Source organism: Arachis hypogaea, chromosome 2, assembly GCF_003086295.3.
Source record: "Arachis hypogaea cultivar Tifrunner chromosome 2, arahy.Tifrunner.gnm2.J5K5, whole genome shotgun sequence".
NCBI classification, from domain to species: Eukaryota; Viridiplantae; Streptophyta; class Magnoliopsida; order Fabales; family Fabaceae; genus Arachis; species Arachis hypogaea.
The window spans coordinates 92,076,175-92,148,071 of NC_092037.1; the positions used below are offsets into that span (position 1 = coordinate 92,076,175).

At 32.5% G+C, this 71,897-nt stretch overlaps 7 protein-coding genes and 1 long non-coding RNA gene across 13 annotated transcripts; 2 read left to right on the plus strand and 6 right to left on the minus strand.

Moving 5' to 3' along the window:
* Window positions 1-4,411: 4,411 nt before the first annotated feature.
* LOC112751062 (protein DETOXIFICATION 44, chloroplastic) lies at window positions 4,412-9,597 on the plus strand. Of its 4 annotated transcripts, none has more exons than XM_025800059.3 (13): window positions 4,412-4,985; window positions 5,103-5,227; window positions 5,501-5,659; window positions 6,012-6,145; window positions 6,272-6,407; window positions 6,579-6,675; window positions 6,785-6,885; window positions 7,059-7,222; window positions 7,520-7,591; window positions 7,687-7,803; window positions 8,439-8,534; window positions 8,651-8,772; window positions 8,904-9,597. In XM_025800059.3, exons 1-13 carry the CDS (start codon window positions 4,648-4,650, stop codon window positions 8,962-8,964), a joined length of 1,722 nt encoding a protein of 573 aa, XP_025655844.1. In that variant the 5' UTR covers window positions 4,412-4,647; the 3' UTR covers window positions 8,965-9,597. The 4 variants fall into 4 exon arrangements, 3 of the variants coding, with proteins under 3 accessions (XP_025655844.1, XP_025655852.1, XP_072076452.1); XR_011874226.1 differs by having other exon boundaries at window positions 4,430-4,985; window positions 7,687-7,853; XM_072220351.1 differs by having other exon boundaries at window positions 4,434-4,951.
* A 319-nt stretch (window positions 9,598-9,916) lies between these two features.
* On the minus strand, window positions 9,917-12,303 carry LOC112751071 (uncharacterized). The gene is made up of 2 exons (XM_025800083.3): window positions 12,062-12,303; window positions 9,917-11,551 (listed from the first exon to the last, which is right to left on the minus strand). The coding sequence occupies exons 1-2, from the start codon at window positions 12,082-12,084 to the stop codon at window positions 10,099-10,101; spliced, it is 1,476 nt and encodes a 491-aa protein (XP_025655868.1). The 5' UTR covers window positions 12,085-12,303; the 3' UTR covers window positions 9,917-10,098.
* A 5,199-nt stretch (window positions 12,304-17,502) lies between these two features.
* Window positions 17,503-18,015, minus strand: LOC114924796 (uncharacterized). Its single transcript, XM_029290382.1, has one exon. It carries the CDS (start codon window positions 18,013-18,015, stop codon window positions 17,503-17,505), a length of 513 nt encoding a protein of 170 aa, XP_029146215.1.
* An 8,014-nt stretch (window positions 18,016-26,029) lies between these two features.
* Window positions 26,030-29,948, minus strand: LOC112751076 (uncharacterized). 2 transcript variants are annotated; one of them, XM_025800095.3, is made up of 3 exons: window positions 28,733-29,948; window positions 27,789-27,889; window positions 26,030-26,538 (listed from the first exon to the last, which is right to left on the minus strand). In XM_025800095.3, exons 1-2 carry the CDS (start codon window positions 29,705-29,707, stop codon window positions 27,836-27,838), a joined length of 1,029 nt encoding a protein of 342 aa, XP_025655880.1. In that variant the 5' UTR covers window positions 29,708-29,948; the 3' UTR covers window positions 26,030-26,538; window positions 27,789-27,835. The 2 variants fall into 2 exon arrangements, with proteins under 2 accessions (XP_025655880.1, XP_025655900.1); XM_025800115.3 differs by having other exon boundaries at window positions 26,030-26,589; window positions 28,733-29,925.
* A 7,595-nt stretch (window positions 29,949-37,543) lies between these two features.
* LOC112751088 (probably inactive leucine-rich repeat receptor-like protein kinase IMK2) lies at window positions 37,544-40,776 on the minus strand. Its single transcript, XM_025800126.3, has 2 exons — window positions 38,584-40,776; window positions 37,544-38,419 (listed from the first exon to the last, which is right to left on the minus strand). The coding sequence occupies exons 1-2, from the start codon at window positions 40,475-40,477 to the stop codon at window positions 37,809-37,811; spliced, it is 2,505 nt and encodes an 834-aa protein (XP_025655911.1). The 5' UTR covers window positions 40,478-40,776; the 3' UTR covers window positions 37,544-37,808.
* Window positions 40,777-46,412: 5,636 nt separating this feature from the next.
* LOC112751096 (PRA1 family protein B4) lies at window positions 46,413-47,937 on the minus strand. Its single transcript, XM_025800138.3, has one exon. The coding sequence runs from the start codon at window positions 47,487-47,489 to the stop codon at window positions 46,794-46,796; it is 696 nt and encodes a 231-aa protein (XP_025655923.1). The 5' UTR covers window positions 47,490-47,937; the 3' UTR covers window positions 46,413-46,793.
* A 6,038-nt stretch (window positions 47,938-53,975) lies between these two features.
* Window positions 53,976-56,106, minus strand: LOC112751104 (uncharacterized). Of its 2 annotated transcripts, XM_025800150.3 has the most exons (4): window positions 55,812-56,100; window positions 54,620-54,820; window positions 54,475-54,533; window positions 53,976-54,289 (listed from the first exon to the last, which is right to left on the minus strand). In XM_025800150.3, exons 1-3 carry the CDS (start codon window positions 55,920-55,922, stop codon window positions 54,480-54,482), a joined length of 366 nt encoding a protein of 121 aa, XP_025655935.1. In that variant the 5' UTR covers window positions 55,923-56,100; the 3' UTR covers window positions 53,976-54,289; window positions 54,475-54,479. The 2 variants fall into 2 exon arrangements, with proteins under 2 accessions (XP_025655935.1, XP_025655942.1); XM_025800157.3 differs by lacking the exon at window positions 54,475-54,533 and having other exon boundaries at window positions 55,812-56,106.
* A 6,011-nt stretch (window positions 56,107-62,117) lies between these two features.
* LOC140179983 (uncharacterized) lies at window positions 62,118-67,717 on the plus strand. Its single transcript, XR_011874227.1, has 3 exons — window positions 62,118-62,628; window positions 62,702-62,859; window positions 67,361-67,717. It is a non-coding gene; the product is annotated as an uncharacterized lncRNA (long non-coding RNA).
* Window positions 67,718-71,897: the final 4,180 nt, after the last annotated feature.

Genomic DNA, 71,897 nt, shown 5'->3' on the forward strand with positions numbered 1-71,897 from the left:
GACCTGACGGACTCGATCCACTTTGCCACCCGTAATATATATATATATACTAAGAAGATTATCACATATTTTACTATATAAAGGTAAAACCTTTTTTTTCTAAAAAATATAAATTAAATAAATACAAAAAATATAAAATTTTTTATTCATTAAGATTAATTATTATGTGAATTTTTTTATAATATTAAAATGATATTTTAAACTATAATATAAAAATATAAAATAATTAAAATTTATTTTATATAATTTGAGAAATAATTAGATTATTATATTTAAAATTTATTAACTAATTACTTTGTTAAATATATTATTATATCACATAATTTTTTATCAAAATATTTGTAAAAGTAAAATTTATTTAAAAAGTTATATATAATACATGAAAATACTAACTTTTTTATTTAGGTATGTATTTAAAATTATATTTTTTATCCTATTTTTCTAAAAAAAATTAAAAAAAAATTAAAAAATTAATATTTTCATGTATTATATATAATATTTTAAATAAATTATATTTTAAAAATATTTTTATAAAAAATTATATTATATAATAATATTTTTAATAAACATAGTTAGTTAATAAATTTTAAATATAGTAATCTAATTATTTGTCAAATAATATAAAATAAAATTTTAATTATTTTATATTTTTATGTTACTTATAGTTTAAAATATTATTTTAATATAAATTTTTAATATTATAAAAAAATTTTACATAATAATTAATTTAATAAATAAAAAATACTCATATATTTTATATTTAATTATTTAAGAATAAAAAATTGTGTTGCCATTTAAAGTATTGTGTATTAAAGTATTGCCATTTAAAATATACTAAGATATTCTATATTTATTAGAATCCATCCATGCTCTTCTTTTATATTAGTTTTTTATTTTTATATAATAAAATTTAATGGCCTATATAAATGTACTCATTCAATAAACAGACATACCCTTTTTGAGGGTATAGAAAAGGGAATAAAGGCGCAAACGATATGAGAAAAACAAAAGCTAGAACCCGGGAAGTGCGGCCTATTAGCTTCATCCCTTGAAAAGAGTTGCCCTTGAGAAAAAAAAAATTAAGTTGGGTTGATCTAATTGTTAGTTTATTAGTCTGTTTAAATAAGTGTTGGGGGTTCGAATTTCATCTTATACATCTCATTAGTCAGCAATAACAAACTCTTAAATAGAGTTCAATACCGCAATGAATTAGTCTGAAAATAAAAAAAAAATGTATTTTTATATTTCCTTTTACTTATTACATAATCTAACTATTTATCCTAGTAATGTATATATGCAAAGGTTACAAACTTACAATATAATCTCCTATCACTATAGTACATACATTTTAGTAGTTGATATAAGCTATAGTAAGATGTACGTTTATTTTGAGGTATTGAAGCAAAAATTAAGAGATTGAGATTCAGTATTATGTTTGTTAGTTTAGAGATTGATACTAAAATTTTTGTCTTTGTTTTCAAAGTTTCAGTATTTCATTATTTTTAAAAAGTAGAAACAGAGGACTAAAATTTTTAAAGATATAGACAGAAATTTTAATAATATTTTATATTTAAAATACGTTCATTTTAATTAATTAATTTCAATTTTATTCTTTATACAAATTAAATTAAAATTTCATTCTTATTTTAATTTTTGTCTCCTATTTTACATCAAACAAAATACTAAAATTTATTTCAATCTCTATTTCTTAATATTTATTTTTCAGTCTCAACTTTTCTATTTTTATCTCTCTACCAAACATTACCTAAAATCTTTAACTGTTACTAGTTCATGAATTTACCACTCTAAGGTGCTAATATAGTAAAATTGTGCTTTCGGTAACAATTTTCTATGCAGAAGTTAAGCAAAAAATTTGATGCCACAAGTATGTATGGAAGGACCCACCAATAGATATTTCTATTGAATGATGTTAGCCGCTTATGACTTGTCACGTATCCGTTAGTTTACAAAACATGGATGGACAATAATTCTTCTTTTTAATTTATTTGTTTCATATAAATGTCCCAAAATAGTGTCTGATACTTCTATTTTCAACAAAATTTTATTAGATTTTCCATCTTCTAGTTTTCGTATCTTGAGATAAATAAGTTTTATAAGTTGTTTTGATGCATTAATGACTAACAAAAAATATTCGATATGGCGCTATTAAGTGGTTAATGTATTCGTCAGGATGCCATTTATTTTTTATGTTATTCTTTTTCTTTCTCATATATTTTCTCTTTCTGCAAGAATATATGTGGATTTTTATCGGTCTTTAAACATGAAAAAAAAAGTATATATAAAATTATAAGGAATCGTAAAAAAAAAAACGAGAAATTTAGATCAGGTTAAGTGCATAAAAAATATAGATAGAGAAGTACTGACTCGAGAAAAAAATTAATGAAAGGTGGAAAAACTATTTCTACGAGTTATTTAATGAAAGACATAAAACTCTTCCAAACCTTAGTCGGTTATACACAAGGAAAAAAGATCAAAATTTTGATTACTATCGAAAGATTCAAGACTTTGAGGTAATAGAGGCTCTAAAACAGATGAAAAATGGCAGGACAACAGTACCTAATAATATCTCGATTGAGGTTTTGAAGGGCCTTGGAGGAAAAGGCATCAAGTGGTTAACCAAGCTTTTTAACGAGATTTTAAGGTCAAAGAAGATGCTTGATGAGTGAAAAAAGAGCATCTTGGTACCTATCTACAAGAATAAGGGGAATATACAAAGTTGCGAAAACTATAGAGGGATCAAGCTCATGACCCATACCATGAAGTTATGGAAAAGGGTGATAGAATAGAGGTTGAGAAAAGAAACACAAGTAACAGAAAACTAATTTGGATTTACGCCAGATAGATCCACCACCAAAGCGATATACCTGTTAAGAAGGATGATGGAGAGGTATCGTAGTAATAAAAGGGATCTACATATGATATTTATTGATTTGGAAAAAGCATACGATAGGGTGTCAAGGGAGGTCTTATGAAAGGTTTTAGAAAAGAGGAGAGTAAGGATCACATATATTCGTGCAATTAAAGACATGTATGATGGAGTCACAACTAGTGTGAAAACTTAAGGTAGTGTGACAGAGGAATTTCCTATTGGTATAGGATTACACCAGGGATCATCCTTAAATCCATACATTTTCACATTAGTCTTGGAAGTACTTACAGAGTACATCCAAAAGCCTGTGTCATGGTGCATGCGTATTATATCGTCTTTATAGGAGAGTCAAGGGAATACCTAAATAAGAAGTTGGACTTATGGAGAGAAGCTTTAGAAGTGTATGGTCTGCACATAAGCCGTAGTAAGACGGAATATATAGAATGTAAGTTCGGTTTGAGAAGGAAAAATCCTAATGTGGAGGTAATGAAGATTGGAGAAAACATCCTACGAAAAGTTAAAAGTTTTAAATATTTTGGGTGTATCATACAAGATAATGGAGAGATTGAACATGATGTAAATCATAGATTCAAGCAGGTTGGTCAAAATGGCGGAGTGCATCTGGTTTTATATGCGAAAAAAATGTGTCTCTAAAATTTAAAGGTAAATTTTATCGCACTGCTATAAGACTGGCTATACTTTATGGTACAGAGTGTTGGACGGCTAAAGGAGAACACGAACATAAGTTGAGTGTGGCAGAGATGAAGATGCTGAGATGGATGAGTGGTCATACGCGATTGGATAAAATAAGGAATGAAGATATAAGGGAGAGAGTTGGAGTAGTACCCATTGTGAAAAAGATGGTAGAATCGCGTCTCAGATGGTTTGGACATGTGAGAAGAAGACCGAGAGAACACCTAGTTAGGAAAGTGGATGAAATGGAAGATGGACAAGAGGTGAAAGGTAGAGGAAGACCTAAGAAGACCATCCATGAGGTGGTCAAACGAGACCTACATGTAAACGGTTGATACATGATACATAAAAGAGCTTAATGACGTCATTTAATTCATGTAACCGACTCTACCTAGTGAGACAAGACTTTGTTGTTATTGTATGTTTTCTCTCTCTCTTTCTTTTTTTAGTTTTGGTTGAGCTAAATTTTTAAATTTAAACTAGAGATTTAAACTAAACTTTTTGCAAATAACAAGTTTACCATATAAAATAATATAATCAATAAATAATATTTTTTTAATATTTTAACTCTAATTTAAAAAGTTAAACATTTAAAAAGTTAAACTATAATTATTTTAACCCTAATAAATTTGAATAATTTTATTATAAAAAGATAAGTTAAACATTTAAAAAGTTAAACTATAATTATTTTAACCCTAATAAATTTGAATAATTTTATTATAAAAGGATTTTTGGATAGAGAAAATGGAAAAAAATACAATCTATTTCAAAAAATAATAAAAATAAAATAACATATTTTTTAGATAAACATTTAACTATTTATAAGATACAAAAGAAAAATTAATTATTTATCAAAAAATCTTCATGTCTTCACCGTTTTTCTTCCTCGCTCTAACCATTAGCATAAAATTTTGTTAAGCATAAATGTGTGGGATAGAATTTAACAAAGGAAATCATAGTGTGTCCAAATTCCACATCAAGGTTAGATTTTGGTGTAGATTGATATGGTTTTGTTTTTGCGTCCAATAGAGTGAGTCTTTGATTTCTCATCCAGATGCTCAAAAATGGCGTCGTCTTCTTTTCATTGCATGCATATTCACCATCACTACCCTATGCATAATATTCTCCACCATCATCACAACCATTCATTGTTGTTCTTCAACTCTAAACCATCAAAGCTTCACAATCATCATTGCTTCCCAACTCCAAGAGTTGCTCCAAAATCATGTCTAAGTCACAAAAACAGTGACACCAAAACAGATTCCCTTGAAGAAACTGCCTCTAATAAGCAAGAACCATGTTCCTCCTCCTCCTCCTCCTCCACCACCACTACACCTTCTCATAATCCTTCATCTTCATCAGTTAAAGGTTCTTTCTTTGCTTCTTTCATTCATCAGTTCAGGTACTTTATTGGTTTCATGGATTTGGTGCTGGAAAATCAAATTCATCCTCTTGTTGTTTGTGTGTGTATATATATGTTGGTTTTGAAGTTTTATTTATTTGTTTGGTTCATGAACAGAAATGGGTGGCTTGTATTTGATGATATGGGAATGGAAATGTTGTCCATTGCAATACCTGCTGCCTTGGCTTTGGCAGCTGACCCTCTTGCCTCATTGGTTGATACAGCCTTTGTTGGCCATATAGGTAAGTTAAGGAAGTTCTTGTGGTAATGAATTTCATTTTTTATTGATGTCTTGCTTTCAAATTTTTAAGGGGAAATTAGAATTTTGGGTTTGATTCTAAGTTGCTAGCAATATATCATGTTCCTTCCGCAACCAGTTTAAACTTTTGGAAGAAGTGGTTTCTTGGTCATTTGATTATATCCTGGATTGGGAAGCTAGTAATTCTAGTTTTCTAGGGTTGAATTCTAGTTACCATCATAAGAGAGTTTTGCATAACTGAAATTTCACTATACAGGATCGGTCGAATTGGCTGCTGTTGGGGTTTCAGCTTCTGTGTTTAATCTAATTTCAGACTTGTTCAATGTTCCTTTGCTTAATATCACTACATCCTTTGTTGCTGAGGAGCAGGCACTGATTAGAAAGGAAGGTGACCACAATCAAAGTAACAATAATGGTAAGTTTCACATAGCTACCTCAAGAGTTAACTCCCAAAGTGGTCAACTAAAATAGTTCTTGAGATCTGGATTGCCCAATTCCGTCCCTGATATTGGCATAAGTGCACCACCTTAATACCTAATGGTTTGATAGTCACTTGATAGAAAAGGACTGAGGGACTAACATGGTGACTTTTGTCAATCTCATGGACAAGGATGTAATTGGTGCAATTGGAATCTCGGGGATTATTTTAGTGTGCGCAACCAATCTGAAAGACCACTTTGGGGGGCATAATTCCTCCTTCACTATAGCTGCAAATTTGTATATATTCTGTGAGTCCTGATCTCATGGATGTTATATGGATTTGGCAGGGAAGTACCAAAGCAAGAAGCTTATTCCTTCAGTATCAACTTCTTTAGCACTTGCTACGGCACTTGGAGTTGCTGAAACCGTGGCGCTTTCCTTTGGTTCAGGCATTCTTATGAATATCATGGGTATACCTGCTGTATGTAATTCTTCACATTTCACAGTTTCGCCTTTATGTTTCCTGATTGTCATAAATTCTTATGACTTAAGATGTGCATGTGAATGATGGCTCTTCATTTGTATTATTTGTTCTATTTGTATGTAGGATTCTCCGATGCGTGAACCTGCCGAGCATTTTCTAACAATGAGGGCTTTTGGTGCTCCAGCAATCGTGATCTCATTAGCCGCACAAGGAACTTTTCGTGGATTTACAGATACAAAGACTCCTCTGTATGCAATTGGCAAGTGATGCTGTCTCATTATTGTTTCCAATTTTCCGAAGATCTGTTTAAACTTCAATGAAACTCATTTTATTTGGATCCATAGGCCTTAAGAAAATAAAGTTCATCCTTGAATTTCTAGAATGATTTTCTGAATGTATGAGTAACGAAGACTTTGTTTTGGAATTCCAGGAGCTGGAAACATTATTAATACCATACTGGATCCACTATTGATATTTTTCTTTGGCCTTGGAATTGGTGGTGCTGCCATTTCTACTGTGATATCTGAGTACGTCGATGATGTGGTAAAACTTTATGTTATTATCTGTGCATCTTGCACTTGTCACTTACTAATTGCTCGGTTCATATTGAGCATAATTTGTCTTTCTGTTCACCAGATATTTGATAGCTTTTATACTTGTATGGAAATTAAGTGACAATGTGCTTCTATTCCCTTCCGATGTCGATTGGAAAAAAATTTTCAACTATCTGAAATCAGGTATGTACTTCTATATTAAGTTGTATCGTAGTTTCAACGGTCCTCATCTTTCAAACAGGATTTATTTCAGTTAGCTAGAAAAAGTTTTGGTTGATTTGCAACTTGATATGATTTAAATAATGGAGCCATAAAAATTAGCTTCTGCTTTCAACGATATATGCTGCGTTTTGTAGGTGGTCTTCTGATCGGTAGGACTATTGCTGTGCTTATGACAATGACAGTGGCAACATCCGCAGCAGCTAAGCAAGGCCCTACACCTATGGCTGGTCATCAAATTTGCATGGAAGTTTGGTTGTCAGTATCTTCCCTCACCGATGCTCTTGCGCTTGCTTGTCAGGTAACACCGTAATATCACAGTTGACCATATCATGCATTTTGTTTACATCTATGAAAAAGTTGGACCAGATCAACTGATAAAAAAGACAAGTAGTTTAGCTAATCCTGTTTCCAACTCACAAGGTACTCTGACCGAAATTTCTTAGCCAGTCGTATGTCTCAAGAGTCTTCCATTTCTGTTCATATTTCATTCTTATGATGCTATCAAATCAATAAGAAAACCATGAACCACTTTCCTCATGTATAACTGACTGAGAACTTGTTAGGCTGTGTTGTAGTAACAATATTTTCTTTACAGGCTATACTTGCTGGTAGTTACTCGCAAGGAAATTACGAGCAATCACGCCACCTTATATATAGAGCATTGCAGGTTATTCTTATCACACCTTCTTTGGATGAGATTTTGGATATTTACTGATCCAAGATTCTTTTCTCCTCATACTCTCATTTTTTAATGTCAAACAGATTGGTTTGGGAACCGGAATTACCTTATCAATGATTTTATTCTTTGGGTATGGGGCATTTTCTAGCTTATGTAGCACAGACTCTGAAGTTCAGGATGTTGCTCAGTCTGGTCTACTGGTAAAAAAACCACAATTAATTAAGTTTACTTGGTGATGATGAATGTATAGGCAAGGAGCTTCTAAACATTGCTGCTTTCGATTTATTTTGTTACAGGAAGTGTAATTGTAGCATTTTCCCCTAACAATAATCCTATCGTGTTGCTGTCTCATGGTTAATGAAACTTGAGTATACAACACAATACAAAGATGTGAAATAATGTGGCCAAGAAGAGATGACGATTTCTAAGAGTGATAGAGAAAAATTATGATTTAAAATTAGTAGATATCATTGCATTGAAAACACAAGAAAATGCACTTGTGTTTAAATATAATGGCATTTTCAGTTGCATGCATATAAAGATTCAAAATAGAAGTAAAAAAAAAAAAAAAATTGTGAAAGTAACAGATTGGGCGTCCAACCCGAATACATGTCTGAGTTTACTTTCATAGCTTCAAGATGAAGTTTACATTTTGATGCCTGTTTATACTGAAATGAAGATGCAAATTCGACACTTCATTTTCTTGTCTTATCAATCATTGACAGAAATGCAATGTTTTGTCAAAGGAATAACTAGCTGAAGTGTTCTTGCAATCGTAACCTTCTAGCATGCATGATTAGTGACTCTGATAAATCTGAAATGTACACACATGCAGTTTGTTGCTGGATCTCAACCAGTGAATGCTTTGGCATTTGTTGTTGATGGACTTTATTACGGAGTATCAGACTTTGGATTTGCTGCATACTCTATGGTAATGATCTAGTTCAATGATCAAAAGATAGTTAAACATTTCACATAATCACTCTATCTTACTTTGTTTCCCATTTTTCTGACATTCTTGGCCCTTTATTTGGCTTTGATTTGTAGGTTCTAGTTGCACTGATTTCATCAGTTTTTATATTGGTGGCTTCTCCGGTCCTTGGACTTCCTGGAGTGTGGACAGGATTGTTCCTTTTCATGGCTTTGCGTGTTCTAGCCGGAATTTGGAGGTATTTTAATTCATTAACACAAACATTTCTTAGAGGTTATCTACTTGAAGGGAAGGATAGAATTCTTCCTAATGATCCAAAAATGCATATTTTGATCTTATTGTTTTCTTATCATTTTTTTTCTTTACAAGGTTGGGTAGCAAAAGTGGACCATGGGATATGGTCTGGTATAAAGATGGAGCAGAAGATTGACCGAGGCATTTACACTCAAATTTCCCTAAGTTTCCCCAGTTTTACACTCCACACTGGTCAGAGAACATAATGATGGTGCTCACAAGTCACAAGTCACAAGCTCTTTTAACATTTTGGAGGATGTGCACTTTCTTGCTAGAAACTCATCCCTTCTAGAAGATCAATCAAGAGAACAAATTACTTCCTCCTTTTTAAACTAAATGTTAGCTTTCACATTTTCTGGTACATTGAAAATTCAATAAATACATACACAAATCGTGTCCGTGAATATTAAATTTTTCGATGTACCAAAAAAGTGAAAGCAACATTTATTTTGAATCAGGATAGCAAGTGTTGCTGAAGAACAATTGCCAAAATCTTACTTGTACAATTACATGGAAGCTGAATGTGCAAGAAAGTACAAGAGGGAGAAAATAATTCTATTGGATGACATTGCTTGCAGCTACAAAGCCAAGATTTTGCTTGTTGCATTTCTTGGAAACATTTGATGTATTGGTAGATAAGACTTCCATGAATGTCACTATACATATTGACTTGGCAATAGCTCCACATGCATTAAGATCCTTTGAATTTTCAAAGATTTATGCTAAATGCATGGTATTTTTTCTTTTCAATAATTAAGGTTGAGTCTCAGATGGGGGAATGGTTCATTTCTTTGTGAATTGTGAATCAAAAAAAGAGTTTTCAATGGTTAATGTAGTAGGTGAATTGTGGATGAGTCTGATTTTTTAGCATCTACCAGCAGTTCTCCAAAATCCAAAATGTGAGCAAAATATAATATTTTAAGAATTTAATTTTGATGGATTGCCAGAGTAAAATAGTTCTACACGTGTATTCAATTACGTAATACTACATCTGTAAAAATAATTATCTTTTACATTAATCACATATATGGTCATTTAAAAAAATGAACATTAATCACATATATGGTCATTTAAAAAAACGAATGTGGTTGTCACAACCGTGTAAAACGTTTTATATTGGCTGTGGATCAAGATTACACTCTTATCATTATAAAAGAATGAGTCTACTAATTTGCCTTTTACATTAACAATAGTGGGTAGAAAAACATCAATATGTTCATTCACTAACCTCATCAAAATGAAAACAAAATTTGTAAGCATTTGTGAACTCCTAAGATCCTAAATGTGAAAAGCATAAATCAAGTAACTTCTGCTCTTCTAATAACCCAAAATCATAGTCAGGTCTCAAAAAACTATAATCATGATCCATTTCTATGCTAGCAACCTGCATATTATTCAGATGTTCACACAGCTTCCTATTATGCTTGGAACTGAATTCAGATAACACATTTCCATCATCTCCTTTTTCTTGCAATTCAAGCTTCCTATCAATGTTGCTGTTCAAAGCCTGAAACTCATACATTTCTCCAACATTGTCATCTGAACCATTAGGCTCATTTTTAATTTCATCATCGCTATTATCGCAGCCGTAGCAGTTGCAAGTTTGTACCATGTCAGCTTCTACTGGCATCAGTGGCTTCTCTTCTTCAGCATTAACAGAAGGTTGATTTTCATCATTCTCATTTTGAGATTGAATACAGTTATTTGAGCACTTGTTGCTATAAAGTCTTAGAATTTCAGAAATTACTTCCTCCACATGTTTCTTCTTCACCATATATGCCTCATTTTTTATGTTTGACTGATCATAATTAGGTTTGGGGTTGCAATCCTCATCTGATATCTGATTGTTAAAGTAATCATCACAATGGTTGTCAATATTGCTCAAATCACATGATGATGTTAAACTTTTGGTCGATTCTTCGATTGGTACTTCTATATTATTCGCTACAATCTCATGCTCGTTGGCGTCAGAAGCCGTGCCATCAGCTCCAGAATTCATTGCCATATCAGTAAACTCAACACCAGAGCCAGAACACTTCAAAACCTCTTCTGATTCTCCTTCGATTCCTTCACTTTCTCCAGGTATTTTAGCTTCAATATCCTTCATTTCCTTATGAACAACACTTGCATCATCACATTTCTCATTTTCTTGGACATCATGATCTTCTTCCTTTGTTCCCTCCAATGCTTCAACATCAGAAAAATTAGGTTTGTCTTCACAAAACTGATGAAAATTACCATCCAAATCCTCAGCTTTAGGGGCCTCACCACTAAATATAATTCCATTCTTACTTGGTGATTCTTCAGAGCCTACTGACTCCAAATCATGCTCCGGAAAGTTCAAACGTGCGCCTGAACCGTACATTGTCTTAGCCGCTTTGTCATAAGCAAGAGCAGCTTCAAATGCAGTGGTGAAAGTACCAAGCCAAAGCCTCTTTGCATTCTTCTTACTCTCATGGTTGCTGATTGGTTCGCGAATTTCAGCAACCCACTTACCCCAAATCCTCTGCCTCACACCTCTGTATCTAAACTCAGAGTTCTGAGGCCCTCCTTTACCTTTCATGCACCCTTTCTTGGACCCTTTTGCTGGAACTTTGTGAACCACATGCACCCCATTTGTGGAGAAATCATGTTGAATGTCACTGTTCTTCTTCTTCCACTTCTCAAGAGTGTCCTCCAACGAATCACTTCCACACCTGCGCCTCTTCGACGAATTCCTGTTTCTGCATCAACCACCAAAAACAGAACTCTTCTTAGAACTTCTCAATAGTCATTATTCAAAGTTTTGATAAGTTTTCAAAGTCCAAAACAAAAGAAACTACAATTAGTCTTAGAAGAACCAAAAACTTGTGCAACAACTTGTGATTCGCAGCCGGGGAAATCCAGAAACAAATTAGAGACGTCAAAATAGAAGCAAGTTGAATCAAACAATGAAACAAATAGTTGTTATGCATAACACAAGCAAGAAGTTTTGACAAATATCCTATGATATCACTAACCAAATTTTTAAATTCCAAAACAAATGAAACTATGAAGTCAGTTGTTTTGCATGTCTGTGTGCTTAGAAGCACAAAAACACAAACAACTTGTTCAACAAACTAGAAATAAATGAAAAACCCAGATAAAAGTTGAATCAACAGTAACCAACAAGTATATGAAGCTATCTATCTGTTTACTTAGCTTGAGTAAAAGATAAAAATTCTTATGAAAGAAAGAAGAGTAATTGAACTGACCCAGAAACGATTTCAGTGGCCATGATGCCTTTTCTTGATTTTGCTGCTGAAGAAGCATGTAATTGTATTAGTTGTTGTTGTTCTAGTTCATTGTTTTGTGGTATGTTGTTGGTTTGAGTGCACAGATTTAAGGTTCAGGGTTCTAGAGAGGTTTATAGCATTTTCACACAGATTATGTGCTACTCTGTTTTTTTATTGCTTACTATATTTATATTTTTTTTATTTTATGTATTTAATTATTTATTATTAAAAAAAGGAAAGAATTTGTTATGTAAGTGCCAACGTCATTGGATTGGGGATCAAGTAATTGAGTAACTAAGAAAATGGCATGAAAGTTCCAGTTTTGCGGCTATTTATTTTTTTGTTATTTATGTTATTTATTGTATTGGGCTATTGGCTGCTTTTTGCGGCTGTGTTTTTATTTTTATTTTTTTTTTCATTCTCTCGTCTTGTTTACCAAGTTTCAACTTTCGAGATTCCTTAGTTACGAAGGGGTCCACTTTTTGTTTGTATGCTGGTACTGTTCTGACAACAATTCAGAACGATATTATCACATATCACCAGATATTGCCAATTTTTTAATGTGATTTTTTTAAGAGTGAAATCTCCAGAAATTAATTTTGTTATGGATAAAATAATGGTAAATTGCTTGAATATAGATGCATGGTGAATTGTTCATAAATATAGATCTGATGTTATTCAATGACCTGTAAAACGTAGGTAACATTTTACAGACGATGAAATCAATAATCTGCAGCTGCTACAAAACGCAGGCTGCGATTAGATTGGGAAGGAAAGCTGATTGTGAAACGTGCCTTGCATGCTGATAAGAGCAGAAGTTGATCAGCATAGGACTAGGCAAAACACAGGTTGTGTTTGTGTCAGAACAAAACGTAGGTTGCATTTTACAGCCTTCTTAACTGCATGTACATCACGTGTTTTAAAGAGTGTTCACCTGAGTTCTTAAAAACCAAAACGCAGATAGCTAGAAAACAAAGTTACTGAAGTAAGCTAAGAAAGAGTTGAAGGAGAGTGAGGAAGCAAGAATGAAGAGGGTTAAAAGTGAAGAAATAAAGTGTGGAAAAAAAAGAAGTATACCTAAAAAAAAAATAGTACGTGATTTTAACAAACTAGAAGAACATATTATTGAGTATTTGAATTATCCTCAATTGGTAAGTAGTTTTTTTTAAATATTTAACGATGCATATATTTATTTAAATTTTATTTATTTGTGTTGTAATTAGTACTATTGTGATTATTAATATTATTATTACTAATATTATATTATTATTTATTTCTCATTACCGTTTAATCTTTTTACTACTGTTATTATATTATTATTATTACTAGTTTATGTTTCCGTACCTTGTACGGAATAATACATAAAATTATATTAAAAATTTTATTAAAAAATTAAATAATATATATAGTAATTATTATTATAAATATTTTATAAAGTTATAATTAAAATTAAACTCTCAAAATTTTTAATATTAAAATATTAAAAATAATTAATATTTATCTTAATCAATTTCAGTTTGTTAAGTGATCATCTCACTCGTCTGTTTAAACAACTATTAAGAGTTAGAATCTCGCCTTGTGTATATAGCGATCCATTGGCTAGCGATAAACTCTTAATAAAAGGAGTATCAATACGTGGTTAGACTTGGCAGGAGTTTTCGAATACGCAGGTACCCGACCTGTCCAAACCCGAATGAAAAGGGTAATAACTTGACTCGAGTCGGGGCAGATTTTGCTCAAAACAGGTATCGTCGGGTTTAGGGTGTACCCGCCCCGAATATATACATATAAACACTTTTTAGGAATTAGGATTTACCTCATATCACATATGATTCATAACTTCAGTCTATACTCTATAGCCATGCAAGATAAACTCAATCATCCTCACCTAAAATCTTCTTCTTCTCGACTTCTTCACAAAAAAACCGCATAGCTCTTGTCATGTTGTTGCTGAGTCCATCGCCGCTTACCTATTCACAACTCCCATCTTCCTTCACAGCCAGAGACGGACCCACATTTAATATAGAGGGGGCATTTGCCCCCACAAATTTTTTTAAAAAAAATTAATACTTATATACATATATTATATACCACTTATTATATTATATTTGTCTCAAAATAAAATATAAATAGTTCTTTTGTATTTTATGTTAAAAAATATTTTGTTAAACTTAACACATAATAATAATTATATTGTTAAATTTGATTTAATATGAAAAATAAATAAATATACTAAAAAATTAGTGATAATTAATTATATTATATTAGTTAATTAATTAATAATTAAATTAAAACTTAGTTTTCTAATTAAATACAACTTAAATTATTAGTGATTTTTTAAAAATTGTTTAAGATAAAAAAATATATTATCTATGTATTAATATACTGTAATTATTTTGGTTAAAAAATTTATTTGTACTATAAAAATTATAATAAGTAGATTTGACAATTAAATAAAATAATTGTTTAAAAATATATATAAAAAAATGATATTGAATCATGTTAAAAATAAAAAAGTCCTTATAAATATTTTTTGTTATTTTAAATATTATATTATGCATATGAAATTATATTTTTATTATTTTAAATATTATAATAATGATTGTGTGTATATTTCTAGTTCTTATGATTATGTATTAGATAGTTCTAATTTTAAATTTTGAATATATCTAAACCAATTTAGATTGATCAAGTGATCGACTTAGTCGTCTGCTTAAATAAGTATTGAGGGTTTGAATTCTGTCTCGTATATATAGCAACTCGTTGCCGGCTAATTGTAGATTCTTAAATGGAATTCAAATTCATGACAAATTAGTCCTTAACTTGTTGAATATCGTGGGAAGCAAAAAAATATCTATACCTAAATTTTATTATATTTTTGTCCCCATTACTAAATTTTTCTGGATCTGTCACTGTTCACAGCTTATGTCATTATCGCTGCTTATCCCATTACTGTCGTTGCTGAACCCGTCACCACCATTCTCATGCGAGTTTCTTTTCTCTAGGTAAATTTTCCTCTCTTTCTCTCCCCCTCATTGTGAGTCTGTTAAGTTCTTCTATTCAAACATTGATATTTAAATTATAAAAAAAATTGATTTTCATATTTTATAAAATATCATACTGGCGGTAATTGTAAATATGGCACTACTTAAAATTAAATAAAGTAACATAGATAAAACAAATAAAAAAATAAAAAATAACTTAATAATCTTGTATAAAATTTACCTATAAAATTCTGTACCAAAAAATAAATTTAATTTTAGTATATTAATAATATAAAATATTTTATATAATCATTCAATTCAATTAGATTTATCTATTTAGGTCATTATTGAAAATAAATTTAAGATACTAACGTACAATTACTTTAAATTAAGCAACAATTATCAATACTATATAAGGGACACACTATTCCACTAAGAATGATTGCCATAAGGAATAATTTTTCAATTTTCTATACTAATATTAGAAAGTTTATATAATACTATATAATAATATTATCATTATCAATACTATATGATATCAAAAAAAAAAATACCGTGCTAATATAATATTATTAATATTATATAAATCATCTTTGTATTTATTTTTCTGTGCGTATATAATATTTAATTAACACATTAAGACGTATATAATATTTTGTTAATACATATATAATATAAAGTGATTTACAAATTATTATTAATTCGTATATAATGTATAATTAAATTTAATGAATTTAATTAGAATAAACAATAAATTATTTATTTTATTTCAGACTTTATAAACGAATAAATTAATTAACTAATATAACAAATTACAATTAATGTAGTAAATTTAATTAAGTAATATATATTATAATAAATTATATTAATATTTAAATATCTAATCAAATCAATTAGCTGATATAATTAAGTCATGGTAATAAATTGTATTGAATGAGTTAAAATAATTAAATCGGGAAACACTCTCCAGAGCATGCCACGTCAGCTCTATCATTAAGTGCAGACATCCGATTTTTATATAATAGAATAGATTAGAAAAATTAACGTTGTTGTTATTATTATTATTATTATTATTATTATTATTATTATTATTATTATTATTATTTGTTTATAATAGTGAATATGATAATCAGAATAATTTATTAATTTTTTTAATAATAATATTGTGTAATAATTTATTATTATTTTTTAATAATTTATTATTATTTTTCATGATAATAATAATAATACTGTTTAGTAAATGACTTTTTTACAATGTTTAATTAAAAAATTATTATTTTTTAATAATTTATTAATATTTTCTAATAATAAGTAATACTGTTTATTAATAATATAGCATTTGGGATAATGATAATTTAATAAATGGTTATTATTATTATTGTTATTATTGTTATATTTGAGTAATTATTATTATGATTAGTATATTATTATTTGTTTATAATACAGGTTATAATAGTGAGAATAAATTATTATTAATTTTTAATAATTAATAGTATTGTTTAATAATTTATTATTAATTTTTAGTGATTTATTATTATTATTATTATTATTATTATTATTATTATTATTATTATTATTATTATTATAGAATACTGTATAATAGTTATTATTAGTTTCTAGTAATAAATAATAAATAAGTATTTATGATTTTTTAATAATTTATTATTATTTTTTAAGATAATAATAATAATACTATTTAACTATTGTTGCTAACTTTTTTTTAATAAATTAGTAAATGATATTATTTAGAATTTAATAATTATCATTTTTCTTTTTGCAGGCTGTTAGGAATTTGTTGTCCAGAAAACTCGATCCGCCAAATACCTTTAACAAGGTAGCTGCAATAGCACTGACATTGACTGGGTTTCAACACGTTTCGCGAGTAGGCGAAATGAAAGGTCATTCTGCACTACTGAGTGCTTTGGTGGAGCGTTGGAGGCCGGAGACTCACACATTTCATCTTTTGGTCGGTGAAGTGACGGTGACACTGGAAGATGTGAGCTATATTCTTGGTCTCCCGATTAATTGGGAGGCCGTTACGAGTAGATCAGACAGCAGTCACCAGTTTTTGGTGGAGAACTGCATTGCGTGTTTTGATCGGGAGCCCAGTCCGCAAGATCACGTGTTGGAGAAGGTTAATATTGCATGGGTCCGGCGCTGCAGAGACACCAAGCCGTGTGACACTCAGGAGTTTGTTGAGCGGTACGTCCGGGCGCACATATAATTGTGAAGTACGTCATAACAAAGTTACATTGAAAAACTAAACCATTAATGACCTCCAGCAGAGCTTGGACTTGCGCGCTGAGGACATCGGCTGTGGCTATGTCCCTCGCGTCCACATATAGTGCGCTGGCGAGGACCACGCATATTCCGCGAATCCATCTCATTCAAGTAGCGGGTTGACTTCGATCTTCTTTTTGTTGCGTGCCTCAATGTTTAGTTGGCGATCACCTTCGCTCCTTCATATCTATCCCACGTAGATGCGTCACACATCGGAACAAACTCGCCTATGTACACCTTGCAAATTTCAGACATCTTGTACACGTCGTGCACGTATACTTGCCAATCAATACACTGGTTGGCGCAACATGCAAGAACGTGGCGACATGGGAATCGCTCGACCTGGAAATGGCCACAGTCGCAGTGTCGTTGTGCAAGGTTAATAGTGTAAATGGTACCATCTTGCATTTCGCGAACCTCAAACATCTCGTTGCGCCTGTCGAACCGGTTGACCACAATGTTTCCTACACGTAGAAAGCTTTCTTCAACTCTCTTCGTTGCAAATTCTGAATACGTGAATCCGTTGCGGAGACGCTCATAAACCTCGGTACTCTTCCGAGTGAACAATTCATTCAGCCTATAGAAAGTTGACCGGACAATGGCAATCACAGGAAGGTTGCGTGCATCCTTTAGGACAGAATTTATGCACTCTACCAAGTTTGTCGTCATATGTCCGAACGATGACCATCATCGATTGCCAACACCCATCTCTCAACACCGATGTCATCGCACCATTGAGTATATGCCTCACCCTACTCTTTAAGCCTTTGGTAGTTTTTGTTGTACTCATGTTCTGTCCTAGAATAGCCTGTTGAACAAACCATTTAATCATAAGCAGATGCCACAAATTTACTATGAATAGGACCATAACAGCGAGTTGAAATACCTGTGTTCATCACGAGTTTATGCAAATATGGAGTCTTGAACCTTCTTAAGAAGTTGGACCCGATGTACCTGATGCAGTACATGTGCCACGCCCTTGGTGGTGACCATGCATCGTTATTGCGAGCTATTGCAGCGTCGATGGAGGTATGGCGGTCGGAAATAATACCCACACCATCAATGGTAACAACATATCTCCGCAAATTGATTAGGAAAAACTCCCATGCGTCTGTCGTCTCGCCCTCGACTATCGCAAATGCAATAGGCACAATGTTTTGATTCCCATCTTGTGCAACCGCTACCAGAAGTGCACCTTTATATTTTTCATACAGGTGCGTGCCATCAACCTGTACCAGTGGCTTGCAGTGTCTTAATGCTACAATACACGGATAGAAGCTTCAAAAAACGCGGTGCAGGACTCTTACACCTTGAACGTCCTCACTCTCACAGTAAACGAGGAGCGTTTTAATTTAAACACGAGACCTTGGCATCTTCACCGTCATTGCTTTCAACCATACTGGCAGAGTCTGGTAAGAAACTTCCCAATCACCGAAAACCTTTGCGACAGTTTTCTACTTTGCCAACCAAGTCTTGCGGTAACTCACAGTGTAGTTGAACCTGGATTGAACTTCTGCAATAACAGACTTCGCCTTTATCGAGGGGTCTGCTTCGACCAACGGTCTAATGGCATATGCAATTGTGTCCGAGTCCAACTTCGCATAATCTTGTGAAATCGTGCCCACGGTACACGTGTGCTTGCCATTGTATCTCATGATCTCCCAACAAGTTTTTTTTTTCAAATCAAGCTAGCTCGGATAAGCCAGTTGCACCCTGCACCATACCACTTGCATTTAGCATAGAATGTCTGCGGCTCAGACTCATACACAGTGTAATCAACTCCTCTAGAGATAGTATAGCTTTTGATTGTAGATATTACCGACTCTCTCGAACCAAATTCTATTCCGACACTAAACTCGCCATCTTCCGCCGCAGCGTTGCCTTCACCTACGACATGCGCACCACCATCAGTCAGACAAGGCAAATAAAATAAACACTATAGGAAACTTGAGTTAATGATCATAACATACCTGTATTCGCATACTCAGAAAATTTCGGGGCATGCATGGCTTCGAGATCTAGAGTCCGCATAAAAGACGGAACACCAAACGGGTCATGGCTTACAATTGCATTCGCTTCATTTTGCACCGCTGGATCGCCTGCCAAGTCTCTGTCATCGTTTTCGTCATCGACTTCATAGTTAGCTTCGAATTCCTCTTCACTATCATTATTATATTCTTCCCAATCTATATCCCCGAGCTCATCAACATTGACCTCCTCGCCGACCGCGCCCAACCCTGACTGCTGTTCGAACTCAACGTACAGGTCTATCATCGGCACATAAAATCGGGTTTGTTGATAAATACATAACATCTGCTGCATACTGGCATCGTCAGTGATGGGTATCATTTAAAACTGTATCAGCTCACCAAATACTTGTACAAGATTCCTATATAAAATGTTGCTCACCCTTTTCGAAATGTGGCTTTGAATATTATTACAAAGTCCATTTTGCAATTCTGCAAAACTCATGGTATATGGAATAGCAAATGATAACGGACATTCACAAACAAAAGTCACTCCTTCATGTGTGTTTGGTATAACCTCACCGTTATAATATACTCGCAAATTTGTAATACTTTTCATAACTGCAACCTCACCTAATCCAATTTTTTTGACACACCTAACTACAAAAAAACTCAGAACTACGGTATATGTGCAAGAAAGAAGAATACAATGAGTAGAAATGGAGTGAGGCAAGCTGAATGAGAGTCTTACTTCGTATTTATAGGCTGGACTCTTGCTTAAAATCTTTTTTTTTTTAAATAAAATGCAATATGCGTTTTTAGTTTTTTTTTTAAAAAAAAAAACTGACAGCCCATAAAACGCAGCCTGCGTTTTGGCTATTCTATGAAAAAAGCTAACACAAAAAAGTAAAACGCAAGATGCATTTTGTTGCTTCAGAAAAAAATTCTTTTATGCCCACAGCAAAACGTAGGCTACAATCGGGCTTAAAGGGAATAAAAAAAATTTTAAAAATTTTGAAAAAATAAAACGCAGGCTGCGTTTGTATATTTCTTTCAACAAAAAATAAAAAATAAAAACAAAACTAAACGTAACCTACGTTTTGACTAAATACCATAGCCGTGAAAATATTGGTCATGCATCCATTTCATTGCACAACACCAATACCAAATTCATAATGCAAAAAATGAGTCTGAAATCTAGGCTAAAATTTTTATACGTGAATAATTTTAATGTGAAACACAAAAATATTTGATTATTTTAGTATTTTACAAGATTGTAATAGCAGTATAAAATATGATTGACATTTTGTAATAAAAAAAATTTTTAATTATAAAAAGAACAAAACGTCACTAATGTTTTGTAATAAAAAAATATTATTTAAATTATTAAAACACAAAATGTAATTGACATTTTGTTAAAAAATATTATTTTAATTGAAAAACATAAAATGTTACTGACGTTTTGTACATAGCCATAGTAGTGTTTAACACACAATTTAGTTCATCACAGAGGATTTCATCCTTAATAATACAATATTAACCCGATTCCTAACAATTTTACAAAATTCGTTTCGTCTCTTAATAAAAGCATAATTCATCGCGATATTCATTACTTTTGTCAGATATTTCTGGCTCTTTCGTCAAAATTTTTGTCAATAGAAAGAGTATAATCCCAACTCAGCCCTTAATCATCACCAATATCTACCATCATTTTTTTTTTGCATTTTCTCTTTCTCCTCTTCACCATTTTTGGCCAATATCATTACCAACATCCACCACCATTCTCTATTTTTGCTACACTATTCTACCTTCTTTTTTACCGAACCAAAATCACGAAGCCATATCTCACCCCCTACTTCTCTGTTCATCATCGGCAATTCTGCGCCGCCACGGCTACCCTCTCTCCCTTTTACTGCTTCTTATCCTCACAATCCCTCTCTCATTAACTTGCCTCTGTCTCTATTTGGTTTCACACTAAATTTCAAGTCTACATTTTAAGTAGAGAACTTTACATCGAACAAATTAAAACACTGACGCACTCCAAAATCACCGAATCACTCTTTCATATAAAAATCAATACTTTAAGTAAATATCTATACTCAATTATCAAAATTCAGAAAGAGATAACTCATAAGATCATATCCCAAACTAAATTCAAGTATTTAAACATATAAAATTACTCAATTAAAAGAAAGTGGCAATGAGTTGGTGCAGCAAAGAAGAAGAAGGTGACAGCGGGTTGGTACAGCGAAAACAGAGAGTGGTAGTGGATCTTGGTGATGATGGTAGCCGAAAATGATATTAAGAAGATGAAGAGAGGAGAATTAGTCTGGTGGTGTTCTGGTTCGCATAGAGGAGAGGATAAAAGAAAAGAAGAAGAGGGAGAAATTTGTCCATTAAATTGTTGACTTAATGGTCCACATAGGCAAAATTCTTAAATCTAGACAGAGACATTAATGGAGGAGGTAGAAGGTCTCACAGAGTTAATTGTCAGGAGTCGCGATGGAATTATGCTTTCGTTAAGAGATGGAAAAAGATTTCGTGAAATTGTTAGGGTCAAGTTGATGTTTCACTCTTTTTTTTAAAGGGTTTATTTATTTTGTGTTCTTAGGACATAGGTTAAAATTATAAAATTAAATTTTTTTTATTAAAAATATAAAATATTTAAATTTTTAATGTATTTATTTTTTATTTATTAAATAAAATATTTAATTTTTTTTATTAATAATAAACTTATCATATATCGACACATATTAGCTAATTTTTTTAATTATTCTTTATTTTAATTATTTTATTCTCATTGAGATGAAATATTTATTTAAGAAAATAGTTTGAAAATAACATATAATAAAAAGAGGGTAAAAAATCATATTAAACCAAATGGAAGAAGAATTTACACGATTCTACTAAGGCCAAAAATGTGACATGAATTCCCCAAAAGTATATTTTAATGTAATTCGAATTTAATAAATTCGAATTATGCATGCATTTGGTCCTAGGTAGTTCGAATCAACACGATTTGAATTATGCATGCATCTTGTATTAAGATAGTTCGAATCATATTAATTCGAATTAAGCAAGGAAGCCACACATAGTAGTTCGAATGAGATTGCTTCGAACTATATATATATATATATATATATATATATATATATATATATATATATAATTCAAAATTGGTTGTTTCGAATTATGAAGTCCCAGACGTTTATAAATATGGTGTGAACGTGAATTTTTCTCATTAGAGTGAAACACAATGGCTAGTGAGAAGAATTTTTTAGTATTGGTGCATTATAGAGGGTCAATTAAAAAAAAAAACATGTTCAGGTGTTAAGTTTACTGATAAGGATCCCGTCAGCATTTTTCTGAAACCTACAACGAGCTTCACTGACTTCTTGAATTCTATAATATAGAAACTTGGGCTGCAAGGTGTGAAATGGGTTGAGAAGTTATTCTATCGCATTCCGATCTCAGTGCTGCGAGATGACGTGAAGTACGATTTGTTTGTCATAGGGAGTGACGAGGATTTGGAGGTCCTGTTCCATTGTCGTCGGCAGTTTCCCGAGGTCAGAACACTTGAGCTGTTGGCAAAGTTGGTTGATGTGGTCTCTAGCTCAGGTGGTTCGAACCGGAATACCCGAACTCCAGTTACGGTAGCGTATTCTAGTTCGAGACCTATTGGTGTATCTTCGTCTGTGTCTTTGATTGCACCTCAGGATGAGCATGTGGCTTCCCCGTTGTTCACCGTTGATCTCAACCACAGTGGTGGGGGAGAAGTTGGTATCATTGATAGGGCGCCAATTTCATTACGGTGTGGGGCACCGACTGGTATAGACGATGCATTGCCGGATGATGATGACGCTGATGATGTGGAGCCGGACTTCATTGCTGATGATAGTGGTAATGACATAGTAACGAGTAATTCAGGTGGAGCTGGCGGTGGTTCCAGCTCAGGAGCTCAGCAGTACCCCCCGCACTTTTCATCTTTGGACTTGGATGCCATGAGACAGGAAGGGGTTCCTGGGGAACCTACTGGATTTGGTGCCAGAGATACGTAGGGTACTGGAGGTTTATCAAAGTTTCAGGTTGGTCAGCAGTTTCAGGATAAAGAGGAGGCTGTGTTAAGCATGAAGTCGTGCATAGCATACGTATGGAAGCCACCTGATGTGAATGCGAGTACCGGACTTATCACCAAATAGCTGAGTCCCCAACAACAACATGATATAGGCTCGAGCATACGTCCTAATAGTGGGCTCGTCGGCCCCCTCAGGAAGCTCGCCGAATGTATCTTGAAACCAGCTGCAGTTCACTACGAACTTCTGGATGCAGTTCGCAGGAGGCAACACCCCCAACAGCTCCTCGAACCACACCCAAGCTAGGCAACCACCCTCGATGTACGTCTGAAAATCTATCAGACAACCACTAACATAATGCCCATCGATCGGCAGCCCTAACTGGTACGCCACGTCCTGCAATGTAATCGTACACTCCTCGAATGGTATGAAACGTGTGCGTTTTCGGACACCAGCGCTCCATGAATGCACTAACCAGGGCTCATCCAGCCTAAACCATCTCTCGTTCAGCCTCACTAGATGATATAAGCTGGCTACCTATAAGTACGGAACGTACCTCTCGTCCAGGCGCATACCGTCGCATGCTTGAGATACATCGGTGGGACTGCATAAAGAATGTATCATATTGTCTCTCAACTTGAAACATATTTACACAACATCATTCACTAATGTATATCTTAATACAAAAAATACAACTTCTACTCTACCAAAGCATGTTACATGTTAAGATGGAAAATAATATCATATACACATCAAACTGGGCCTAATAAGATAATACTGTCTTATATTTTCTTAATAATAGTATAATTTTAACATAAAGAATTTATCTTGGATATTAACAAAAAAACACATACTCTACGTAAGTTCACCCGTCGTTATCCTTACTACTCACACTTTTCTATCAATTTTTAGCCACCAGTAAAAAAACACTAACAAAACCACTAATATAACAACTCTATCTAACTTAACCACGGTAAATAATGACAACTATTAAAACAAAAACAAAAGGCAAAAATATAAAAATAACACGTTAAATCCTATTTTAAAAGGACAACTGCGCACTAATCTCTTGGTTGATGCACCAGCTATGTGGGCGATTCCATCCAAACGATATAGTCGGTCCGCGTTATCCCCCATCAACTGAATGTGATGTTGAACACTTTATTGGAGTCGTACGAAAAGAATTTTCTCTGGGATTTGGTGGGGTAGGAGTTTGGTGTTTTAGTTCGAATGAGCTCAATTCAAAATCTATTTATAGGGTAAAGCTTTGTAATTCGAATGAGCTTCGTTCGAATTACCATGTACAGTAAAATTTGTGGGTAATTCGAATCAACCTGTTTCGAATTACTATGGTTGTTAAAACGGTGTATTAGTCCGAATCAGCTTAATTCGAACTAGTGTGGTTCACGTTTGCATGTAGTTCGAATCAATATGATTCAAATTACACCTTAAATTAATCCATGCATAATTCGAATTGTATCCATTCGAATTACTTTGATAGAGACTAATTCGAATTTAGATGATTCGAATTACTGTTGTTTTAGCTAGTTCGAATTAGTTTAATTCAAATTACATTAAAATAAACTTTTGGGTGATTCATGTCACGTTTTTTTGCTTTGATAGAATCGTGTAAATTGTTCTTCCATTTAGTTTAATATGGTTTTTTACCCATAAAAAGAAGTAGCTATCATTGTAACAATATCCGATTCATAGCTGTTTTATATTGTTACTAGTTACTACTTACCATTATTCCAGCAAACCTTCTATTATTTTCCATTTGTGTATGTTATCATCTCTTTTGGTATAAAAAGAAACTTATAGGCTTTATTTTTGTTTTACTAATGAACTTAAAAATTTATAAGAGAAAAAAGACTTTCTGAAAGAAATTTCATAACAATTTACAAATTTAAAAAACTCAAAAAATGCCCTTGTTCTACTAATGCTAATAATATTCGTATTTTCCATTGGCCAATTCTAAATAATTTGAATTATGTTATACATATAAAAAAAATCAATTATTAAATTATGCTATATATATATATATATATACAAATAATTGGTCCATGTTGTAAATTCTTTTTAGTGGGATAAAATTTTGTTGTTATATATTTATGCGTATATATATGTATTATTTAATTTAATTTAACATATATTTTATATTTTAATATCTATTCAATATAAATAACTGATTTAATAGTTAATTTTAATAAACCATATCATTATTGTTTTAATTATTATCAAATATTGACCGAAAAAACAATTGAATTGGCTTACTAAAAATTTAAAGAAACTGGTATTGTAGAAGATAGTAAATAAATTTAAATATTAGTAAAACACGCGTCTTTTTCCTACTCATCAAAGACAATGTTTTGGAACCAACCCTAGGATGTTATACCACTATAATAGAGGAGGAATCCCAGCATTTTTAGTACGTGATCCAAGACTAGAGTACCTTATTTATAATCAAAGAGAATGCTATGATACATTGAATTTAGTGTGTGATGCACTAAGATAATTCAACAGTGTATATAGTGTATAGCTTGTACCTCAAGGACATAAAATTTGAACCATTATATTACCTTAGTACATAATGTAGTACATTTTGCTTATAATGAATGCTTAGCATATAGAAGGGGGGCATAATTACAGAACAGAAAACTCCAGAAGTTCACCATAGAATGATAATTTTGTAAACATACCAAAATTAACGGAGTGCTTGTTGATTTCATTTCTTTCTTTTACAGTGATCTTTGTGCAAGCAACAAAGTAAAACTAACTATTAAAGCTGAAATTTTAATATTCTATGAAGGGGGTAAAAGGAACCAAAAGCAAACAATACAAAATACAGTTGGCATGTCATTGCAGGAAGCAAATATGTGCCGCAAAAGCTTGGGAGAGAAAAGCTTCAAAACTTTTTGAATTGAGGAAGACCAAAACCATTCAACCACCCTGCACGATTTACCGCCTTCTTCAGCTTTAAGAGTCACCATGAAGTAAAAAATACAAAATCTACAATAGCAGGACAGATTATATAATAGGCCTGCCAAAAGGTCCAAACAGCCGGTCTCATGTTTCCAGTGATACAAGAAGAAACTGTTGCTTATCCAGGTCAGGTGTACAAGGCTGAAATCGTCGATTTGCTTAACCCTCCTCTGCTTTGTGCCACACAAAAAATAAGCTTGTTAACATGGATGATTGCCATGCTAGTGCGCCCCAGTCATATAATGCATGAAAACAAGTGGAACATGTAGTTAATATAAGCATGACATTAGTGAGTTTCAAGAAGCTACTTGACATAAGTAATCCAACCAATATGCCAGAATAAGAGAAGATAATCAGATATATTTGCAGGAAATAAGCCACTATTATATACTGCTTAAATGCTTCATTAAACTCAAGGTCGTATTCAACACTAACATAGTTGACATTCAGAGGTTGATTGCATTAATAGTTTACTGTTAATTTTTATATCAAATTCTCAAAAAGAATCCTTCCCAAGCTACACAATTGGTCTGTAACTCAAATAACTTGTGTAACTCAATTGACAGCAAAAACCGGGAAACAAAACAAGAAAACAGAAAGGGGAGAGGACGATGAGATAAAAGTGCATGTCCTCAGGAAAATGCTTCTGTAAGGCTAAACTCAAATACAATATGAAATATGCATATTTCGGGTAGGACTATATAGCACAATACACATAGGCTTTCTGCTCTGCAATGTGGACCACCCTAAAACCAGAAAAGAACATCTATCAAATATACAAGAATATGCACTAGTGCATCTACTAAGAAAACATGAATAAGATCTCTTTCAGACACAATAACAAGAAGCTGAAAGAATAGTATCGTTGTAGGTAGGAAGCTACTAAAAATTTTATACATGTTAAGGACATAATTTATATGTGAAATGATATAATTATAAATTTTACAGCAGTGACCAAAATTAAGTAATAAATGTCTTGACTCTTGATATAGAATGAGTGTGCTTGATTAAGAATCTAGGATATTATGACTACAGATCTGCACCAAACATCATCAGCTAACACCATGATGATGATGATGATGAGTAAAAGTATTTCTGTATTTCCATCTCCAAACTCACAAGGGCCATAACAAAATTGAGTCCCTGAAAGGCTATACAGTTAGCTAGCTCAACTTGAGCAAGAAGTCAAGAACCCAATGAGCTTTAGTAATATTACAATTCACTTTGATCAATATGCAGTTTTAATAATGCAAAGACGAGCTTATAAACAAATAATTGATATGACGAGATCTATTACCAAATCTGCTTTATTTTTATTGATAGCATGAATTTTTTATTTAGAGAAGAGCCCCGCGGGGGGGAGGGGGGGGAGGGGGGGGGAGGGGATGAACAGACAAATACAAGACATAAAAAAAATTACCTGAACTGAAATTAAAACGAAAGCATTGCCATCATTGATAATGATAGTTACTCTGAGGCAGCAGCTCTAATTTTTTGCCTCAACTTTCTATTATAATGTTCCTGTTCAAAGTTGATAAAAGAAAAAATGAACATAAGTTACTAGTTTCTATCAAATTTATTAACAGAAATTTTATAACCAAAAATCCTTAGTCTAAAAGAGAGGTAGCAGACACTCTTGCAGAAAGGTACAAAATCTCGCTCTATACCATTCAACTCATACCACTTTTGGCTATGGAGGCACCAATGTTTTTCAACTCTGAAGGATACCTAAGCGGCTCAACGACAAGACAAAGCTGTTACTATATGCTATTTAACATTCAACGCGGCAACATTATGACTCCAATTTGACAACATCCTGAATGTCAACAACTAAGGTGGGATAAACCAATACTTCAAACCGCATTTTATGGAAAGTTTCCCTTTAGAGTTTAATCAATCAACAACACCTAAGGTTTAGGGTTCTATGGATCAAACAGCAGTGTTGCTTCCTATTATAAAACAACAACGACCAAGAGAAGAAACATCACAATATCACATGCAACTCGTGCAATTTAAATCGCCACATTCTTATCAAGCTCACCACTAGCTAGGAACAGCTACACTAATTAAAGCATTACATCGCATTCCATCATAAAGAGAAATGATTTATTGTCCTAAACATCAAACTACTAAGATTTCAGGACACTAAAAATAATAAAATATCTACATTTAAGAGAAATGATTTATCTCCATGATAGATCCTCTAAACATCCTTCTATGTTCTAACAAACGAGTGACGTATTTATTGTTTTCTAGATTCCAAGAGATTATAAGTATCTACTTTATACTTCACTTTTAAGATGTTATATGATTACTCAGTCAAAAAGCAAAAATGATAATCCAAAAAAAGAAACACATTTTTACCTGCTCAAGAACCTTGGCATTACTCTGCTCCACCAACCTCGTCAGATTCTCAACCTTTGCAAGCATCTTCTCATACAAATCCTCCAAATTCGAAGTGTAACTCCTCGCCTCCGATCCCATCATCCTGCTCAACCTCCCAACCTCGAAACCCTCGGCGCAACCATCGAGCTCCCTCTGATCCTTCGCCTTCTCCTTCATCACACTCAATCTCTCATCTTCCTTGTCAGCATTACCATCACGATCTTCATTCATGCTTGATATTCCCAAATCGCATTCCAACACCGGGAATGCCGCGTTTGGACTAAAGGAACCGTAATGCCCTCGAAACGCAGGCCCAATGTTGACGATATCGATCAGTTTCGGTTCGAATGAGGAGGAAGCGCGTAGCTGGTACGCGCGGTACTCGTGAGTGTGGATGTGGTCGTTGGAGAAAGGAGAAGACAAGAGGATGAAGATGCAAGGGGAGAAGGAGGAGGAGGAAGAAGAAGCAGTTGAAGAAGATGTGGAATTAGGGTTTGGTGAGTTCTGAATTTGGGAGGAGAATGCGGAGAGAGAAGAGAGGGATTGTGTGACGGAGAATTCGCGCATGGAGGGACGGAGTGGGGTTTTCCGGCGGGCGGAGAACCAACCTATCAGGTGGTGGTTGTTATGGTGGTGGTGGTTATTTAGGATGTTGCGGAGGGAGGTTTGTGTGACGGTGCCGGTGGAGTCGTAGATGGTGGAGGTTGGGGAAGGGGAGGAGATGAAACCGGTGACGGTGGCGACGAGGGTGGTGGATGAGGTGGATTCATCGGAGGTAGTGGTGGCAGAGGAGGCGGTGGAGGGATCGTCGGAGAGGTTGAGAGGAGTGAGAAGGGTGACGTGGCCGAAGAGGAGGCCATCGAGGGAGGAAGGGGAAGTGGAGAAGCGCTGGATTAGAGATGCGAGTGTTGGGCCGGAGATTGCGATCTTTTGTAGCGGCGGCCGGTCGTCCATTTGTGGTGGGTGGCGGCGGAATACGGTGGGGAGAGAGAGAGAAAGAGAGAGAGATTGGTTGATAGTGAGAGTGAAGTCTGCAACTGCGAGTCTTTTTTGCGTTTAAACTTGTTTTCTTCGGGTTGGCAATAATAAGTAGTCTAAGGGTGGCACACGGGGAGCCCCGCCCCGCCAAAAGGCCACCCTGGTCCGTTCTGCCCTACTTAATGAGGGAGTCCTAAAATCTTACCTCATCCTACTTAAGGGCAGGTCAGTAAATTAACGGACTAAATTCATCAAATCTTTTTTTATTGTTATTAAATATTAAATAATATATATAATTTTATTATTATTTTAATAAATTTATAATTTTTAAAAATATATAAAATTATAATTTTTAAATTTATAAATATTAAAGTCTTTAAAATTATAAATATGTAATAAATTAATCATAAATCAAATTTTTTGAAATAAAATAATAAAATTAATATTGTCCAAAACATATAATTAAATATCTACATGTTTAGAACATAATCAATTAAACGTAAAATATAATTTAAAATATTAAATTAGAACTTTTTTAGAAAATGTCTTTAGCAAAATAAAGTGTTGGGTCCGTTAGAGAGGCCCGTCCCGCCCTACCAAACTCCATAGTTTAAACGGTGCAGGTTAGGCAGGCTTTCGAAGTGTGGCGGTCTCAATTTTTCAATTTGGCTCATTTTTTTGTGGGTTACGCAGGTCGACTCGGCGAATTTAGGTCTATTTGCCACCCCAAAAATTACAAAATAGCCGACTGCTCATTTTTATTATCTTATTCTATCTTTTTGAATGATGGAATATAATTATTAAGAGTATATTATCAAGATGTTTTAAAAAAATAAAATATTTTTTTATTTTAAAATTTCTTAATTTTATGTAAAGTGATTTTTTTTTTAAAAATTATTTGTGAATGACTAATTTTTTAAAAAATAAAAAATAAAAATCAAATTTTAATTGAATGTTTATATACACTTTATAATAGTTATTCAAATATTGCCAAAATTTTTTGATTAAATGGATAAATTATTTTTTAAATATAAATTTTTTTATTATTTATAAAAATAATATACTCATTAGTTATTTTTGTAGTATTTTTAAATAATTTCACATTTATTTGTCATTTATATCTTGAAGAATTATTTTTGTCATCAGAATAAATTTTTGAGTATAATTTTAATAATTTATCCTAATTACTTATTTATAATTTTTCTTTTTTTGGGTCCGAGGATGGTTTGGATAATCCAATTCTAGTCATTATATATTACAATTATAACACTCATATACACTATATACTTACACATTTAATATTAAGTAATATTTATAAGCAAGAATTGATGTTGTGATTCAGTATTGTGTTTAATAGTTAGTAACTAAAATTAAAATTTTAATTCTTTCAATACTTTTAAAAAGTGAAAACACAAGAGATTAAAATTTTTAAAAACAGAAATGAAATTTTAATAACATTTATTTTTAAAATTATCATAGTTCAACTTTTTAAATTCTAAATCTAATTTCACCCTTCTTTTTTCAACACATAACTTAATCATCAGTCATGTACACTTTACATCAAACACAATATAAAGACTTAATTTAATCTATTTTTCAGTTTCTATCTCACGGTCTTATTCTCTCTTCCAAACATAACTGTTCTTACTGGAAGTGTTTGCGGTGCAATTTAGTTCAATTTTAAGAAAAAAAAGTCATCCGATCCGAATACTTATTTTATGTGCGGTGCGGTTTAGATTGGATTAATTTTTTTAAAAATTCGATCTGATCCGCTTCGATCACAAGTGATTTTTATTGATTTAAATTTGTAATTTTTTAAATAAAAAATAATAACTTAATTTACAAAATTAATGCTGCGTGACATAGTATAAATATACATTACTAAAGTACTAATAATCCCATAAACATTAAAAAGTAACATGTCTAACAATCTAATATAATAATAAAATATAAATCTCATAAACATTATAAAGTAACATGTTCATTATCCAACAAAGTCAACAAATCTTGATAAAATAATAATTCTTTAACATAAAAACAAATCTCAACAACACAAAATGAAATAATATACAAATTTTAATAAAAACATAATATAAAAAACTCCAAACTGAGAAGTAAAGCACTCATCACTAATCAAATTCATCACTAGACTCTTCTTCATCTATTAGTTGAAAAATTAGCTCAAATTCTATAATAAAATATAATCAAATAAATATTAGTTACTTAAACATATTATCAAGTAATAAAGGTAATCAATATATATAAATAAAATAAAACATACATTTCTCAAATTTTTCAAATTCTTCAAAAGACTCCTCAAGGTCTATTGACAATGAATTGGCTCGAAACCAATTTTGTGTACAAATCAAAGTTTCAATAATTTTTGAAGTAAGAGAACTCCTATATTGATCAAGCACTCTACTTCTAGTGCTAAAGGCGAATTTAAAAGCAACCGTTGACATATGCATAACTAGAATATCCCTTGCAATTTGACTAAGAACAGGATATTTGTAATTGTTAGAGCTCACTTTTCTCAGTTAAAATGTCAAAACTACTTGGATCAACTAGTTTTTCCAGGGATTCCATGAGATACAAATTCACTTCATTTGTGTTGAGACTCTCGCTTGTATATCATTTTTTCAAATATTGTTGTAAAGCGAACATCATCAAACGCACTATCATTTATATCCACATCTTGACTGTGTTGTGCAGATTGATGTGCTTGATCACTATTGAGAGCAATCCTATAGCTATTAAATAAGTCATTGAATACTTCTTTCACTTTGCCACATAAAAAATCAGCATCCTCCTTCTCAAATAACCTTTGAAATTCTACTCAACGAGCTTAATCTTGTATCTAGGGTCAAGTACCACAGCAACAAAAATTATCATATTCATGTTACTCAAATTACCCCAATATTTATCATGCTTAGCCTTTATTTTTGTAGCAATACCTTTTAGTAATATGTCATTACTATCAACCTAAGTATTCAAAGAACTAAGAATTGAACAAAAGTGATGAAAATATAAAAAATATGTCACAAATATAGAATCCGAGACTTTTTTGGTTACATTGGAAAAAAAATTTTAAAAATCCCATAAAGCATCTTGCATTATCCCAATTTTCATTCTTTGGAATGCCCCTTGCATCATTACAAACGCAGCATTCCTCTCACTTAATCTCTTAAAGGCATTTTGAAATTTTAAAACACTATCAAACATTATGTAAGTGAAATTTCACCTAATGAGAACATCTAATTGCACACAAGAGCAGTCTTAAATCCTAGCTTCTTTAATATAACTTTTAAACCTATCCATGCAATTAGAAAAAATACAGACATATCTAACAACATTTCTAATTTTGCTAATTGAAAAATGCATATCTTTCAAATTATCATTGACCAACAAATTTAAGATATGAACACAACACCTAATATGCAAATGTTCACCTTTTAAAGGATGTAAATTTTAATCATTCATTCTATCTTTTAAGTAACAAATGACAACATCATTTGAACTAGTATTATCAAGTGTGAGCTAAAGGCTCTACTTATTCCCTAATTTAAAAGATATTTTTCTATCTTTCTACCAATTGTTTCAACTTTATAATTCTTAATGATACAAAAGTTAAGAATTCTCTTTTACAACTTTCAATCTTAATCAATAAAATGTGTAATGAGACAAAGATAGTTTAAATTTTGTACAGAAATCCAACCATCAATAGTCAAACACACATTTTAATTTAAGTTTATAAAGACACTCTTCAACTTATGTTTTTCATTCATGAATAAGTTTTAATAATCCCTAGCAATTGAAATCCTACCTAAAATATGGAGTTTTGGCTGCAAAACACTTATAAAATAATGAAACTCCTTCCCTTCGACAAATTTAAAAGGCAACTTATCTATGATTATCATTTTAGCAAAGACTTGTCTACATAAATCAGGATCAAATAATACAAATAATAAAATAATTACCCAACCCATTTCCTTCTTTTTAAATTGCTACATAACAAGTACTTTTTGTGTGGGATCAAGTGAATCTTTTAAAAATTTTCTACAATAACTCAACAAGTGATTTTTAAGATTGTTAGTATCATTTTTATGTGAATGAGCCGCATAAGATGCTTCACACCACTTACATATAGCCCTAGGTTTGAGACCAATTTTATCTTTTTTAAAAATGCTCCCAAGTCAAGGTCTAGGTCTAACAGATTTTTTAGTGTTACATGTACCTAGTTCCTCAGACTAGTTAGGATTAGGTAACTCATTAGTAGCAACATTTGCTTTGTCTCTCCTCCACTAAGATCTAGTTCCTTCATTGTTCTGATTACTGCGCAGTGGCAGCGATGGCGGCTGCATCTGCATCTGTGTTTGTGTCTGAGTTTATGGCTGCGACTGCGGCTGTGGCCGCGGTATCGACTCTGACTGTCTTAAAGATTTAACTGATTCAAAAATGAATAGAGTAGCAGTAGCACTGGTGAATTCTGGCTCACTTTTTTTAACATTCTGTGATAACAAAGAATAGTTAATCAGTTTATGTTATTTTAATATTTTTCTCAATTAATCAACATATTGTTAGTTTGTTACCAACATACACATTACAAAATAAAAATATTATCTCAAGATGTGAAGCTAACATTTTTTTCCTTCAAATTAGAAGCTAAAATCAACTGAACAAATATAAAATCTGCAAATGATAAAAAAAAAACAGAATTCAATCAACAAGAACAAAATACTCAATTTAATACAAAGTTTAACAAAATTTCATCAACAAGAACAAATTATCAAAAAATAATAAGAACAACACAAAATTTAACATAAGGTTTAACAAAAACAAGAACAAATTCTTCCAAAAGAAAACAAAATTAACAAAAATAAGTAAAAATTATACCGAAAAGAAGAGGCAGTAGTGGCGTTACCGAGAAGAGGAGGTGACGAACGGCGTCACTGAGAAGAAGAGGCGGTAGTAGCATCACTGAGAAGAGAAGGCGACAAAAGATATCATTGAGAAGAAGAGGCGACAGACAGCGTCAGCGTGTGACAGTGAGAGTGAGTAAGGTGTGAGATACGAATATAAGTGACTAAAAAGTGAAGAAAGGGGTTTCTTTAGGGGCAATTTACGTATATAAATTGAATGGACGAATTGTTTACCCAAATGCAACAATACAGATTTCATTACTTATGTGTCCTGAAACAAGTTTATTTAATCCGTGGAACCCTCCCACGTTTTACAAATTGTATATAAATCGTGGAAACCTCCCACGGTTTATGAAGGAATCAAACTATAGGAAAACCGTGGTTTCTTCCCGCAGATTATGAAGAAGGGAGCTTGAAAAATCGTGGGAGGTTTCCACGATTTATATACAATTTGTAAAACGTGGGAGGGTTCCACGGATTACATAAACTTGTTTCAGGACACATAAGTAATGAAATCTGTATTGTTGCATTTGGATAAACAATTCGTCCATTCAATTTATATATGTAAATTGCCCTTTCTTTAGGTTAGGGTTTGTATAATTGTTTGGGGAAAAATGGAATGTGTGCAGTGTTGTGATAAGGGAGTAAGCCAGTACAGTAACGAACTAAAGACTAAGGGTCTTATTATTATTATTATTATTATTATTATTATTATTATTATTATTATTATTATTATATATGCGGTTCGATTCTGTTTGGTTTGGTTGTACAAAGTGAAACCGCAAATTGAACCAAACCGCAATAAAATTGATCCAAAATCCAAAAACATCTAAAATTGAGTGGTTTGTTTCGATTTTCGATTTGGATCGGTGCGATTTCGCATTTTTTTTTTGGAGCGGTTTGGATCTGAACACCCCTAGTTCTTTCCATGCGTAGCGTTTGTTTTGAGATACTGGGACGAAGACTAGAAAACTGGAACTCAGTATCATGTTTGTTGGTCCAAAGACTGGTACTAAAATTTTACTCTCTGTTTTTAAAATTTTAGTATTTCAGTACTTCTAAAAAGTGGGGCACAAGAGACTAAAATTTTTTAAGACAGAGACTAAAACTTTAATAATATTTTATACCTAAAATACCCTCATTTCAATGAATTAATTTCAACTTTATTCTTTATGATTCTTATTTCAATCTCTGTCTCCCAAACATAATACTGAAGCTTATTTCAGTCTTTGTCTCTCAGTCACTATCTCTCTTCCAAATGCTACCAAAATGATGCCTTAGCAAAAAATTGTTACTCTAATCTCTTTAGAACAAAAGAATCCGAATCATGTGGGCCCAGACAAGCATACAGATTTATCCCGACCTACTCTAGGCACGAGCTCCACAATTCATACCCAACTTGACTTGTATGACAAGTAAGATTTTGTCAAGCACCACTTTATGGGCTGATCCACAACTCATCTACTACTGTAATATACGATAACTCCCCAAAAACTAGAAGTGAAATAGCCCATTACTGTAAATAAAATAGCATAGGAGTGATGGCAAAGTCATCATATCTCTCTATAAATACTCCATCAAATTCAAGTATTTTTCAATCACAATTCACTTAAATCTATTTAAAATTCTTGCTAACTTAAGTATTAAAGTCCTTGTAGGTATCTCCCACTACCATTTAGACGAGCACGTCGGACAGATCCACTTGACCAGCAAACGAGTCAGAATCTTCACTCAAAAAAATCTAGATCTTACATGTAGATTCATATTACCTTGGTTTCAGGTATTAACTCAGAGCAACCACTTAAAAATTCTCATCTATTATTATTGCAAGACAAAGATTATTATCATTAACTAAGACCTTGCGTGCACTAATTTATAATTAAAAATATTGAGAATTATATAACTCATCATCCTAACTTCAAAATAAAAAAGTTTTGATTTTTTTATCATTTTGATGTTTTTAAAAAGAAATATATATTTAAAGTTTTTATTCTTTGAAGTACTAAGAGGATAATTAGCAGAATAGATTAAAACTCTCGATCATTATTGGTTAGTTATTTTGTAAGAATGTTTATGTTACTTTCTCTTTTGTTTTTAAGTTTCTTTGTATAATTGTTGTAAAATGAAAAATATACAAATTAATAAGAAAAAAATTGATAATAATAAAGTTTAATTTTGATATATAATAGTATAATAGTATAAAAAATTTTAAACGTTCCTTCGATCAGATTTATATATTTAAATAATTTTTTAAGTAATAAATTTAAAAATTAATTATTTCTACGGATATAGTAATACTTAATTATTAGTATAAAAATTTTTTTATTATGATAATATTGGAAATTAAATTCTAATAAAAAATATACAAATGTAGTATAAGATAATATAATTGGTGTGGATATTACCATTTTTTTTGTAATATTACTTTAAATTTAATAAAATTTTGTCGTCAATTTATTCTTATATTAAAAATAAAATCTCTAAAATAACAGTAATATTATCAATTTAAGAATGATATAAAAAAAAGTTTAAACATATATTTTGGTTTTCTGTTACTTAGGAAGTTTAGTGAGGAACTACTTTCTTCATTTACACTTGTGTAATGTCAATTCCTTTGAAGTATATTTATACTTTCATGTGTTCATTTATTTTATTTTATTTATTGCTATAATATCTCGGTTATTAACTTATTATATATATATATATATATATATATATATATATATATATATATATATATATATATATATATATATATGGATAAATTTAGCCTCTTCCCGAAGATATTCCATTTTTTTTTCTTTTTTAAGTTATTATATTTAGCTCTCTTTTTTTTGTAGGTTCAAACAAAAGGGATAAATTTTTACCGTATTAGTTTTTTTTTTCCTCAGTATACAAAATAAGAAAGAACTTTCTTTATATCCAAAACATAAATTAACTATTACATTCAATAGCTTCTTGTATCATATTGTCATCACACCACTATAACATTCAATACAAAACTGCTTAGCATACTTCCTCACTTGATTATGTACATACACTGAGAATCAACAAATTTCACCAAAAACAAAATAATCAAAAAATAAATAAAGAATGAAATATTGAAAGAACCTTTCTCTACTAATTCAAAATTAAATTTTAAAAAAAAAACTTTTAATTTATTCAGCAGTCTTGAGAGTTCCATCATCATCATCATCACCAGCAGCCAAATCTGGCTTGATTTCTTCCAATTGCTGAAGAACTTGCGGAGCTTCAGGCCTAGCAGCTGGTGAAGGATCAACACAATGAAGGGCAAGCTTCAATGTGTTGAGAAGCTCATCACCTATGGCTGGTGCATCTGTCATGAGCTCCAAGTCAAAAACTTCATTAGTCCACTCTTCTTTAACTATGGAAGCCACCCATTGTGGCAAGTCCATTCCATTGGTTGGTTCCCCAGGTGGCTTCCCAGTTAGGAGCTCCAAGATGATCACTCCAAGGCTGTATACGTCGGATTTCATGTTTGGTTTCTTTGTTTTTGATATCTCTGGTGCATTGTATCCTAGACTTCCTGCTGTTGCAATGATGTTAGTGTTCGCCGAGGTTGTCATTAGCCTGGACAGTCCAAAATCTGTTATGTGTGCATTGGTTTGTTCATCTAAGAGTATGTTCCCTGAGGTGAGATTGCCATGGACTATGCTCTCTTGGTTGTGGAGGTAGCTTAAGCCACGTGTGACTCCGATTGCTATCTTCATCCTTGTTGGCCAATCGATCACTATTTCCGGCCCACGAGCTGCATAGATTGACAAACATTAATACCATAATCAATGGTTGAATTTAAAATGGAATGTTACTTTGAAGATAAATGATTAATCTTCTGAGATCCTCCTAAACTAACACCTTCATTCACATTCACTAATAATAAACAAAAACTCAATTTGGTAAGATGTTACTTACCATGAAGGAATGATGCTAAGCTTCCTTTTGGCATGTAATCAAAGACAAGAAGCTTCTCTCCTTTTGGACCCAAATAATAAGCTCTGAGTGCTAAGAGATTTGGGTGTCTGATTTTGCCAAGTGAAGCAACCTCAGCCTCAAACTCCTTGGGCCCTTTTGTACTCTTCTCCCTCAACCTCTTCACAGCAACTTGGTTACCATCCTCCAATGTGGCCTTGTATGCAGTTCCATATGCACTCTTTCCCATTATCTCAGCAGTTGCACACAAAAGATCATCAGCAGTGAACACAAATGGACCATCAAAGTGAACAAGTTTTCCTCCAGCTTCTCCTCCTGACTCAACTTCACCACCAGCACCACCTTTTTCAACGCTCCTTGCAGATGCTGAAGCCTTGGATGTTGCCTTTGCACCCTTTCTACTTGAAGCAGCCCTTTTCCTGATCAAACAACATAGCAAAAAGCAGCACAGGAGTAACAGAATCAACAGGAGAATACCTGCTACAATGAGGATTATGTCCTTGGTACTTAGCTTTCTGTGATGATGTGGCTTTGGAGAAGGCTTTGGTGTTTGGACTGGAAGATTTGAAGGTGGAGGTGAAGTGCATGGTTTTGATAGGTAACCGCATAGTTCTAGATTCCCAACAAAAGAGCTAGAGTTGAATCTTTTGGTGAGGAGTGAAGGGATATGACCAGAGAGATTGTTGTAAGATACATTGAATGAAGTGAGATTTGCTAGTTTGGTGAGTGAGTCTGGAATTTCTCCAATGAATTTGTTCCCAGACACATCAATTTGTCTAATGCCAGAGATATTCCCTATTGTTGGTGGGATTTGGCCATTAAACTTATTGTTCTTGAGGTTAAGCATTGAAAGATTGTGCAACCTGTCCAAATTATCAGGGATATGACTCTCAAGTTTATTACCCTCTAAATTCAATGAAACAAGAGAAGAAAGGTTGGAGAAGCTAGCAGGGAAGCTTCCATTGATGGAATTATGTGAAAGATCAAGATTTTGAAGCCTTGAAAGTGCACTTAGCTCACTTGGAATAGAGCCTCCAATATGGTTATGACTCAAAGAAATATTTTCAAGCAAAACCATGTTACTCAGAGAAACAGGAATGGAACCAGAAATGAGGTTGTGATCAAGGGTCAAAACTTGAAGTTGGGGAACTCTCTTTCCCTTTCCCATTCCACCCCAAGAATCTGGTATAGAACCAGATAGATTGTTGTGCTGGAGGGCAAGAATAGTAAGGGATTGAGACATGGTGAAACTCCTAGGAATGGAACCAGTAAGTGAGTTGAAGCTCAAATTGATCCTGAATATCCTACTTGATTTTACCAAACTAGCAGGGATGTTACCAGTGAGTGAGTTATTGCTAACATCAAAAGACTGAAGCATTGGACAACTACCAATAGAAGGAGGAATAGAACCTGAAAGCTTGTTATTGAAGAGATAAACACCTCTAAGATTTGGAAGGAATCCTAAAGAAAAAGGGACAGAACCAGCAAGAACATTGTCATGGAGACTCAGCTTCCTGAGTGCTTGAAGCTGACCAATTTTCTCTGAGATTCTTCCGCCTAAACCCCTCCATGGAAGCTGAATTGCAATGACTTCACCATTGACACACTTGATACCTGCCCAACCACCAGAACAAGCACCAATACCACTGTCATTCCAGCTCCTCAGAACCCCTTTGAAGTCAATGAACTCATGCTTGATGGCCGTTAAGGCCTGGTAATCTGATTGTGTCACAATCACTCCATCATACAGGTGGCATGCAACAGGTTCAATGGTAGAAGCCAAAACATGAATGAACATGAAAATGGCCAAAAAGATTGAATCTTTACTACTACCCTTAACGTGGAAACCCTTGACATGCCAACTATTGGTTTCCATGAACAAAAGAAACAATCTATGTTGGTTTCTTTTTTGTGTCTATAAACAAAAATTCTCACTTTCTGTGACCAAGTTCAGAGTAGTAGCTAGTTTAGTATTACAATGGAAGAGGAAGAAAGAAAGCAATGTAGAGGGGTGAAGGAAGAGCAAAGTGAGAGGGTGTGTTAAAAGGAGATGGAGTACGGTTTCTGATGAATGCATGTGATTGAAGAAAAGATGGGGGGTGGGGTTATTGTTATTGATTCCTGTGGTAGAATGAGTCAAAGGGTACACATTATTTTTTCTTTCTTCTGTGATTTGCTAACGGCTAGTTTTACTGGTTATATTATATGGTTGTTTACATTATTAACATTAACATTATTGTTATTATTATTAATATCATATATATCTGAATTTTTCAGATACAAATAACGGGTTGGGTTGGGACCTAGAGAGACCAATGTAGCAGAAGAGAGTTAAGGTTTGGTTTGGTGACTCCCAACGGCTACATTTCATTGGATTTGGTTTTGGATGGATTATGTGATCCTCAAAACGATGGGGCCACTTTGCCACGTTTTGATCAGTGTGATCATCATTAATAATTTGGTATAGGAAAACTGTGTCGCCTAAGAAGCATCAATAGTTCTGATACAATATTTATCGATATTTGTTCGACATGTATCGTGTCTGTAGTATCTAATCATATTTTAATAAAAAATAAAAAAATAACAAACTTAAACATATTTAAATATCATCATGTTCAACTTTATTCTTAATAATACTTTTAAAATAAATTTAAAAATAATATATATTATTATTTATTAAAATAAAAAATTTTTAAATACTTTTAACAATTAAAAATATTAAAAATAATTAAAAATTATTTATATTTTAAAATTAATAAAATATCAAAATATCATTGTAATTTATCTAAAAAATACTTTATATTTTATATATATCTTATAAGATTTTAAAATTTATGTGTCCGTGTGTCCCATGTCGTGTCGTGCCGTGTTTCGTATTAGTATTTATGTTTGTGTCCGTATCCGTGCATCATAGTGTGTCACGTAGGCTAAACTAGTTAATTACCAAATTTGCCCTTATGTTAGGGTTTTTTTCTTTGGATATTTCTTATCTAAATTTTAAAGAACATATTAGGTGAATAAATTATTTTATAATAATTAAGTTTAATTTAATTTTTTTATGTATTTTCTCTTTTTTTTAAATTGATTTTTATTGTATCAATAAATTATAAGAACAATTTAGTAAAATTTAATTCATAAAATGATTTAATCATGTAATATCAGTAAAATACTAATACAAATATACAATTCCATCATATTAAAATTTGAAAAAAAAGTTTAGAAAAGTAAGTGTTAATTTCAAGTAATCCAGTGTCTCTAATTTGAACTATTGAATATTAAAAAAAATAAAAATAAAAATAAAAAAGCTATATCCGGTCTAAAATCTTACTAAACTTGAAATAAATTAGTCAAACTTAAAAATAAATATGTATATGTATTACACAAAAGATAAAAGATATTTAATAGCAACTATATTACACATAAAAAATAAATTATTTATATACAAATACATACTAATTTAATAGTTAATTTTTAATTTTAATTGTTAAACAACAGTAACACCCTTAATTGTTTATAATGTAATGTGGTAAGGCTCATTAAATAAAAATGTAGCTAACGACAATAAAAGATGCTTTCCTAATTATATTAGACATATATTAGTGTAGGACAATTTTATCATAAGTATTTTTTTTATTTGCGAGATGAATGATTTGTATTATACCGAAAAAACAAAAATAAAATTCATCTTTATGGAGATGCATGGAGTTGAGGGAGGCATCATTATACATGAACTGTAAATGGGGCACCAATGCCCAGCAGAACCTTTGAAAAATCATGATGTTAGGAAGAACTAAATTATCATCCTTCGTTGTCATAGTCGCAAGTTACAACGAAAGTCCGGTGAATAATTGTCCTTATGTTTTTCAACATTTTAGACCAATATGATGAATAAGTGAGCACCAAGAAACCGTTGTTTTCCTTGATAAAAAGAGTTTAATGTGACTGAAAGCTGACCCCATTTTATAGAAACAAAATTAAATCCCAAATTTTAGTACAGATTTATTTTAAGTACAAAAATAAAATACCGATTCTATATATGACCTCTCCATAAAAAGCATGAAGAAAAAAAATTGGTTGCATTAATAGGTGAGGCCACGCAATTGTGATCTAGATTTTAAGGTCCATAATAGCTAATTAAGTAGACGAGTGAGCTGACCACTCGATCAACCCAAATTAGTTATTAATAATAATTAATTAATTACTACAAATCATAAAATTTGCTGATCCACTCTCCTAGCACTCCTCCTTTTAAAATTCATAGCTCTTAAGAAAGTGAGATCAGGTTCGAGTTTAGAAGAGGAAGGGAACTAAGGACGTTAGATGTCTCTTTAAAGTTTAAACCATAAAGATTTTTTTCTCTTTTACTTTAATAAATACATAATGAATAAATTAAAATTTTCAACGATATATATATATTTTTTTTAAAGTAAAAGAGCTCAACACATTAAGGTGGAGCATGCAGAATCAAACAACAGAAAACATCAAGCAAATAACAACGCCTAAACCAAGGAGACAAAAATCCCATGTCATCTCCGGCATAGCCATCAACAACCCTAGGGATAAACACCTCTCCACTCGTCGCAGCTAAGGAAGGTCATTGTGATGATATCTTGTACGCCTTTACCCTCATTCTGAAAAATCCGCCTATTTCGCTCCATCCAAATGTGCCAAATGATCGCACAGAAACACCTCAATCGCTGCTTCCGATCGTCTTTTCGTCGCGGCTCATCTGTCCAACTTAAGAAATGATCCTTCACCAGCTCCGGAACCGCCCAGTACCGGCCAAATATAGATATCCATGCACTCCACACCTACCAAGCAAATTCACAGTCAAGAAACAAATGATGGACCTGCTCTACATCCTTATTACATAGCATACAGTTCTTATCATCCTGGCTAATAATCCCGATCCTACTTAGCCGTTCCTTAGTATTCACCCTGCCTACTAGTACAAACCACGCAAACAGCTCCACTTTTGATGGAACCAACCCTTTCCAAATGGTCTTTGTGAAGCTCTAACTAGTTACATCCTCTGATAGCATTCCGTCTTGTAATACATGCACAAACGAGTTAGTAAAAAAAATACCAAGTCTATCATATTTCCACACAACTTTATCCTCCCTATTATTCGCTAACCTCACAGGCCTCAAAACCTCATGTAGCTGACTTAGTAGGTCTAACTCCCACTGAAAAAGTTCACGCCTCCATTGGAAGTTCCAAATCCACTCTAACACATCCCAAAACCCACAGTCCCCTATAACCGAACCACATTGGTTTGAAACAGAGAAGAGCCGGGGGAACCTATCTTTCAAGGAGCCACAATGCAACCAACCATCCTCCCAAAACCGAGTCCTTCGTCCATCACCAACCTCCATAGTCAGACCGGTAATCAGCTTATCTCTCAGAGATTGCTCCTGGATTTCTAGATGACAAATATCCTTCCACGGGCCTCCTCTAGTAGGCAACACTTGTGTGTATAGAAGCTCATTCGGTCTCAAATTATTACAGGAACAGACCACCTTCTTTCACAAAGGGCATTTTTCCTTGGCAAACCGCCACCACCACTTGAATAACAGTGCGGTGTTACGGACCATAGCATCTCCAACTCCCAGCCCACCGAATTTCCTAGGCGCTTGCACCAACTCCCATTTCACCAATGCCATGTCCTGTCTCCCATCCTCCTTACTCCACGGAAATCTCCTCTGTAAGGAAATCAATTTTGCAGCCACTGCCTTCGGCATCTTGTATAAACTCAGGTAATACACCGGTAGACTGTTTAAGACTGATTTTATAAGTATCAGCTTTCCCGCTTTATTTAGCACCTTAGCTTTCCACAAGCTTAGCTTCTCTTCTACCTTTTCAATAATAGGCTTCCAGGTCTTAACCAACCTTGGATTAGCTCCTAAGGGAATACCAAGGTATTTTATAGGGAGAGTGCCTGCCTTACAACTCCACAACATGCACATACGATGCACCCACTGCTCATCACAATTGATTGGGATCAAACTGGACTTATCGAAGTTGATGCTCAGCCCTGACATCAACTCAAACCATCGCAGCAGCCGCTTGTCTGCATAGTCTCATCATCTGGTGGGCAAAATAGGATAGTGTCATCAGCAAACTGTAGGTGTGAAAGCTCCACACTGTCTCGACCAACCATCAGCGGAGAAATACGCCCATTCCGAATTGCCTCACCCACCATTCGATGCAGAACATCCACCACCAGCACAAACAAGAAGGGAGAAAGCGGGTCACCTTGTCTCAAGCCCCTTTCCATTTTAAACGGCTTAGATGGCGATCCATTAATCATAACCGACATCGAAGCTGTGGTCACACACTCCATAACCCATGCCCTCCACCTGTGCCCAAACCCCATCTTCTCCAGCACAATATCCACAAAGCTCCACTTAACTCTGTCATATGCCTTCTGAAAATCTAGCTTAATTATAGCTGCCTCCTTTTTAGTCCTTTTAAGCCAGTGAACCGTTTCACACGCTATGAGGGCCCCATCATGAATCTTCCTACCCTGCACAAAGGCACTCTGAGTCTCCCCTACCAGCCCTGGCATCACTGCTCTCATCCTCCGCACAAACACCTTCGAAATGACCTTATACACACACCCAACCATACTAATGGGTCTTAGGTCTTTAATCTCCTTTGCACCCGTGAACTTTGGGGCCAGCGCCACCCACGTGATGTTGGAATCTGCGGGTAGCCTGGATGTCTGGAAGAACCCCATAACAGCTCCCGTAAATTCTGCCCCAATCTCATCCCAGCATCGCTTAATGAAATTCATATTGAACCCATCACATCCTGACGCCTTCGAAGACTCACAATCCTATACTGCCTGCCTAATTTCCTCCGCTGTTGGCATCACCTCCAAGGACATAGAATCTTCAACGATATATATTTCTTATAAAAATATTTTCATTTGATAATCTTCACATGTGTCTTAAACCCAAGAAAATTTGAATATATATTTGCTTTTGAAAATATAAAAAAATTTAATAAAACTCTAAAAAATTTTAATTTAGAAGATTAGAAAGATGGTTTAGGACTAATAGACCCAGTCAACAAATAGCAATATCTACCTCGCACATACAATTCTCTGAACATGCTAGATTTTTTCTAACCGGAAGTAGCAAGGTTGATGCTGATCAATTACCAATTTAACATGAACCCAAACCATAAGAGGCCTAATCAACTATGAAACTCATGCAAATTTTTAGGACTTAAGCCCAGTTCTTCAATCTTGTAATGTACTGTTGCCAATGAAGAGCATAATATGAATTCGGTGTGTCAACTCATCCAACATTAACCGTTAGATTGATTTCAAAGGACTCAGTTCCATATGATGATTTCTAATGAAGAAGCCACATTATCACTTTGATTCCTTAGCAAGACCTTATGAATAACTAGAAGCTAGAGCATCATAAACAAACGATGCAGATTCAGATAGAATCAGATTGCAACTTTGCTTCAAATTGAAACAATTATTAGAAATGTAATATGACATCCATTAATTATCAAACTGAAGATTCAATTTCCTAAACTTGGGACACTTACGGAGCACCAATTTCACCGATGCGTATCTTGTGGGATTAAATCCTAAGCAGCATAAGAAGTACACGCGTCGTTCAATGAACGACGCACCGACAATGGTGGATAATAAGATCAAATCAGAAATACACAGAAGGCAAAATTGCACTGAAATCAAAATAACACTAGATCGGTCAATCCGTGATGCAGTAGTTCAATGAAATGACAAACTTATAGAACAAAACCTGATTCATGAGATCCATCAAATTACATTTGCTATTCAAATTTCAACTTTATGTATAATCAAACTTCTCAAAGAATACAGATCAAGTATTTCATTTTATTTTTCCTAAAAGAAGAATTCCTGCTACAATTTCACTTCAAGATTTCCAAGAATCAATGAATCAGCTTAACAAAATTCATAGATCCAACGAAATTAACGGCGAATAGGCAAAAATTAAACAAAAGATCCATACATATTTAAGCATATTCACCCTATTGTATTCAAATCTGTCAATTAATACACATAAAAGTAATTTGAAAAAAAATTAAAAACAAAAAATTGAATCATATTTTTCCTCAGCACAGATTCAGCTTCCAGATCTCCGAATCTCTACGGATCAGAAATCAAGCTACACACACCATTACCGTGTTTAAACGCGGGAAGGCACTGCGGAGGTGGCGGAAGCGACGGCGGCGTTGGCGGCTGCACCGCGAAGGAATGAGAGGAAACCGGTGGCCTGCGATGGCTCCTGCTCGTCAAGGAACAGATCCTCTGGTTGACGGAACGCACCGTGGAGGCACACGACGGTGACGCCGACCATGAGCGCGGAGATGATGACAGATCCAACACTGGTGAGGAACACAGAGAAGACAGTTAATGCAGAGAGCATCGCGAGCGTCTCGAAGTCCGAGAAAGTGCGTCCGAAGAGCACAACGGGTTGATCGGAGGGACGGAAGAGGTAGAGGAAGGTCCATGCGGCGAGGAGGCCGACGAGGACGACGAGTGAGAACGGATTCGTGAGGAGCGAGACAGCGAGAATCACCGCCACGACGGCATAGTAGTTGACGCGAAAGTACGAGTAGTTCTTGCGGACACGGACGGTGGCATCGGAGAATGACTCCGGCTTGGAGAAGGCGGTGCGATCCACGAGCTCCGCCCACGGACGGCGTTGGTCTAGGCCGTGGCGGAGGGAGTCCGTCAGGCGGCCGATGAAGGAGCGGAGAGCAGCGGTGGAGGAGGCGGACTCCGGCCCGGAAACCGCCGATGCGACTGTAGGCGCGGTGGTTGTTTGAGTGGATAATTGGTGGCTGGAGATTGGGAGGACGGGAGGGGCGGTGGACGACATCGTTGTGGGGTTTGTTGAAACCGTTTAGAGTGAGAAAGGGGAGGAATCGGTTTTTAGAGAGAGAATGGTTATTGGAATTTTGCGAGAGAAAAAGGGCTTTGGGGATAAATATAAGAAAAATGTGAAGAGGGGTTAATAGAGTTTTTAACTTTGCTTAATGGTTACGGTTCGGAATGCACCAACGAGGAGAAAACGCAGTGTCGTTTATGAGAAGGGTTCAAGTCAAAATAATTGCGTTTTGCTCCTTCTTTTCGTCGTCATCCTCTTGTGGTCACGAACGCGTTTTCTTATAGAGGTGTTTTATTTTAGTCTGGGATTTTTGTTTTTTTTTTTCATTTATTTATTTTGGGATGTTTAATTCGAGGGATTAGTTAATTTTTGGGTGAGTATGAGAATGGGAAAGGAAAGAGCCAGGTAATGGGATCAGTGCACGTTTATAGTAGTTTCAATATTAAGGTTTGAAGCAATGGTCACAATGTTACTATTTATTCTTAGATCTGAAATTTATTTTGGGTATAATTTAGACCTTAATTAGCTTACAACACAGGAAGCGAATAAAAAGTTTAGAAGTAAATTAACGACGCTTTAAACTCTATCCTTGTCATGAGTCGCGTCTTGATTCTTGAACCTCGATAAAAAAAAAAAAATCATAGTAGAAATTTGATTTTTATGTAATCTATTGATTGTAAAAAAAATTATGTAAATATTTAATCATATATCTTATTTAAAAAAATTATTAATTTTTAAGTTTAATTATTTATTAGTTTTTATAATTTTACTAAATTTTTAATTAAATTTTTATAATTTTTTCAATTAGATTTCTATATTATTTTTAATTTTGTAATTAGATTTTTTCATATTAAAAACATTACAATTAATCGAATATTCTCCTAAAATACATGTTCTTAAAAATTTAATTAAATTTTTAATTATGAATATTTTCTATTTTTAAAAAAATATTCAATTAATTCTAATATTTTTTTATACTAATAAAGAGCTAATTATAAAATTAAAATAATATAAAAATTTAATTAAAAAATATAAAAAATTAATTCTAAATTTAATAAAATTATACAAACTAAAAAATTAATTAAATCCTGATAATTTAAAAAATTGACCTATTTTAAATTAACAAAATTTGTCCTCTCCTAGAGTTTTTTCTTCCTACTCTTTACAAGAGAGTAATCATTATTTTCATTTAGTGTAGTTTCTTATTATTAGTTTTTTCTTTTTATTTTTTAAGCTTTAATCTTTTGGCAATAATATCTGTTAATTTTAATAGTGAAAAAAATAAGAGAGGCAAAGAACAAGAGGAAGTAATTTAATATGATAATACTGATACATAAACGAGGATAGAAACTTGCTCTAAAAATCTTATCAAAAGATTATTAGCAGACAAAACTTTTAGCATTGGTACGATGAAAATAGTAATATATTTCAATTCTTCTTTGTCAATGAGGTGGACGTTATAAGGGTTGAAAAGAGTGTGCCATAGTTGTTCAAGAACTATATCTTGAATCTGAAACATTGGGAGGAAGACATGCCAATAGATGGGAAAGAATTTACATAAGTTTCAATCTGAAATCATTAGGAGCAGTGGCGGAGCTTGAAAAAAATTTTTAGAGGGTCAGAAATCTTAATAAAATATTATATAATAATATTTATATTAAAATAAAATTTATATATATAATTATTTTATTTTTAAATTTATTATTAATATGTAGGATTATATATGGTTAAGATTAATAAAAAATAATTCTAATTTTGATTAATAAATTTTTTTGTTTAGATTAATAAGTCAATTTGATTTTAAATAAAAAATTAATTATAAAAAAATCAGTTTTTACATGAAAAAATTAATTTTTGCATATAAAAATCTATTTTTATTTAAAAAAATAAATTTTTATTTAAAAATTGATTTTTCTTTTTAAAAAATTGATTTTTTATTTAAATTATATACAATTAATTTTATTTTTGATAATATTTATTTCTCAAAAATTTTAAGATTAATTATTTTTATTATTACTTTTATTACAAATTAAATAATATAATACAACAAAATAAAATCTTAAATTTTTAATAAAATAAAAATATCAAAATTTATTAATGTAAACGGTGTTATATTATAATGGCATTAAATTTGTAAAGTTGATTTAAAAATAAAATAATATTTTTTATTAATAACTAATATTACTATTAGTTATATTATAATTTTTATTATTTTAAAAATAAAATAATGCATGAAATTATATGAGTAGCTAAATATAATTTAGTGTTAATTCTATAATGATATTTAATTTGTAACATTGATTTAAAGATATATCACTTGTTGTTGATTTAAATATATGCTATTTATTATGTCAAATAGGATACGATAAAAAATTTGAAAGAATGATAAAGATGGACATAAAATTCAAATACATAAGTTGAAAGTATATTAATTTAATCAAACAAACTAATTTTATTTTCTTTAGAGTAGAATTACTAATATTTTTACAAAAACTTTGGGAGCCCTTGCTCTAACAAAGCTCCGCCAATGATTGGGGGTGGTAACATGTACCCTACTCACGGGTACCCAACTCGATCCGCAGCAGGTAGGTAGGGTGCGGATAAGGTTCTTGTGCGAGTCGGATAGGGTGTGGGTTGAGTCTCAACCCGCACTCTATATATGTATATGTTATATACTTATATAAAAATATATTTTAGGTAAATGTTAAATCAAAAACTTCTCACTAAATGTAAAAGATCCTTAGCCACTCAAAAAAATCAGTTTTATTTTAAATTATCATCAAGTTATATAGTAATGTTGTATCTTTTTTGTAACCCACGGGTAGGGTTGGGTACCCACAGGTTAAGAGCGGGTAGGGTTAATATTGGGATATTCTCAACTCGCGAGTAGGGTTCAGGTTGGATCCAAACTCTACTCTACCCTACCCATTGCCATCCCTAGAAATCAACTATGGAGTCCTTCAAGACACTGCAAAACGAAAAAATTGTGCTAGAAGAATAAAAGTGTATTGAAAAAATCTTGGATTTGAATTTTTGTCTACATGAGAAAGAAAGAAGAGAAAATAGCAAAGATTAAAGTTGACCTAGAAATTACAAAGTCTCTGCAGAATTCTCAAGATTGTAGAGAGAAATAAGAAGATAACATAATTGCAATTGAGATATGAGAAAATATGAAACTTTTGTCACTATTGTGGTATAGTTAGCTATGAAACAAAGGAAGAGGAGTGGGATGCTGGCTAAGGGCAAATCAGATTACGAGGAAAGAAGAAATTTAGAAAGAGAACAAGGTTCAATGTTTGGAGGAAGCAACGACAATTTAAAACCTAGGAGGCCTATTCCAATTAGTCTTCTCAAGAGTTTTGCTAATTTCAATATCCAAGAAGAAATAAGGGAAGACTATGTATGTTCTTTTTTGCAAACTCAAAAATTATAGATATTAGCTAGTAAAATGACAGAAATTTATTTCCGCTAACTTGCAAATCAGAATCTCTAAGTTGAAAACAAAGCTGGAACAGGAGAAAGAACTGGGAATAGCAGGTTAGGAAGAGGTTATTAGATGTTCGGAGACTAAAATTAAAAGATGTTTATGATAATGAAAAGAGATAGAAAGAAAATCACGTGTTCAATGGCTGAATTGGGGTGATAGAAGCATGAAGTACTTCCACTCTAAATTCCAGCAAAGAAGTAAGAAGAATAAGATTAATTGGCCATAAGATTAATAGGCTGGAAGATGAAAATCATGAAGTGGAAATAAAACCATCTAAAATTGTTACCATAGCTTAGGCGTATTTTGAGGAAATTTTCCAAACTTCTAATCCGAGGTAACCGAGATGGAACTAAAAGACTTGGAAAGAAAAATCTCCAATGAAACCAATAGAATGCTCACCAAACCACTCTCAGACAAAGAAATTAAAGAGCCTGTATTTTTCTATAAATCCATTCTCTACACCAGGAGATGATGGCTTCACGTCCAAGTTTTTTAAGTTCCTTTGGAAAATGATAAAAGAAATGTGATCAGAACAATGCATAGTTTCTTTTCGGGAGGAAGGATTCTCAAGGCTTTTAACCATAGGCACATTTGTCTTATTCCTAAAGTTCCTAATACTACAACTGTGGCTTAGGTACAACCTATAAGCTTGACTAGTGTTTCTACAAAATCATTTCTGAAATTCTGGTGCACTGACTACAAAAAATGATGAATAATATGATTAGCGAAAACTAGAGTGCCTTTATAAAAGATAGACTCATTAGTGACAATGTAATGATAGCTCATGAAGGAGTGAAGGACTCTAATACCCTCCCAAAGTCAAGCTCTTTTTGTGAAAATTGCATGATGGACTTCCTTCTTGTCAACGCCTGAAGCAGAGAATATAAAGTATTCCAATAAAAATGCCCACGTTGTCAATCTATGAAAGAGTCGACGGTGCACTGTTCGGTCACTTGCCCCTATGCACTGAATATATGGGGTGTTTCTGGTCTACTAAGGTTGCTACCGATTATTGAAGAAGATGAATTTTGGAGGTGATGGCTGAAACTTGTTGATATGCTGAACAAAGGATTGAATGGTGTTCGAAGACTCTCCTTTGCTGTAATTGTTCTTTCGCAAACATGAAAGGTAAGAAATCAACTATTTTTTGGAGAAAAGATTCAACTCCAACAAGCATTTTTTTAAGGCGCTGCTCAATTGCAAGAGGAATTTGCTATTAGAGTTTTAAGACATTATGGCTCAATTGCTATATTATATTGTGTTAATGTTAATGATTTTTAGGAGATTCCCTTTTTTATGGTTATGTGTAAAGTTTTTACTCTTTCTTTCATTTTTAATAAATGAATCTATCTTAAATGCAAAAAAAAAAATTCTAATTTAATGATTGTATAAAACTTTTTATAAATTAAATTCATTTTGCCAACCATGAAATCAGCATATATTTATTATTTTTTTTTTTTTTGTCAGATGGTCGCCATAGTTTTTCCATTGATACAGGGTGGAGCCCAACAAAAGGCAATCATATCAAATGAAAAGCCCAAATTACACCTTATACAATTAATGTTAATTTAAACATAACCAATTGGTCGAGTAGTTAGCTCATTCATCCGCTTAAGCAAGTGTCAGGGGTTCAAATTCCGCCTTGTACATGCAACAATCCATTAACCAGTGGCAGACTTTTAAATGGAGTTCAGATCCGCGACGAATAAATTAGAAGTTGTGAAGTCCATCATAACAAAAGAGATAAAGCTAAACATATGACTTTGACTTCTTTAATTTTCCACTAGTGCTCAAGTTAAAGGATCAAGTTTTTTTAAAATGAAAGGTTAATTACTCTTAAATTAAGATAATAAAATTCACATATAATGAGAATTACATATTTATTATTAATTAACTCCCTACTTTATCACTTTATCAATCTTTAATCTAAATTCTAGTTAAACGACAATAAATTCTACACCAAACCGAAAAGAGAAGGGCAAAAGAATAAACTCGGTATGGTGATAAACCCAAGGTTCTCATGACCAAGAAAATAAAATCTTGACTCTAAAGTAAAAATATTCAAAGCATAGTGGAAAACTGATTCCATACATGATTTAGGTACCAACAAAGTGAGACAACGTTCATGCTCAAGAAGAAAATGTGAATACAAAAGTTTGTTCTTAGCAGCGAAATTGGGGCAACATCACTTGTTGGCTTGTTGCAACCGGAGAGAATATGCAAAAGTTAACGTCCTATGCATAACCACTATCCCTATTCCCTACTATTCCTGCTATCAACAGAAAAGCCGCTTTGAAATAACCATTGAATTATCTCCGTGTCATCTTAAGATCATAAATTCAAGTAGTAGAATCAGTCATTGATGCTGACATTAGATTAAAATTCCTACATTACACTATCTGAATGTTATCATTTCCCAGATCTTGCTCAACACAAAATGCTTTGCATCAGGCTATCATTTTGTCCCCACTATCAAGGGTTCCAACTTCCAAGTAAATATTGTTCTAGGCATAACTTTCTTTTTTGGCCTTTAAGACACCAACTCATTCATCATCTACCGTTAGTCAGGGTGTAAATCCTGCTAGAACCGCATCCAATCTAATAGTAATAGATGAATGGATAAGATATTCTATGCAACGCTGCACCCGGGTTCAAATCCCAGCTGAGGCTGGTTGTTGGTTTAAGAACCCATGATACCCATGATAGTGTGTGTGAGTGTGTTGTGTGTGTGTGAAACATGGGTGTAATGCCTAGGATTGGGGGCTGTCCAATCCACTTGACCAAAGAAAAAAAAAAAAAAGATATTCTATGCAAAATGAACACGACAAACATGAAACCTTACTCAAATATAAGAGCAAAGACTGCATAGCTTAACAGCCTATCCCTGTGACCAAATTACCAGAGCATAACCATGAAATTGTAGTAGATAAACAAAAACCTGCTACTTATATCATAGTACCATAACGATATCAGATTAAATAACACAAGGCTTTCATCTGGGTCTCAAGTTTAACCCGTAATGCATCATCAACACATTCATTTCTGGTGGTGCCAAATAGTATTAGTACAAAATGTAGCATAAGCATTTATGAACCCTCATTTGACCTCAGTTAATCACCTTACAGTTGCATGATGTCCCAAATGGGGCAAACAAAAATGCAGAGAACTTATAACATGACATAAAATATCAAGTGTTGACATAATAGTAGAGGTGACAGTTCAAAGACTCCAACAGGTTCAAGGCACCACAACAAAAGGATCATGGAATTCAGAATGTAGACCCATTCCATCCAAAGTTGGAACCCTGACAAAGTAACAATGCGTTAAGATTTGGATATCAGAAAAATACTGAAATAGATAGACAGGATATCAAGAATAAAAGTAGAGACCGGAACAAGGATAGCTGATGTCAAGAGGAAACACGGATAATTAATACTTGCAGCTTAAAAGGTATACAAAAACAGTGTAACAGTAAGGATTAATTTTTACATGATCTAGTGCTGGTGTAAAGCATGCAAACACTGTGCATATTCTTGACTCTGATGCGCCTAAACAAAAACGAAGAATGCAATAAGAAAAGCATGCAGGGCAATGACCCTTCTTTTCAGGGCAACAGAGGAGTTTAGAAACTTGCCTTGGTGTCATAGAATTTCAGGAAGAATCTTGACTTCGGCACAGACAGCTTGTTTTCAAGAATTGAAGCAATTCCGGCGCTAAGCTTCTTGTTCACATCGGCGTTAAGACCACCAATGGACACCAATTCACCATAAGCCGCAGGCTGCTCATTCCCACCAAAGGCTATGGGCACTGACCCTTTCAGTACAATCATCACATACTGCACATCAAAAAACACGGTGAAGTTTTAAGGCTTTAGGACAATGCAAATAGCGCAGAACAAGAAATCAGTCTACCAAAAACAAAGAAATGTTGAAAATGACAAAAATGAAAACTTTCAACTTGAAAAGTAACCCCAAAACACCATTGATCCAACATCTAGCTGAAGCATACTTCAAGACAAAGGTGTTGACAAGAACAGAGATGATTCAAAATGCTTGGCAGCAATAAAAACCTTACACAACCATCAATAAATGGCACATGGATTCATCAATAAGGGAGCTAAGATATAACTAAGCTTTAGCAAATATTCATATACAGGATATTAAAAAAAGGAAAAAGAAAAGAAAGAAGAAAAGAAACAAAAACAACTATGCTACACAACTATAATGGTTAGAATAGAAGACTAAATAAAAAATGAGACCAAATCTTCTAAAAAATGAAAACAGCTTATCATGTAAATTCATGGCCCTAAGGTTTTGTTTAGGTAGCTTTTACGAAAAAATCTTTTAGAAAAGTAACAAATTTTTTAAAAAAATATAAATTATAACTTCTAAAAAATTATTTTTTATTTTTCTATTAATTTTATTTTTTACTACTAAAATTTTGCAAAACACACTAAAACTAAAAAAAAATCTTTTTCTAACAACTAAATGGCACCCAAATAAGCTCTAAACCCTAATGTCACAAAATAAGTAAAGTAAAACAATCCAATATTTGAACACATTGCAGTTTGCCGGTTTCTAACCTAGGTATAAGTTATCATATTCCTTATCTTCATTAAATAAGAGCATCTAACCTAGAACCTCACTAATAATTCAATTGACAAATAAGGGGGGAAAAGTACCTAATAATCCATAGAAGTTTCAAGCAGGTAAAACTTAAGAAACATCTATATAATATATCACATCACAAACGCATAAAAATTCAAACCTATATTTGTTCAGTAACAAAAAATAAATCTAGAAATCGTAAATGAAGAAGAAGCTAACGGCTTCGGGTTTTCCAATGAGGTTGGCGACGGTGGAGGTAGCTTCGGAGAGGATGGAGGAGGTGTCGACGCCGTCGAGGGAGACGTTGGTGGAGATGTTGAGGCACGGCATCGTTTCTGTTTCTTTGTTCTCTCCTGCTTAGCGCTGAACTGAACAAGTGAAGAGAAGAACAAATGAAAAAACCCTTTAAAGTTACAACGCAACGCAGCAGAATCTCTTTCGGGAATATGGGCGTTTTTAAACAAATAAATTGAGTATTATGATTTATGATATCATTCCGAGAAATTTTTATGGTAAATAGGTAAAGTATATATATATATATATATTGTGGAACTTTTTCTTTTTAATATTGTATTACTAGAGGTGAAATTCTTCATTATGAACCAAACTGTGTGTTAAACACAACTATGGCCATTTACAAAACGTCAGTGACGTTTTGTATTTTTTTAATCAAAATAATATTTTTTTTAACAAAACGTCAGCGACGTTTTGTTCTTTCATGATCAAAAAATTTTTTTTATTACAAAACGTCAGTGACGTTTTGTATTTTTTTAATTAAAATAATATTTTTTTAACAAAACGTCAGCGACGTTTTGTTCTTTTATGATCAAAAATTTTTTTTATTACAAAACGTCAGTGACGTTTTGTACTACTACCACAACTGTGTAAAACACCAAAATGATCAAATACTTTTGTATTTCACATTAAAATTATTCATATATAAAAATTTTAGCCATATATTGTGTTTAATGTTTATGATTTTTTTTAAATATTTAATTTTATTTTTAATATTTTTACTGGTGTTGAAATTATTTTTAAATATTAATTTTATGTAAAATTTTATGAATAAAATTAAAATAATTGTTAGGAACAATTTTGATATAAATCTAAAACGTTAAAGATAAAAATAAATGAAATTAAATATTAAGAATATTTTTTAAAAAAATTAAAAATATTAAAGATAAAAATATTCTTTACCCAAATGTTTGTTATTATCATTTCCGTTCTTAGCAAATTTTATTTATCAAATTATTTATTAACTTTTTTATATAAATCAGTTTTTATATTATATTATTTATTTTTATACAAAATATTGATTTAAGAATTTTAATTTCTAAAACACTTTTATATTTTTATTGAATAATATTGGATATTAATTTGTTTATTTTTTGATAAAATTGAAAATAAAATTAATTTGTCTAATAAAATAAAAAATATAAATTAATATAATAATTAAAATTTAATAAAAACTAAATGTCTGATCAAATAATTTTTGAAATTTGATTTACGGTCAGTTTAAATTAGTTTTTGGAAAAAAGTATTTATTTTTTATTTATTTTAAAAATATTTTTTAATAAAAAAATTATTTCACAATTAGACATATTTTCTAAAAAAAATTAAATATTACAAACTTCTTTTATGTTTTTAAAGTAAAGTATTGTTGACTTTTTAATAAAAATATCTTATTTAAAAAAATTACTTTTTTCATTCAAACGAATCAATTTATTCTAATATTCTTTAAAAATTAGAGGATAAATTATTTATTTATATATTTATAAGATTTTTTTCTATAATAAATTATGAAAAATATTTATTTTCACTAAATCCGGTTTTGAGCTTTATTTATTGAAATGTACGTTTTTTTTTTTAATTAGGACAAATTCGCCGTATTTTCCGACGAACTCTATATAAATTATGGAGTTTGTCGCACTCCCTGATGAACTGTATGATTTATACAGAATTCGTCACACTCTTCGGTGAACTCTATAATATATAATAAAGTTCACTGCACATCCTGGCGAACTCTAGGCAAAGTTTCCACCATAAATGCTAGTTAGATAATGAAGCTTAGCACCCGACTTTATTCTCATCATTTTGGTTGTTGATCATTTCTTTTTTTTTTTACAATGGCAAGAAATTTAGTGTTATCTATTCATTACGATGGAGAAATGATGTATGATAAAAAAAAAAGGTTCTATCATTTTTAGATCAAACCAACCGATATTTACCCATCTGACAGCAGAAATCAACAGTTTAGAGTTGTTAAAGAATCTGATATTACTTTCTGTGGAAATGCAAGAGACAAAGAAGGTGAAAAAAATCTACTACAGATATCCAACCGAAATAGATGGTAGTTTAATTTATAAAAGGTATGTCACAGATGTATTGTATTTGTTGATAGTATATTTACTTGAACACGCTTGTGAGAAAAACTTTATGGTCTTTTGAATCGGGTATCGTCTACGTGACGATGAGCACGTACATCTTATACAGTCTTGGCACAACCGCTGGACAAATGTTCATCTGTTGGAGTTATCTGTGTTCTTTGTCGATTTGGGTGGTCGAGGATCGTCTGCGGATACTGTCGACGATAGTCCGTTGGGTGGGCCTGTTAGACGAAATATTAGACGAACGATGGTGGATCTGAATATGGCTCCTAAAGGTAATCAAGAAGGGTCTAATGTTGAAGTCGGCAATGCTGAGTTGGATGACGGCGTTGAAAGTCACGAGGGTTCCGCTGTAAGGGATCCAACGATGGATCAGTATGAAGTTAACCCCGACGATGGAGACGATGCCAAAGAAGAACCAGCCGAAATTCCTGATGAAGAAGAAGAAGAGATGAATTATTACGGTGACACAGAAATTGCTCTGATACAGTCAGTTATTTCGTAACCGTATGACCGTGCGGATCACTTCTTTAGGTTGAACCTCGATGCAATGATGTCCGATTAGTCCTTTACATAGGGAGGCTCGAAGAGAATCCAAAAAATGAATTTGAGGTTGGACAACATTTTCGAAACAAGAAAAAAGTCATGTTGCCTATATTTTGTCGGAGGATACAGCGAATTTGTCCTAATTACAAAAAAAAAACGTGCATTTTGATAATTAAAGCTCAAAATCGAGTTTGAAAAAAATAAATATTTTTCATAAAAATTATGAAAAAAAATCCTTTATTTATGTTATCGCATAGGTTTAACAATTTTTTTAAACCTAACCTACCATGACGATCTATTATCTATAAGCATGTGCAAGCTATTTCTAGTTTGTGGGGTTTTATTGTTTGTTTCTGGGTTATTGAAGGAGGTAGTAGATTGAGTGATTGATAGAGGTATGGTGGTACTGATATGGATAATATATTGATATTTAGTTACATACATTATATATTAAAATTGGACTTTTATCCATAATTTCATGCTTACTTAATTTTTGGTAATTTTTTTAATTAATATAAACTTAACTAATTAGAAATAATTAATTCCATCCATCTAACCATCAATTGGATAATAACTACTTAATTTACAAGATATTATACCAATAATAATATAAATTATTTTTAATTATATTATACCTAACAATTGAATATAATTATTAAAGTGAATGCACGGAAGTAATTGATTATCACAATTTTCTGTTTTCCATAATAGTTATAGTTATGGGTAATTCTATATATTTATTAAAAATTAATTATTAAATTAGTTATTTATATGAAATATATATTAAAATTGAGTTAAATAATATATATATATATATATATATATATATAGTCATGTTTTTGGTGGCCACAAGAATAGTGTTACTGGTAGTTAATATTTAACTTGTCAATAAAAAAATAATATGTGGCAGTTTCTATTAACATTAGAAAGAATTAATGAAGGGCTAATAAGGATTAACAATAAAGTAAGTACAGTAATTTGTACCTATTTATTGCCGTGATAACTTTATCTTTTTGTGATCCAACAACTTGGATGTCTTGCCAACGTGAAATAGATTTGAGAAAAATTAAAAAATTAAAAAAAAAGCAAAATTTTTTTGTTATTCCCAAAGTCCTTTGTAAATTAGATATTGATTCATTAGAAAAAAAACTAAGTTCCAAAAATAAATGTTAGATTAAGGAGTTGTTTTTAATTTTATTTTATTAAATAAAACGTGTTGCACTCTTTATCAATTAAATAAAGTTTAATTTTTTATTTATTATAATTTATATCAATTATTCATATTTAGAATTTAAGATTTAAAATTTAAAATTTAAAATTTAAATGACAATAAAAATCAATTTAGATAATATTTATTAATTATAGCTAGAATAATTATATAATTTTAAATATAATAAATATATAATTATAAATATTACATGTATAAAATTATAATTACTATATTATATAAAATAATTTTAGATATTTTAGATATATATTATATATTACTAATTTTACAACTAAATATACCACATGTCACTCTCTCGTTTCAATTGGAATCAAATATTTTTTACCAAAATTTAGTAGTTATCTCCTCTGCTCTCTCCTTTTTTTTCTATTTGTCACATTCTTTCACCCACTTTATTTTTTATATATCATTATCAATAACTAATTATGAATTTAACAATCAAAATATGTAACATAACATTCTTTAAATATAATTAAATTAAAATGAAAATTAAAATATTAAAATTAAAATTGTAATATAACAATATTATATTACTAATTTAACAACCAAAATGTGCCACATGATATTCTATCATTAAAATTGAGATAAAATATTTTTTCAAAAATTAATAAACTCCTTTCTTCCATCATCTTATCTATCTCTCTCCTCTTTCTTTTTTCTCTCTATCCTTTCCATCTTACGTATAATTTTTAGTTTATATTTTATATTACTAATTTGACAAAAAAACTATGTCACGAAATATTTTTTATTATAATTAAAATATTTTTTTCAAAAATTAAAAAATTTTATCTCTCTTTCTTCTTTATTTTTCTCTTTCTTTTCTCTTTCATTTTCTATCTCTCTCCACCTTTCTGTTTTATAAAAAATAAAATAACTATGTTTCAAATAAAATAAAAAATTATAAGAAATACATTAAAGTTATAACTAAATATAATTGAAAAATAAATCCGTACTATTATTCACAGAAATAATATATTATTATTATATACATATTTTTTAGCTTTGTTATTTAGTTTTAAATTTTTATTCATTATCTTTTTAATCTATATTTTTATTTTTTTTCAAATTTTTATTATATATTAATATTGTGATTAATAATTAGAATTAAGATTCAATTGTTTTAAGAAAATAATTTTGTCTTAATCTTATTATTATCAATATAAATTTTTTATATTAAAAAAATTGTGAAATAAACTAAGTTTTATTTTTTCTTTAATAAATATATCATAAAATTTAAAAATTTAAACTCAGTCTCAATTGTGTTGTCCAAATCATTGTTTGACCCGTGCTCATGTGTGGATTGATGGTTTCACTCATTTTATTATTTATTTTTTGAAATAATTTATTAATAAGTAAAGTATAATTTTTTGTTTCTGTCTGACAAAAATTTTAAAAATACCTCTAAATTTTATTTTGTTTTAATTTTGTCCTAAAAATTTTCGATTTGCATCAAATATATACCTGACGGCTAATTTTTTAAGATTAATTCAACAATAATTTCATAAGAATAACCTTCGACACAAGCAAATCAAGCATAATTTTCATGTATTATTGTTAGATTGATATTAAATTTTTTAAAAATTTAGCCGTCAAAAATATATTTGATGCAAATCACCTTTTAAAATATTTACTCTTATTATTAGCTTTTTTACCATGTTTAATACAAAATAACTCAAAATCAAAATTCTTTTAAAAACACAAACACCAAATATCTCTAATTAATTGATAAATTTTTTGTAGGCACTATATTCATAGTAAAACAATAGCTACCACAGAACGCACTTTTATTTATATATATATATATATATATAAATAAAAATCATTGACTTGGGTCACGGGAGGAATGAAGGGAAAAGTTTGAGAGAAATGAATTCTTTCAAAAAAATTTTTAATTGTTTGGTAAGGTATATTTTCTCACTTTAGGTTTTCTTAAATAAAATTTAAAAAAAATAAATAAAAAATATTAAATAGTAAAAAATCATATTTTATTAAATAATTAAAAAAATTAAAAAAATTCAATCCCAAATTTAAGTTGGTAGTTTTTTTTTTTTACAATATAAATAGATAGTTTTCATTTATGAATAGGACTAATAGTGTCCAAAAAAATAAGATTATAAATATTGGTTAGAGCATCTTTTATCTACACTTCATTTAAATTGATAAGAGTCAATTTTACTAATTCATGAACTATTCTATTACCACTCTTTTTTATATGAGAGAATTCTACTAATCTTAAATTAGTTGATACATTAAAACAATCAACAATGAAAGACCCAAAATAATTATTTTGGCTCTTGTTAGATCTGAGACTTTGGATGATTTCTATATTGTCATTCTCTACAATAACATCAAAAAAGCAACATTGTTAGGCTTTTTTAAACAAACCATTGCCTCAATTTCTTGGGAATTAAGGGATAAGTCCCTTTTCCACGTGCTAGCCATTAAGATGGCACCAAAATCATCTCTTGCTGCTACTCCTATGCCAACCAATCCATTATCTAAAGTAGATGCATCTACATTTATTTTGATGGAATTGGTAGGTGGACAAATTCATCTTTCGAAACTGTTGGAGCCAGGAAGTAGAGATTGGAGCTCAGTATCGGTAATTCTCAAAGCAAAAAGGAACTCCTCATGCTTTCTTCTTGCTCGATCAATTGTTTTCAAAAACAATTCTTCTTTATTCTTGAAAATGAGATGGTTATGACTTGTCCAAAGAGATAGAAGTAGTTGCACAGCAAACTTTGATCTTGGGGATTAAGAGATTTCAACAAAAATTCAATCCACTCTGGTGCTTCTATAGATGAATTGCAGTCATTCAAATTGTCAAAGAGGAGTGAACCCAAAATCTTTGAACAAATTCGCAATTCTTGAAGAGGTGACTTTCAGTTTCTTCATTTTTCCAACAACGAGGACAGAGAGCAATACAACTGACATCTCTCTTTTGCAAGTTTAATTTTGTTGGCAGCAATTTATTAAGGATTCTCCAAGCACAGTAAATTGCGCGGGGGTGGGCTTTTACTTTCCAAAGTTGTTTCCACCGAGGTTCTTCTGGATTTGGTGATAGCCTACTTCTGTTTTGGAGTTGTTCTTGTTTTATGATCTTGTGGTACGCAACCTTGACTCTGTACTCTCCATTCCTTGAAAATTTTCAATAATATTAGTCTTGTTGGGTTGTTATTGGTGGTGGAATTCTTATGATTTGTTGGGTTTCGAACTCTATGTACATGTTCCTGATTTTCATAATATTCCATCTATTTCCTTCATCATTGATTAACTCTCTAACAGTTGCATTCTCATCTAAACTGTTAATTGGGCTTCATATTCTGTGATTGTTCTGTTCTAATAATCATGGTACCCCCAAATCTTTACAGACCTTCTATTTTTTATCTTCCAAAGTCTCCCAATTTAAAAACTTCCTTTGCATTCAAAATACTTCTCCATGTGTAGGTTGATGCATAGTCTGTTAATGCTTCTAGGAAACTAGTTCTAGAAAAATGCCTTGCTTTTAGGACTCTTGCTGCTAAGGATTCAGGTCTTATCATTAGTGATTAATCTCCACCCTTATTTCGCTAAAAACACTGAATTAAAGGCCTCAAATTTTTGGAATCCTAGTCCACCTTCTGGTTTACTTGAACAAAGTTTATCCCAATTGATCCAATGTATCTTCTTTTTTCCATTCCTACTCCCCTAGTAAAATTTTCTTATCATGGCATATAGGTGTTGGCAAAGTCTTTTAGGTGTTTGAAAGCATCCCATGATATAAGTAGGAATTGATTGTACAATCGCTTTTATCAGTGTCTCCTTTCTTACTCTTAAGAGATATTTCTCTTTTCATCCCTTGAGCTTATTCCAAACTCTCTCCTGGACAAAATAAAAAATTTTTCTTTTTGGATCTTCCCACAAAAGTGGACAAACCCAAGTACTTCAAGTGTTGTTCCACCACCTTTATCTCTAATCAGTCTTGGATAAGATTTTGTGTTATAGTAGACACATTTCGGCTGAAGAAAATTTTTGACTTATCCAAATTGATTCTTTGGCTTGAAGCTGTCTGATATTGGATGAGAACTTCCTTAATACCTTGTATGTCTTGGTCTGATGCTCTGGAGAACAAGATACTATCATCTGTAAAAAATAGGTGGGTTGTCTGAAAAGTTGTCGAAAAACTCTAATACATCTGATAATTTTGCTGTTTTAGGCCTTGATTAGGAGTCTTGAGAGTACTTCCGCACACAAAACAAATAGGTAGGGAGATAGTGGATGTCTCTGCCTCAAACCCCGTATTGGTAGAATCAATTTACTTCGGATTCCATTAACAAGAATTGAGAAAGTCACTGTCGAGACACATCTTTGAATTAAATTTACCCATCTTTATGAGAAATTCATTGATATCATGACCTCTTTCAGGAAGCACCAATTTATTCTATCATATGTCTTGGCCATGTCTAATTTGAGTCTAATGTACCTTTTTTGGCCTGTCACTTTTTTCTTCATATAATGAAAAATTTTGAATGCCACCAATCTATTGTCAGTGATGAACCTATCCTGCACAAAGGCACTTTGGAAGTTTTCAACAATATACAAAAAGATTTGTTTAAGTCTATGTGTAATAGTTTTGAAAAATAACATTAAATAAAGAGATGGGCCTAAAGTCTTTATCATATCTAGAATTCTAGATTTTCAAAATCATATAAATATAGGTCGAATTAATAGGGGAGGGATCAGTTTCATGATTTAGAATATTAAGCATATAATCAATAATATCATAACCCACAATTCTCCACATTTTTTTGGTAAAAGAGTGCCGGCATACCATCGGGTCCTGGTGCTTTGGTTGGATGCATCTGTTTGAGGACTTGGGTTACTTCTTTAACAGTGAAAGGCTGATTTAGGAATTCTCTTTTCTTTGCGTCAATCCTATTCTTCACTACATCAGCCGCTTGTCTTGATTCTTTCACACCCTCTGACCTGAAAATGTTATCAAAATACTCCACCATCACCTCTTCAATTTTCTCCTCTTTCTCATGTGTTACTCTGGGGTCATCTTTGATGGCTTTCACCTAATTCCTACTCTTTCTTTGTAAAGCTTTTTGGTGAAAGAATCTAGAGTTTTGGTCTCCATACCTAAGCCAATTGGTTCAGGATCTTTGAGCCCACCAAGTTTCTTCCTCCTTAAATGCTTTGTCCAAATCTGCTTTCACCTCTTTGATTTGCAAGATGACTCCTTCTTCCTGTTTTATGGTGTTTAGGTGTTGGAGTTTGTTTTGTAGCTTTCTTATCTTCTTTGGTATGTATCCAAAGAGCCTATTCCTCCATTTATCTAGCTCATTCCCGCAACAAGCTATTCTTCCTTGTATGGGTCCTCGTTTTCCTTTTCACACTTCTTCCATGATTTTTTCACACTCTTCGTTGCTTAAAAAATATTTTTCAAATCTGAACCTATGAGGAATCTTCTTTCTTCGACTTTTCTCACCCATCATATCAAATAAAATAGGGCTATGGTCTGATTTGTATCTGCTGAGGTGTTGAACAATTATTTTTAGAAAGGTTTGTTTCCATTCCATAGTTGTCAAGATCCTATCCAACCTTTCTTAGATATTATCTTTCCCTAATTGGCCATTTGTCCATGTAAATGAGTGGCCCACAAAGCCAAGATCAAGCAGTTCATTCATTTGGACAGCATCTCTAAAGCCCTGAACCTGTGAATAAGTAACCGGGTTCCCCCTTGCTTCTCCTCTTGTCCCATGATTTGATTGAAATCTCCGAATACTATCCATGCCAAATTAGAGTCTCTCCCTAGCGGATTTAAGAGATCCCAGCTAATGTATTTATCTTCATTCTCTAGCTTCCCGTAAAATCCCATTGCTCTCCACCTTTGCTTATTTTCCAACACTTGCACCTCCATATCTATATGAGTGGTAGATAAAGATCTGATTTCTACCTTGATGGTGCTACCCCACAAAATTGCTAGGCCCCCAGCTCTTTGTCTACTATCACCCTCACAATCTATCGCCACTATATTAGTCGTCCCTCTTTTATATATCATTCTCATCATTTCTATTTCTTTTCTCCTTGTCTCCATGAGAAAGACAAGGTTGAGTCCTTTTGTTTAATGAGCTTTGTCAAAGCTCGAACTGATCATGGGTTCCCAAGCCTACGACAGTTCCAACTAATCATCTTCATGGCCTTTCGCAGGGCTGCCGAGCAGCCTCTGCCATTAGAATTATGGGTTCTCCGTTAATCTTTGTCATCTTCACCTCAGTACTGTCAATCTCCATCTTCTCAGACTCTAATACCTTCCTCTTTTGTCCTCCAAAATCTGTATTCTCTTTCCCATTTTTTTGTTGCTGCTATCTGTCTTGCTTGCCTCTTCCACATTTTGTTTCCTTGTTTTATTGTCTCTTTTGCTATTTTTGTGCTGGTAACCTCTTTCAAGACTGTTGGAATCAATTCCTTCTCTTTCTCCCTCATCTCTTTCTTCTTTGTTTCTTTCCTTCTTGCTTCATCTTCTATATTCTTTGTGCTCTCTTTTTGTTTTGCTTTTTTTGGTAGGAATTCAGTGGCCATCATCAGCAGTATGTTGCTGTTTTGCTTCACTAGTGTTAAAGGAATTTCTTCTATTCATTCTTGTTCTATCCTTGCTCTCTGTTCTGGATTGTATTGTAATTGTTCTGCCTCCTTTTTCTTACTGTTAGATGACTCTAGTATATCTGTTATTGTTAATTTCTCCAAATTTTCTAGCATTCTTGCAGTAAGTCTTTGTTGGGATATTGTGTTTTTTTTCTTCTTTTTCTCTGAGTCTCCATTTTGTTGATTTTTCACTATTTTCACTATGCTTCCCATCAAATCTGCTTTCAACCATGGTCCTAACTCTTTAGATTTGTTCTCCCCCTTTTCTTTGTCCTCTATTGCTTGTTGGCAGTTATTTTTCTTATGCCCTATCAGTCCGTAGTAGTAACAGAAGTTAGGTAGCTTTTCATATTTAAAATTTGTCCAGATCAACCCATCTTCCTTACTACCAATATTTGCCCCTTTTAGGATGGGTTTGTTGGTGTTAAGAGTTACTGTGGCTTTTATAAAACGCACTTGTTCTCTTGTGTTTTGAAAAACATCACACTCTTTAACAACACCCAAAACAGAGGCTATTTTCCACCCTAATCTTGCAGTCTTACATTGTTCAAGTAAGTTCTATATTTACACTTTGATGTCAGCTTTGTCTAGTCTTTTCTCTACTGGATCTTCGCTTCTATTCTATTTCTACAAAAGAAACCACAAGTTTCTAAAATACCATGGACTCTCCTTCAGCACTCTATCTAAGTCTGACTCTTTCTGGAAGAAGATTTGGTAGATATTGGACTTCAATTCTACTATTCTCAGTCCTTCTGGTTTCTTCTAAATATTCTGCATTGCAGATTATATCCATGCGCTGTTGATATTTTTTTCAGTTAGTAATCTTTCTATTAAGATATTTTCGCACCCTTGTAAGCCTTCCTTCACGTCTTTATTGCTGAACACTACCAAAAATTCTTCATCCTCTTGGTCTTGGGTTGTATTTTGTGTATCTAATATGGTGTTTGTGTTTGATTTGTTAATTGTGTTTGATGGAATAGGATCTTAAGCTACACTCCTTCAAACCCTAGGAGAGGAGGAGAGAGGACATCGCTATTTGCATGTTATTTTTTCCTTCAAATTTGAGTTGGTAGTTAAAGAGAGGTCAATAGCGTTGCTGACCGCTTAGCAAAAGTGATTGCCAGTGATGTTACTAAATTCATCTAGCGTGTATCTTTGCCTAAAGTAGTGTTAGAAACTTAGAATTGCTACATCGTGACTTAGCTTAGTGTGTTGTTTCTTTTTCTATTCCTGGCTCTTTTTCTTTTTCTTTTTTTTTCTTCTTTAAACATCTAAACTAATACATAATGATTGATTTTGTAAATAATTTTTTATGTATGTGTAATATTTTTATTTTATTTTTTACTCTAATATCATTAGTGAACGCTAATCTACAGAGATAATTATGACCATAATTTAAATATGTATTCAATAGAAAAAAGATCTTTTAAAATAAAAAAATTGTAAAGTTATAAATTAATGAGTTAATCATGAATTTGCAATTTCTCTCTTATATGAACCTTATTACTTTGATTTAAAGGTAATTAAACTTTCACTTTCTTACTTTACTAACCTCTTTTTTTTAGAGGAGCTTGATCCATTCAAATATTTTACTATGTTTCAATAATATGTATTCAAGTAAGTTTATTATGACAAATTTTGTATGTCTATTTTCGTATTTGACCTCCTTAATCCTTACTATAACTATAACTTGATCCTTTTTATGTTATGTAAATGAAGTTGCGTTTGGACTTAATATTGAATAGCACGACAACTTTATGATTTATTATGTGTGACAAGAGACAATGTTGAGATCTTAATTGGCTCATATTTTCATATATATTGTTACTAAATTTATAAGAATCAATTCCACCAAGTGCACCGGATAACCATTAATAAGAAAGTGAACAAAATGATTGTTATTCCTTTGAGGACCAATTCAATCACTAGTTTAATTGAGTCTAAAGTTTGCGACATACTTAATACTCAAAGCGAGGCCAGTATTAGCCGCACTATACAGAATGTCATTGTGGAAACTAATAGAGCTTAAGATTTAACTGGAGAAATTAATGAATAAGAAGTTTATTCATTCAAGTGCTTCGTCATAGGGGTAGTTATTTTGTTAATAAAAAAGAAAGATAATAACATGTGATTGTGCGCAAATTATAGGAAATTATGGCAATTAGTATTGTGACCATTATTTTTCTTTTTAACTTTGTGGTATTGCGATGACAAAATTTTTTACTAAGATTCACAACTTTTATTATTTTAGTCCATTAAATTCAAAATTTATTATATGATCTTCGAGATTTAGCTCCAGGCATTATATTGATTTTTGGACCATTTTCAACGCTGAGTCGATGAGCAGAATGTTGAGCATGTTCTAACTTGCCACACTGGACACAGGGCTAAACAATATCGTTTCATTTTGGCGCTTAAACAAAACAAAAATGAGAAGACGGAAAAAAGTTTATATGATATACAAACGGATTTATGTTCTTTCATTTTTCAAAATGACCTTGTTTTTACTTTATTTAACCACCAAAATAAAATAACATCGTTTAGCCATGTGTCCAACATGGCAAGACAGAGCTAACCCAGCACTCTATTCTCTGACTTAGCATTTGAAAGGGTTGAGAGACCAATTGGTGCTTAGAGTTGAGTCTTGCGGACCAATATAGTAAATTTTGAATTTGAGGAACTAAAATAGTAAAAATCGTAAATCTCAAATATCACTATAGAAATTTAGTTGTATTGAAACTTACCATAAAACCGAACAAAAAATTATCGTAAAATCAAACCAAAATTTATAACAACCAATCTAAGAATCGAAAAAAACCATTTTTCGATAAAATTGATCGGTTTGATTTTCGATGAACTTAATGAAAGCCGAATTGAACCCAGGAATAACATGTAGTGCCAATGATTTTACAATTGGTTTATGCTAGGTAACCAATGATTTTCTCGAATAATATGAATAACGGGCCCTAAAATTGGCCAAATTCAACTAAAACACACTACACTCCAAATTTCTCACTTAAATCTTAATATTAGAATAACCATCCACACATCTAGTGAATTAAACATCCAATATATCTATTGTTCACATTGTTTAATATTTTCATTGTTTACCCATACTTTTTCTTTACAATTTTATCCTTTAACTTAACATCAAAATCCCCAATCTTAAGTGAGTGACTCATTCATGCAAGATGCAACGCCTCCCTCCCTATTTGAAACTCAGAATCTCCCTACTTCCCTCCCTCCATTCTTTTCCATAGAGCCTCCTTCCCTCCATCCGTAGCACCTCCCTTCCCCCTCCTCCATACACAGCTCTCTTTTCTCCATCCTTCTCACGCATTCTGCAACAGTGGCGTGTTCCTCGTCGCGCCATCTCGCAAGTCCCAACCATGACAATCTTCTCTGTCACCAAGCACTTCTCTGTCGTCAAGAAGCCCATGCCGTCACCAAGCACCTCCCCGTCTCCAAGAAGCCTTCGCCGTCACCAAGCAGTCCTCTTCGTCGTCAAGAACCCCACACCATTATCAAGCCCTCTCTTACAACTCAACTGATGAGTTTGGAAAATTCAAGTTTAAATTAATGATGATCAAACATTATTAATATGACTAATTGCAAGATTATTATTTTAATTCTAATTTTCATGTGTTGATTAAATTAATTTTGCAATGCAGGTTATATATATTGGACCAACTTTCAGCCTTAGTGTTAATTTGGTGTGATTATAGCTGAATTGATTTGGGCCGAAAAAATAAAAAATGTTGCAAGCCCAAATCAAAATCTATATTTAGCCTTGTTGAATGTTTCCTACTTTATATGGCTGAATTGATTACCATATTACATGGGTCAGGATGAATTTTGTTGTTAGCCCAAAATTAAAATTGCTTAAAGACAAGCATGTTTGGTCCGAAACCATGAAGCAAAGAAAATAAAGCTTCATTGCTTCCAACGGAACCCATTTCTAGCATGTGGTGGAACTCAAATATCATTAAAATAAAATGAATATATGCATGAAAAATATGAGAGAGAAAGTGTGATTGACATGATTGATTGCATTGAAGATGCACGCTACTCAATATAGAGGAAAAGCAATTCATTACAATTAATTTATTCTATTTCATTTAATTGCTTTCCTTTCAAACTCCATCTTCTCTCTCATTTCTTTCTTTCTTTCGGTCAATACCCAAGAAACCATGGAAGCAAAAATGAGCTACCAAAGAAAGGAAAAGCACGTCTCAAGACCATCATGATGATGGCAAGAAAACATAACAAAATAAAAGTATGTTGTGGTTGAGATTTTCACCAAAAATGGTAAGATTTGGTGAGATAATCTCGAGCTCCTCATACCCAAAAAGAAAGAAGGAGATTCGGCCAGCAAGGAGGATATCCTTGGAGGCATGGCTTGTCTCTGATTCTGTTCAACCACCACAGGAAGTAGCTAGAGTGGCGAAGTGATGGAAGAGGCAAAGATTGGAGCAGATGAAGTCATCATCATCATGAAGCATCAAGGGCCAAAAATCCATCTTGGAGAGCAAGCCAAGGATGGAGAGCTCGGATTGATGAAGACTGTTGACCAAGGAAGAACTAGAGGTATTTGCATGTTGGGTTTTGCATGAGTTACCTCCTCTCTCTCTTTGGCCGAACCGGTTATGTGTGAAGGAAAAGAAGTTAAGCTTGGTTTTTGTTTCAACTGTGAAGGCTTCTCCTCTCTATAAAAGGGGTGAACAGTCACGGTTTGATTCAAGGAGTTAGAAGTAAGCAGTGAGAGTGCAAGGCACAGGATTCTCATAGCTACCTAAGCTTACAGATTTTCTTCTCCTTCAATGTATTCTGTTTAGTATTTTTCTGTTTAATTTTGTCATGTCTTGAATCTCATGGAAAAAGGCAAACAGTGAGGTTTGTATGAAAAAGTCATAGAGCGGAAAAAGGCAAAGAGTACAAAATTAAAAGAAAAAGCCATAGATGTCCTTAGAATTCCTTTGTTCATCTATGTTGTGTTTCATGATTCTGTGGGAATCCCCTTGTAAGTTGGGTTAGCACTTTACAATTTGTAATCAGAATGATTATAGTGAAATTCCATCATTGTTGTGATGGAGACTGGATGTAGGCTGCACTGCACTTAGCAGCTGAACCAGGATATATTTGGGTGTAATTCTCTCTCTCTTCTACTCCATTTTTGTTTCTACTGCACAGGAGACAAAACCAAAAATATCTTGTGCCAAGTGACGAGACAAAAATAAAAGTCTCGTGGCTAGGGACGAGACAAAAATAAAAAAGTCTCCTCAAAGACCAGAAAGTGTAATAAAAAAAAGGGGGCTAAGATTCAACCCCCCATTCTCTTAGTCACTGAAACCATCATCAACAATGTCTTTTTTGGAGGCTAGTATATTCACTAATTTTTAGAATGAAATTTGTTATTGTTGTTGGTTCTCAACTTTACTTGTCCTAGTTTGTTGTTGTTGTTGGTCTAATTTGTTGAGTTAAATTTGTTGCTAATTATGTACTTCGTTAGTCCTAATT

Bases quoted from the DNA above. Each gene is read 5' to 3' on its own strand.
- LOC112751076 (XM_025800095.3), bottom strand. From the start codon at position 29,707: ATGGACGACCGGCCGCCGCTACAAAAGATCGCAATCTCCGGCCCAACA. The intron at 27,890-28,732 runs GTAAAAATGTGT...AACTTTGAACAG, and splicing joins ATGCCAAGGTTCTTGAGCAG to GAACATTATAATAGAAAGTT.
- LOC112751062 (XM_025800059.3), top strand. From the start codon at position 4,648: ATGGCGTCGTCTTCTTTTCATTGCATGCATATTCACCATCACTACCCT. The intron at 4,986-5,102 runs GTACTTTATTGG...GTTCATGAACAG, and splicing joins TCTTTCATTCATCAGTTCAG to AAATGGGTGGCTTGTATTTG. The intron at 6,886-7,058 runs GTATGTACTTCT...TGCGTTTTGTAG, and splicing joins TTTCAACTATCTGAAATCAG to GTGGTCTTCTGATCGGTAGG.
- LOC114924796 (XM_029290382.1), bottom strand. From the start codon at position 18,015: ATGACGACAAACTTGGTAGAGTGCATAAATTCTGTCCTAAAGGATGCA.
- LOC112751096 (XM_025800138.3), bottom strand. From the start codon at position 47,489: ATGTCGTCCACCGCCCCTCCCGTCCTCCCAATCTCCAGCCACCAATTA.
- LOC112751088 (XM_025800126.3), bottom strand. From the start codon at position 40,477: ATGGAAACCAATAGTTGGCATGTCAAGGGTTTCCACGTTAAGGGTAGT. The intron at 38,420-38,583 runs GTAAGTAACATC...CAATCTATGCAG, and splicing joins CTTAGCATCATTCCTTCATG to CTCGTGGGCCGGAAATAGTG.
- LOC112751071 (XM_025800083.3), bottom strand. From the start codon at position 12,084: ATGGCCACTGAAATCGTTTCTGG. The intron at 11,552-12,061 runs GTCAGTTCAATT...TGGTTGATGCAG, and splicing joins GCCACTGAAATCGTTTCTGG to AAACAGGAATTCGTCGAAGA.
- LOC112751104 (XM_025800150.3), bottom strand. From the start codon at position 55,922: ATGCCGTGCCTCAACATCTCCACCAACGTCTCCCTCGACGGCGTCGAC. The intron at 54,821-55,811 runs GTTAGCTTCTTC...TTTGATGTGCAG, and splicing joins TCATTGGAAAACCCGAAGCC to TATGTGATGATTGTACTGAA. The intron at 54,534-54,619 runs GCAAGTTTCTAA...GTTTTTGTTTAG, and splicing joins TGAAATTCTATGACACCAAG to GCGCATCAGAGTCAAGAATA.